Genomic DNA, 72,089 nt, shown 5'->3' with positions numbered 1-72,089 from the left:
ATAATTTCATTGAGCAATAATATATATTCTCTAACATGTACATCTATTTCTCAAAAATATCCCCAACCAAAGCAGTCGGGCAGGCCAAACATGTACGTGCCGCCCCCACGCTCTCCGTACTCATGGCTGGTTGACTTTCTCTTTGCCCTTACCTGCAACACAGAGCACCCGTGAGCCGAAGCCCAGCAAGAAAACTCATACAGCACATAACATATGCATATCATACAATCACTATAGCAGATAACTCATATTTAGTCAGACAGTCCATAAGATTTAAACACATACACGGCCCTGCCATCCCAGACGCATTACCAAAGCCTGGGATCTCAGTCTACACCGTAAGGATATCCCATGTATCCATTGGGGTCTCACCCTAACCACGAGCACTCCATGTGCTAGGTGGTATTCCCGGCCCCACTGCCGTTCTCGACCTTCGCCGTTCCCGGCCCCTCGCCGTTCTTGGCCCCTTTGCAGTTCACCCTGCTACTACCACGTTTAGCATTCTCAAATAACAATCAAATATATAATCATTCATTTAATGCTACATCCTAGCAATAATACAATCTAGGGCCCCGCCCTGCAACAAAACTATGGGCCCAAGCCCTGCTCTACGGGTGCTACAGTTTTGTTACCTGTATCCCGAGCTTTCTGATGCACCAAGGCCGCCAGCACGGTCCTCTAACCCGAGCCTCTCCAAAGACCTAGTCACAACACATATAAAACACCCTTTAATGTTAACCAATCCAAAAACCACTTCCCGGGGCCAATCCTACACTCTCGGAATCCCTAAATTCCTAAATCAATACATCGGAAACATCCCCCGAACCCTCGGAGCAAAAGCTCAAAATTGCAAAATTCCATGTTCTGAAAATGGCCTAGCGCCGCGACGCTGCCCTAGAGGGCCGCGGTGCCCATCAAGTCAGAGAGCCTTCCCCTGTCCTGAAGCAGCCTCGCGCCGCGGCGCCCATGAACAGAGCCGCGGCGCTCCTTCGCGAACCCAGAAATCTGGGTTTTTCCTCTGCATTTTCCCCGAGCCAAAACACTCCCAATTCACTCCCAACATATACCCAAACCCCAAAATCAGTTTAAAACCCCAAACAAACCATTTAACAAACTATAAACCTCAACAACAAGCTCACTTACACTCAAAATCCACACTTGAGTTTAAGATTTCATAAATTTAACATTAGCTCTCCAGACTCAAATCAGAATTTGAGTAGGATGTAAATCAGACCTCCAAATTCCTAAACCTTATTAGATATGAAAATTCAAACATATTTAAAATCCTTACCTCAATCAAGAGTTCAACTTTGAGCTGCTCTTCCCAATCAAGTCCCAAGCTTAAACCACAACCTCCTGCTGAACCTAACCTCAATTTATCCCAAAAGTTCCAAGCAAAGCACATAACTCAGTTCCAATTCCATGATACTCTTAACTGAATCCCACAACACATACACAGAATTTTACTTACCTCAAGTCACTGAGTAATCCTCCAAGTTCCCTTAGCTTAAGTTCTCTTCTTGATCCCAAGAGGTTTGCCCTTAGTTTTCCCTTTCCTCCTCTAGGTTTCCTTTCAATTTCAGCAAGAACAAGATAATGCCTAAGTGTAAAATGTGGATGAATCTTTTCCCTTAGCTGAAGGTTCTTTACCTTGCCAAATTACGATCCTATCCTCCCATAGTTATCCTCTCCTAACTAAACCTCAAGGGCACTCTTGTCCTTTCCCCTATATTACAATTCTACCATTTCTTCCACCTAAACTTGTTACTCCCAGCATTTACTAATGGTTACCCAGGTTACTCAATCACCAATAACCATTAACCACAAATCCTCAACTCAACTCACAAAAATTCCCCAAAGTACCCCTAGGCTCCTCCCGAGCCGGGTATACAATCCCGTTGTGACTTTTGAGTTATCTATCTCTCTAGGACCATCTCGGCACGTGAATCGCATTAATATCACCACACCCACGTGGTACAAACCACATAATACAATTATCACATTTATGCCCTCAACGGGCTAAAATTACCAATTTACCCCTATCATGCAAACGGGGCCCACATGCATATTTATACCACCTAAACATGTATTCTAATCAGATATTCATTTAAATTCATATATTATCATATTAATTCACTTATTGCCCTCTAGGCACGCTAGTCAAGGTCCTAAACCTTATTAGCAACTTGGGGTGTTACAAGTGCGGTGCCACTCACCCCTCTGGAATAGTTTAAGGAAGAATGGGGTAAAGAGTACCCAAGAATTCATGGATCGAGCAGACCGGTACATGAAGCTCGAAGAGGCGATTGCTAACGAAGGGAAGTCGCCTACAAAAGACAAGGGACCAAAGGAAGATCCTGCTAAAGCCGCCAACAGGTCGAATAAACCCAATGGCAACGGCAAAAGCAACGGGAAAATGGTGGAAAAAGGACGAACAACGAGCCGTCAATGTTTGAAATAAGCGCCCTAAGGGAAATAGGTACGAGCCAAGGTTCACCAACTACACGGCCCTTGTCGAAAGCAGAGCGGAGGTGTACCAGGCGACCAGCTCCAATGTCCCTTACAAGCAACCGGCGCCAATAAGGAAGGATATCTCCAAGAGAGACACAACGAAGTTCTGTCGTTTTTACAACGATTATGGTCATGACACCAATGAGTGTAACCAGCTAAAAGATGAAATTGAGTTTCTTATCAGACAAGGACACCCGAGGAAGTATGTATGAGCCACTGGAGGTTCTCAGTGAGAGGCTCAAAGAGGCAACGAGCAGGCACTTGTACGCCAATGCTCGCCACCTTTACAGCCAACTCCTGTGGTGAGTACATTGCTAACCATCTGTGGCGGCCCACACCTTGCAGGAGATAGTGGGAAGACAAGGGAATGATACACTTAGACCTTACGCCACGACCAGGACATCGAAATGCTGAATGTGGAGGAGCGAGCTCCCAAGAAAGCTCGAATAGAGGAAGAGCTAATAACTTTCTCTGAGCTTGACGCTCAACATGTCCGTTGAACGGATGTCCACACCAAGCATCAAAACAGAAGAAACCTCTCTGGTGATCTAGGCAAAAGGCACGTGGATGGAACCCTTCATTGAGTACTTGACGCATGGAGTACTGCCGACGGATAGAAACAAAGCCAAAGCCCTCCAGAGGCAGTCTGCTCAGTTTATCCTGATCGACAGAGTTTTATATAGAAAGGGGTACTCCATGCCACTCCTAAGGTATGTTTCAAAAGAAAAAGGCAAAGAATTAATGTGGGAAGTCCATGAAGGTTTCTGCGGGGATCATGCTGGGGGCAGTGTTTATCGAAAAAGATCCTAAGGCAAGGATACTTCTGACTAATGATGAATGAAGACTCTGTAGATTTTGTCCGAAAATGTGACAAGTGTCAGAGATTCTCCAATATCCCACGAGCAACCTCTAATGAGCTAAAACAGATGTAAATCATGTGCCCATTTGTAGTGTGGGGGATAGATTTGATTGGGTCTTTGCCTATAGGAAAAGGCAATGTTAAGTACACTGTGGTTGCTGTTGACCACTTCACAAAGTGGGCCGAAGCTGAACCACTTGCAACCATAACGACCAAGAAGGTACTGGATTTTGTGGTCAAGAACATTGTGTGTCGCTATGGATTGCCAAGAAAAATTGTCTTAGACAACGGCACACAGTTTGACAGTGATCTGTTCACCAATTTTTACGAGAGACATGGGATTATCAAAAGTTTTTCTTCAGTAGCTCATCCACAGGCAAACAGACAAGTTGAGGCAGTCAACAAGACACTAAAAAATACTCTAAAGAAAAGGCTTGAAGAAGCGAATGGGGCATGGCCAGAGCAATTGCCTGAAGTCTTTTGGTCGTACAGAACATCCCATCGAATAGCAACAGGCCATCCTCCATTTTCCTTGGCCTGTGGGTATGAAGCTATGTTGCCTGTTGAATTATATCCGCCATCACATCGAAGGTTGGCATACAATCAAGACATTAATAGCCAGTTATTGATGGAATCTCTGGATTTGGTCGATGAAAGGCGCGAGCAGGCCCAACTTCGAGTAGCAGCTTACCAGCAAAAGGATGCTCGACACTTCAACTCTAAAGTACATGAAAGAAAATTTAATGTGGGAGATTTGGTGCTTAGAAGAGTTTTTCTTAGTACCCGCGATCAATCTGCTGGAGTGCTTGGACCCAAATAGGAAGGGTCATACCAAATCGAAGAAGTCCTTCAACCAGGCACCTACCAACTTGCTCGCTTAAATGGAGATCTCATTCCTTTCTATTGGAATGGAGAACACCTGCGCAAGTGCTATCAATAAACAATTCTTCTTAAAGAATTGGCTTGTATTAATTTTACTTTTTACAAGTTTATGAACAAGGGTTAGTCGATCATGTGACTGATCGCTTATAAGTGTAAGATCAAATTTTTTATCACTCGTACAGACACGATTGTCCATTTATTATGAGAAATAAAAGGGACTGTGCGTAGCCAATCAATCTTGCCAACTATTGCATTTATTACAAGTATTTGCTCATTACGTCTGTTGTTTTGCTATATTATCATTTTTTATATATCTTTATTACGAGCAGTAATGTTCGAACAGGTTTTGGTCAAGGCAAGTGACCGAGGACCTTAAGCTCCTCAATCACTTGGGGGGCATAAAAGGTATCTAGTAAGCAAAGCATATCGATAAGTATATGTAAACACACGAGCAAAATAAGGGAAAGCATGCTACGGTACTTAGAGTATTTTTCAAAATTTTGCTTAAATTTTGTTAAATCAAACCAAAGTGCTATGCTAAGTTTGGTCATGCGAACAAGATGTTGTAATATATTGCAAGTATTATAATATCTAAATATTAAAAGTAAATTATTTTACACCGCGAGCAGTTACTGCTCGGATGTAATTCTCTGTTTAAAAGAAAAAGTTGCCTATGCAGCAAAAAATATATTGTCTTGACACTACGAACCAGGTTCCATGTGTCCCAAGTTATAAATTTAAATAAAAACAGAAGAAATTATGAAGCAGGAGGATCTTGAGGAATTTGCCGGTCGACAAAGGCCCCAACTTCCTCGCCTACGCCATCGATGCCCGTAGCCAAAGAGATTTCAGGGGATGCTGGAACTTTCGCTCTCTCCTCCTCTTCAAGGCGAGCTAGACACCTGCTGAGCTCAAACTTCCTCATACGGTCTGGTAGATAGCTAAAGTCCACCCCGCGGTTATTCTTCTAGAACATATAGAAGCACTTAAATGTGGCTCCCTTGTACTTCTCCAAGTTACTGGCATTGGTCTCCTCGAGCTCTTTGACGCGTTCCTCCAACCCCTCAGTCTCCTTTCTGCTGATGACCAGATCATCTTGAAGCTTAGAGGCTTCCTTGAAATTAATCAGAGAAGCCTCCTTGTATGTCTCTTTAGCTTCGATGGCTTTGGTCAAGACAGCCTGGTGCTGTTTCAGCTCTTCGGACAGCTTGGCCTTCTGTTCGAGCAGTTCAGCATTTTTCTTCTCGACTGCCTCAAGCTGCTCGGTGTATTTGGCCTCAGTCATCTTAAGCTCCTCAGCGTGTTTATCCTCAGATGCTTTGAGTTGTTCACCAAGCCTCCTCTCGTATTGAGCAGTCAGTGCCCTCGAGCGGCGCCAGCCAGCGCTCATGGTTAGAACTCCCTGCCACCAGAAGAAAGATAAAACTGTTAGTGGAAATAAAGTGATAAGATAAACAAATGAAGCTCAGCAAAAAATAGCAACTTATGTTGAGCACTTTGTTCAACGCACGGTTGAAGATCTGCTCGACTTCCATGGAGTCAGTACTGCCGATGGCCTCTCGGTTGCATCGGTGCCTCGATAGCTTTGTCAGCCTATCTTTGGCCGAGTTGAGAGCCATGTTCATCAAAGCCTCTCTTGTATGATCAGGCGGGGTCTGGTCAGCAGGAGCTGGAGGAGTTTTGTTGGCAGGCGCTGGAGGAAGATTCTGGTCGACGAGAGCTGGTGGTGATGACTAGTCGATAGGACCTGGAGGAGGTGTTGTTTCCCTGGAAGGAACTGGTACTGGAAGACCCTCGATTTGAGTTTTTTTTTTCGGAGGGTTGTTGCTGCTGCTTTCCCCACGATGTGCCTGCTCCCCTTTTCCTTGCTTGCAGGAGCAACGGGGTCAGGTTCGCTATACAAGTTGAATGGATCTTCAGCATACATGACTGCAAAATAGAAGCGAACAATCAGGCAATATAGATGAAGATACATACTAAATCAAGGAAATAAGATTAAAGAAATTACAAGTAAAATACCCGAGCTACAACTATTGGTCGCTACATTATTTATTGTACTACTGCTACACTCACTCTCTGCCTTGAAGAAGTCTGAATTTAAATTAGGTGTGTATTTAAAATTTTCGTCCCCGTCAAATAAATGACAGGGAATGGACAAATTGTCTAAGAGTGAGAAGTTAGTACCGTTCTCATCCGAAGACTCAAGAATAGGCTCGGGATGCTTAGAGACCTTCTGCTTGGCCTTTCCTTTTTGAGCAGGAGCAGCAGCTGCTCACGGGGTGCTGGACGGTTACCTGATGGTCACTCCCGTTGCCCTCCTCGGGGGTTGTGACACATCTTGATGCTGCTCGAGAATTTCTCCCCCAATAGCATTTCCCGCGGTTGATTTCCTTACATCCTAGTGAGGTGCCAGAAGGCCAACCAGCCTTAGATTGGTCTCCGTGACCAGCTCTTTGACATTTTTTTTAATATTTTCATGCTGGCCAAGGATGCTGCTCGTATCTCCATTTCTGGAGTGGGGGCTGGTCGATGCCATGGACCTAAATGACACCAAAATTTTAAGGAATGTGCAAAAAAGCTAAAGGAAATTGAATGACCAGTGAATAAATAATTTACCTCCTTCAGTGAAGGCCAAATTGTTGGCGACCAGGTCTGGTGTTAAAAAGTACTCCTAGAAGTACTTTCCCACGTTGGACTTGTGGGTAATATCACTCAGGGAGGTGTGAGCAGATTCCTGGTGGTAGAAGTGGAAGAACCCCGTGTTGTTGTGATTGGGATTGGACTTGAGATCGAACAAATAATTGATCTCGTGTGGCGTAGGAACAGGCCACTTCTTGTGGTTGTAAAGAATATAGAGAGCAGAAAGCACTCTATATCCATTTGGGGTGATTTGAAAGGGAGCGACCTCGAAATAATTGTCCACACCCTGGAAGAACGGATGAAGAGGCAAAGTTTCCCCTGCCTCAATGTGATACCTCGACCAAGTGCTGAGGGCGCCCCCAATCAGGTTTGCCCGCTGGTCGATTGAAGGCTTGACTAGGGTTATCCCAGGAAGTCTGTACTTCTTGAGATAATTCCCCACCATCCTAGCTGTAATATTGCTGGGAGGTGCTACGTACCATTCGACTTCTGGTCGAAGGACGTTTTGAAGTCAGGCTTTTGTTTGAATTCCTGGCTGGGAAGTGTTTTAAGGTTGAGGGTTAGTCGAAGGAGTTTCAGCCCAAGGAGCAGTTTGATCGGCAGGAGGTTGGGTTGTTTTCTTTTTCTTTTGAGCGTTGGATTTTACGCGCCCCATGTTGGTTGGACTGGTCAAAGGTCTACTTGTGGGGTTACGTTGAGAAAAGGGAATTTTTGAGATTAGTAGCGACGCCTGTTCTTGATCTTCAAGCAGTAGCGCAAACAAGTCATCATCAATCGGCCTCTCACCTCCCCACGGGTCGTGCATGAAAATTTGCGAACAGAGAAGGGGAGATGAGAATCTACAGCCAATAGACCAAGAAAGTGGAAAAGTTGGAATAACGTTGCTCGTGTATAAAAGTTAAGCTTTTATACGACGAGCATTGTAACGCCCTGCTAATTAGGGTCCGTTACCAAGTGTGTTTAAAAACTAGTGCTGGACTTGCTAAACAAGTCATTTGGAATAAACATGTGATTAAGCTACAAAAGGTTTAGGTATTTAAAATTTTGATCAATCCATAACCATTTCATTAAACCCAAAACATATTCTTTACACGGGATCCAAAAAACATTAGTTTAAAAACTGGTTACAACATCCTAATTATATAGTAGGCCGACCTAGGCGGCAAAAGGTGGGTACAACCCTAGCTTCCTTAAGAATCTCGGCCGTGGTGGTCGAGCAAACTGCATATGTACAAGTCACTGCTAACGCCCTCTAACTCATGGCTGCTTGAGCTTCTGTTTACCTTTACCTGCACCACAAAGCATCCGTGAGCCAAAAGACTTAGAAAGAAAACATATTAAACAATTCACAGAGTAATATATCTGCCAAACAGTAATAACTGAATCTGGTGTATTCATTATACAAATCAGCAACCATAGGGTCACACAAGTGCGTGTCGCACTTCCTTTCAATTTGTTGGTATCCGAGCCAGTCAAGTGCGTGTTGCACTCCCAAGGTGGCCCAGGCATGGTGGCCTGCACTCCACGTGCATAATGCCAATCTCAGCTCATAAGTTGAGTCCTACTGATCCTCGACTCATAAGTCGAGCCTCACAAGTCCCTGACTTATAAGTCCAAGTTTTAAGACCCTCGGCTTATAAGACGAGTCTCTCAGAATTCAATGAACCTTTGACTAATAAGTCGATCTCCAACTAGCATCCTAATAATCCCCTGGTTTATAAACCGAGCTTTCTAGTCACAACAGACAATCACATATTTCATTTAACATACATACCTACAGCTACAATGCATTATAATACACTCAAACAACAATCATAGGCATAATCATAATTGTGCGCATTCCAATGTACTTAACCAGATATTCACAAACATAATTATAATCATGCTCAATAATAGGCCAAAGCCTTAATCATATTTATATTTAACCATTGGGCTAAGCCCTAACCACACATTCACATATTGGGTGCAGTTTTCTTACCTTCAGTCCAAATGCAAGTTACTAGCGACACCCCTTGAGTACGATCCCTGATTCGAGCCCTTAGTGTTGACCTCTGATATGATGATCCCCTTGAGCTAATCTCTTAGTTCCCTAAGCTCAATACCTCAATTCCTAGGCTTTGTTCTTCAGTTTTCCCCAAAATTCTTCCCAAGCTTCACGAGATAGAGAGAAAACGAGGGAGAGAGAAAGAGTGAGCTGCTGAGACTTTCCTTCCTTTAATTTCCTAAACCATCTGGGAGGTTCCCATCCCACCAAGTCCTATACTTGGACAGAAATGACCAAATTGACCCTTTGCCCTTAGCCTATTCATCACACGCTTCCAAGGGAAATTTTGTCTTTTGTCTCATACCCCGTGCTAACTCTACAAAATAGAGTTATTTTGCCATTTTTTATGTGCTAATTGTTGCTTAATCCTTGAGTTTTTAATTGATTTATTAAGTTTTTAAGTAATTTTAAATTTATTAGTCTTATCGTGATTTTATATATTTTTGTATGTTTTTATGGTTATTTTGTTGTAGTTAATTATTTGAATTATTGTTGTTTAATTTGAGGTAAAAAAATGTTGTATTATTGAGCTTAAATGTTAAATATAAATTAAGTTATAATTAATATTTTCAAAGAATTAATTTGATTTATTTTATAGTTGGAAATATTTTATTATGATTTATTTTATGTTTATTTTGGTAGGGAATTTGGTGCATTTTTGTGCTTGAAAGTTAATAATAGAAAGCTAAAAAAGAAAGGAAAAAATGGCATTTTCAAGGAAAATAAATGAAAAGCTTGGCATTTATGAAAGGCCTTCAGCCTTCCCACCTCCTTCGGGCCCAAGCCTAGCACCCAGGCCTGCTTCCAGCCGAAGCCCAGCCAAGCCTCCCTGCTCCTGGCCGCATGACACCTACGTTCAGCTGCAGCTTCCCTTCCTCAACGCTTGCCAGGCCCATAAGCCACCTGTGCCACCTGCCAGCCAATAGCCTCCTCAACCGAAGCTTCTCTCCACGCCTGATGCACCCATCACGCCAGCTGAAGCCCCCAGATGCCTCCCTGCCTTCACAGCCCACCATGGGCCTGCCCACATCTGCCATGAGCCCAACGCCTGCCACCAGCAGCCAAATAGTTGCATTTTCCCCATTTTGAGCCCAACAAAAGCTCACTTTTGTACCCTTGTCCCCTTTGCCAAAAATACCACTTTTTACCCAAAATTTTCTACACATTTTATCCCAAAACATCATCATTACACTCTATAATTTACCCATATTTGCCATATTATTATTAATTTAATTATTATTTTAATACTCATTTTTTTGCTATAAATAAGGGATTTGAGTGATTATTTTGAGGCGAGGTTACACTACACACTTACCACATTTCAAAACATCTCTATTCTCTTCATCTTCTTCTTCTTTGTTGTAAATTTTCCATGTGTTTTTAGAGAAAAAATTTGGGGGTTCATCCTCCAAATTTTCTTATTTATGTTTGTATTTGCTATTCTAGTTATGAGTTTCTAATCTTTTTAAGATTATCAGGGTGATGATGAAACAATATGTAACTAGATAGTATTTATTTTGTATGTTGATTTTCCATTTTGTGCAACAAAGTTTATGGAATTTTCTTCTTCAAATATCTTCTTTCATCTTAAATATCATGTATTTTGGATTGTTAGCACATATTTATACTTTGTTCTTCATTAGTGCAAAAACATAATATTCTTTGTGTAAGATGTGTCATTAAATTGTACACATCCATGCTTAGAACAAAAATATTATGTTTTGCCTTATAAATAATGTTCATTGATTTATTTGTTGTTTCATTAGATTGATTTACACTAAATGCTTTGAAATTATAACTTTGAAAAGTGAAGAAAAAACCTATCTTTTTAGAAGTAATTTGTGCTTAAAATTATAAATCTATTTGAAAAATGATAGTTTGATTTATTTTAATTATCACTAAAACTTGGGAATCAGTGTACTTATAAATATTATTAAACTTATATTTTGTGGATTCTAATACCTTAATAGTCTTCTTTTACCATCTTGATTTCTACTATTAATTTATGTTTATACATTGTCTTTAATTTCTTTATTATTGTCTTTTATTTTATTTTCATTTTACAAAAATCCCATCAATCTTTGGAACTAGGTTATAATTTATTAATTTTGATTTAAAATAGTTTTCTTTTTCATTTTAGACAACTCATTTGGGTTCGATCTAGTGCTTACGCGAACACTATATTCCATAAACGATTCGTGCGCTTGCGAGTATAAATTTTTAAAACATACCCGTTTTGGGTACATCACCCCGCTACTCCCAATTTACATCCTATAATTCCCGTTACTTTCAATACTCTCACAAGATTACTAAATAATTTCCCATTGCCCGCTAAATCTCGATAATGTACTAAACTACTAAAAATACCCCCAAGCTCACCCCGAGCCGGGTATTAAACCCCGTTGTGACTTTTTCCGCTAACTTGCTCATCAGGGTCACCTCACGTCGAGTAACCCAAATATATCCACATAATAAAGTGGTCTCAATCACACAAACATATATTTGTATTTATACCCTGAACGGGTCAGATTACTAAAATGCCATTCTTATAAGAAGCTGGCCCACGTCACATTTAATAATTCTAAATAGGCAAGCATAATCATATTATAATATAATTCACATAATAGTATGCTCATACCATATTAACACATAATTAACACACTTATTGCCTCCCGGCCCCCTAATCCAGGCACTAAGTCATATTAGAGAATTTAGGATGTTACAAGCATCATTCTAACATAAACACTAAATAGTATGCGAACAACTTGGAAAACAGATTAAAAAGTAGAAATGAAAAAAATTTCTAAAATTTTTTTTCGACTCTGAGAAAGGGCGGGAAAACCCCAGTTTTTTCTAGATGCCTAAAAACCCAATTTTCGATTTTACGCCCTAGATCAATAATTAGTGGTGAAAAATACACATTTATTGATTTTAATAGTCAAAATAAATTAAGTTTTAATTAGTATTTTCATATAATTAATATGATTTATTTTATAAATGAAAATATTTGATTATGATTTAATTTATTGTTATTTTGTAGGAATTAATGTTGTATTTTGGCATAAATAAAAGGAAAGAAGAAATAAAGAGATGAATCTGAAAATCAATTGAAAAATGACATTTTTGAAGCCCAAAAATAGGCCCAGAATTCAGCCCAAAAACTCAAGCCCAGCCTTCTTTTCCCTCTCTCCCAGCGCCACTTGGCGCGCTCAAGGCTTGCCACGCATCATCCTGCCAGCCAACCCGACGCCACCACATCGCTCAGCAGCCAGCCTGGTCTTCTTCCTCAAACCCAAGCCCAACGTTCCAGCTTTCAACTCCCAACGACCCAAACACAATGCAGGCCCGTCATCCTCCAGCAACCCAATCCAAAGACCCAGCAGCCATCCGAAGCAACCAAGGCCCACCGTGACCACCTGAAGCCCAACGTAACCCTCTCACAGCCAGTGCCACGTGGCGCGATCCCATTGGCTGGGAGTGGGTCAAAACCCTCATCTGTCACAGCCACCTTTCAGCCCATATTTTGTGGGTATTGGGCCTTGCAAAATTTCCATTTTGAGCTTTAAAGCTCATCTTTTTTTGTGCTTTAGAAAAAGGGCATTTGACCATACACCAAAATAACTAGGTTAATATTTATAATAAGATTTGATTTTTCAAAATCATATTTTATTATTAATATTTCAGATTTATTTTGTAAACCCCAAATTGTTGTTTAATAACTTTTTAGTCCTTTTCTCCATCTATAAATAGGGACACTTTCTTCACATTTTCTATGTAATTTTTAGGTAGCAAAACTCTACCAAATTTTAGTCTCATTTCTCATATTTTCTCTCTAGAATTTCATGAGAATGTCTAGCATAATAGGCTAACCTTCTTAGGAAGGTTAGGGTTATCTTATATGCACTATGACTTTGTTTGGTATTTTTGATTCACCATGTGCTTAAAGTTTATATATTTTAGTGATTTCTTTTCTTTCATCTCTACTTCTTCATCTTATTATCTATATTTATGTTTACTAATAGTATATAGATTTTGTCATGCACTTTCTATGTATTATCAAATTAGTGAAAATAATATAGATAATATCTTTATCATTTTCTCCATCTCACTCATATATATGTACTTTTGCTAAAATCTATATAGAATTAGTCATGCTCTTTCTATGTATTTTATAAATAGTAAAAGTAATATTTGTGTTAGGTTTTATGTCCAATCTTTTATTGCATTATTGCCAATGGTATAATGTCATTTTTAGATTTCTCATAAGATTTATCTCATCTTTCCATGGTAAAGAATAATAATCACTTGAATACATTTTTGTAAAACATATTTGTGCTTCAATGTTAAATCTTCCAAATGAATAGTTGGGATGTGAACTTCTCATTTGTGTAACTTTTGTGAATCAAATATCCAAATAAATAAGTATGCATATTGGTGACTCTTGATCCTTCCTACTTGTTACCTATTGTTACATCACACTTTATTCTATCTTTATTTCTAATCTTTAAATTTCAAAAACAACAAAAATATCCTTGTTCTATTTTCCTCACATTATTTATCTCTAACATTTATTTATTGATTAACTTTATTTCTTTACCTCCTTGTGGAATCGACCGCCCGATCTATACTACGACAATCGCTAAGTGGAAGTCACGTTTGGGCGTTAAACAATAATCCTAACTCCCAAGCTAATTTCTAAGCCTCATTTAGTGTTTTTTCCTTATCCTATCATGTTGATATCTACATGCCCGACTGCCCCAAATCGGTTTTTTAAAAACATTCAGGAACTTCGAATCCAAAGCAAACTAGAGAACTAAAAAGATAGTTATTGCATGGCATCTCAGAGAAGAAGAAGTTCAAGAAACTTACTTGGACAAAGATTGATGCAAATTTCTAAGACGTTGAGTTGAGTGACTGAACAGAACTCCATGGATCGCCGAAATCGTCTAAAGTTTTATGGGTTCTTTATGCTCCGTTCTTGAGAAAAGATGAAAAGTAAAAAGTGAATTTGAGGAGTTATTTATATTGGTCGAGGCACGATTACTGAGGTAATGATGGGGGTGATTTTTTGAGGCATGGAAAAGTGTGATAGCCGTCAAACCACTTTTTGGGAAACTGCAATGACATGATTGGTTGCCTTTTTTTTTAAAAGGCATTGATGGCTCTGATAGATTTGACAGGTCACACGGAAGATCGGTTGCTTAAGTTTACTTTATGCTGGTCGCAGTAAAATAAACTTGGGGGGCAAATGTTTACCCGAAAACAGACTACTTGATGACGTGACAAGATTGGTCTACACGTGGGAGGCACGTGGCTGTTTTTAGTAAGTGTATCCTGCTCGGTCATCGACCAGAAGATTGTTGGTTTATCAAGCATCACACTTATGTGCGACCAGCTTGGTCGTATATAATCATTTATTTCCTTCAGATGTGCAATCTTGAAATTATGAATTAATTGTAATTTCTCTTATTATCTAAATACGCAAGTCTTAATTGTAATTAAGGCCCATTGGCCCATGTAACCTTCTTGAGCCTATAAATACGAATCAAAGGGCTCAAGGGAGGGGACTTTTGGCTTTTTTGACTGGGAGAATTCTGAGAGAAAATATAGTGTTATTATTCACTGAAATTGTAATCATCCTAAAGCTTGTGAAACTCGTGAACCCTAGTTCATTGATCACAGTGTTGGGATTCTACATCAATAAGAACACTAAGTGGACATAGGTCATTACCATCTGATTGGGGTCGAACTACTATAAATTGTTTGTGCGTTTACCTTTTGGTCTTGATTTTTTCTTGTTTTCATCTCATTTTATATCGTTTATCTGACTCCGTGTCGTTGATCAATTCGAGGATCAACAATAAATATTAATTATGTTTAGATTAATATATAGAGAGATTAATAATTATCTTATTTATAATACGATATTTATTTATTTATTTAAAACTGATATTTTAAGATAAAATTAATTTTGAATTGACTGATATTTATTTTACGATAAATATATTATTTAAAATATTAATTAAGCAAGAGAAAATCAGAAAAATTCCCATATGTGGCTCACGACACACTCACTGTATTGTGAGTATGTATGGCGCCACCCAGGGATAGAAAATATCCTTGAGATTTGAATTTTGAATTTATTTATTTATTTAATTATTCTTTTTAAATATAATTTAAATTAAATAATTAAATAAGTTGTGACTAATTTGTTTTATTTTAAATAAAATAAAGATTAATTAAATTAGTTAAATATCTTTATAAACCTGAAAGGAGTGATACTTTCATAAGAAGTTTTCATAAGTTGTTTTTGACTATTAGACTCTCTCAAGAAAGAAACGATAGAATTTCCTAAACCTGAAATTCTAGAAATTTCTATAGCCTCGCTCTTCTCAATCCTCTCTAGATCTCATGTGTTGAGTACATCTAGAGAGTCTAAATCAACCTTTGAATCCTACATGCCCACACACGTTCTTGTGTGTTTGATGATTGACTTGGAATGCTAAGGTGTGAGCTTTCAGAAAGGATGAGAAGATCGTTAATTTATATGAAAAGATTCAAGGATACTTGATCGGCTACGAGAGGTAATATTTATTTCTTTTATGTGTTATTTAATATATTTATATATGCATGATATTGACTGGTATTAATAAGATCTTAAAAGATCTTATTACGCTGTGTATTCTGATTTTCATATTTAATACCAACAATAGGAACATCCAAAATTGGAAAGAAAAAAAATAGATATGAAAGTGTTAATGGGTAACCAATTACCCTGATGAGAACATTTAAATCTGAAAAACAAAAAAAATATGATGAAAGCATGAATGGGTAACTGGTTACCTTAGTAAGAACATCCAAATATGAAAATATATATATATATATATATATGCAAACTTGAATGGGTGATTAGTAACCCTAATAGTAACATCTAAATTTGGAAAGAAAAAAAAATAGAAATGAAAACGTGAATAAGTAACCAGTTACCCTGATGAGAACATTCAATTCTTAAAAAAAATCTGATATGAAAATATGAATGGATAACCAGTTACCCTTACGGGAACATCCAAGTTTGAAAAAAAACATATATAAAAATGTGAAAGTAATCAATTACTTAACCCATATAAAAAAAAAAAAAAATAGTCATGATCTTTAAAAAAAACGTAGAAGAAAAAGCTGAAACAAAAAAATTGATTGTTTTTAAATATAGTAAAAAAATACAATGATAATAAATAATAAAATAATTTGAGTTGAAGACAAGGCGACTGAATAGGAGACTCTCTCCAAAAAAGTTCGATGAAAGAGGGAGGAGAAAGAATACGTCATAGAGAAGAGAAGTTGAAGTGAAAACTGAAAATGGTAAAGTGAAAATATATTTATAATTTTGAATTGTAACATTAAATTACGAAAAATAAAGATTAAACAATATAAAAATAATAAAATAGATTAAGTTCCCTTCTTAAAATACTAAAGTAATATTGTATAATAAAATTAATATAAAAATAATTAAATAAAAAATACTGAAATGACTAAAATAACTTTCTAATTTAAATAAACTTAATTAAAAGTAAAACTATGATATAAACTAAATTTTATATAAAAAAAAAAGGGAAATTAAATTCATAAATTTGAAAATTCTTTAAAAAAAACCGTTTACAAAAATCCATAAAATATGCAATTTCCTCTTAGTAATATTATAGTTCGCTGTATCATCTTAATTTTAGGTGATTGGCCCAAATAATTGAGCCCAAATAAAATAGGCCTTGAGTTATGATTTTTTTTTAAAAAAACATGGCTTTTATACTATCAATGTGCAAAAATATGATAATTATAAAAAGTGTTTGACTCAACTAAAAAACTGTTTTTTTATTTTTAAAAGCTAAAAATTATTTTTTGAAAATAAGTTAGGGTGTTTGACGTTATTTTCATAAAACAATTTTTAACAACAAAGTTACAAAAAATAGAAAATTTTGATAACAAATTTTTTTTTTCTGTTGTTCTCAAAAAATTTTTGTCTATCTTTTTTTTCTCACATCATTTTCTTAATTATTATTATCTAACATCATTTATTGTCACATCATTTGATCTCTCATAAGTTTCACTCTCTTCACTTTCTCTCACATCACTTTCTTTCTCATCACTTTCTATCTTCTTATTTTGTCTCTCATCACTTTCTCTCTCGCTATTTTGTCTCTTCTCACTTTCTATCTTTTCATTTTCTCTTTCATCATTTTCTATCTCTTTATTTTCTATTGCATCACTTATTATGTAATTATTTTATCTTTCATCACTTACTATATCATCACTTTCTCTTTCATCATTTAATATATCCTCATTTTTTCTCTCTCATCATTTCCTCTCTCATCACTTTCTCTCTACCCACTTCTCTCTCTTCACCTTCTTTCTCATCACCTTCTCTCTCATTTTTTCTTGGATCAATTTTTATTTTCTCAATTTCTTTCTCTTCAAATTTTCTCTCCTTACTTTATCACTCCTTATTTTTCATCATTTTTTCTTTTAAATTATTTTATATCATTATTTATTACAAACTTTTAAAAGATTTTTCTCTTTGTAAATATATTTGTTAATTTTTATTTAAGATATAAAAAAATAGAACTAAAAAATTGTTTTTAGAAAACATTAACCAAACACCTCTTGTTTTTTGAAACTACAAAAACTGTTTTATGTTCTCATTTTTGATAACACAACTTTGAAAACAACAAACAGAAAATAATGTCAAACATGCTCATACTTTTCTTAATTTGTATGGGAAAATTTATTAAAGAAAAAATTAAAGTATGAAAAATACAATTAGTAGTTAATTAAAATATGGAAATGCCACATTTTTTATCATAGTTATGTTTTCTTTGATTTTGAAGGTAATTTTATTTTATTTTTCAATTTTTTATTTTTTCCTTCATTTTTTAATTGTTTTTTCAATTATTTTTTCTTTCTTTTTTTTTCTTACTTATTTTTTCTTCCATTTTTTCCTTTTTCTTTCTTTTCTACCAATTTTTTCCTTCATCATTTTTTTCTTTCTATTTTTCCATTATTATTATTCTTCTTCTTTTCATTTTTATTCATTTATCTATTTTTTTTCTTTCATTTGTATTGTTTTGTTTTTTTGTTCATATTTTTTTAGTAAATTTTTTTTATAGTTTTTTCCACTATATGTAAAAAAATTCAAATCAATTTTTTCAGCATTTTCCTTTTGCTGTAACACTTATAAGAATACCAAAATTTGGAAAGAAAACTAATAAAAATATGAAAACGTGAATGGGTAACCAGTTACCTTGATGAAAACATTCAAATCTAGAAAAAAATTATATGAATAAGATGAGAGAGAAGGGAAAGGGGGTGGATCTGATTTTTTTTTTTATATCTTTAGATTTGTGGTAATTGGTTACCTTCTCATTCTTTGTGAGTATATTTTTGGGGGTAACGGGTTACCTTCTCATTCTTTGTATGTATATTTATGAGGGTAACTGGTTACCTTCACATTCTGATGTGTATGTATATTTCTGGGTCCTTTATGGTAACTGGTTACCTATGTTACTAAAATCATAATTACTTCTTATTCTTTTTTTAATGAAGTGTTCTTCCTCTTTTCCCTTCAAATTTAATGTTTCTTTTCATATTTAATATGAGTAATCCGTCACTCCTCTTATGGTAGCTGGTTACCCCTCTTATGGAAGAAAGTTACTCCTCTCTGGATAACTGGTTACCCCTCCTAGTACATATTATTTAACCTAGCTCTAGGATTTTTTTTACATAACTGTCAAGATCGATCAAGTAACTGGTTACCTTATCCAGAATTTGAAAAAAGAAACGTACAATATAAAAAAATAAAAAAAAGGAAAAAATATTTATAATAAATAAAAAATAATTTTAAACACAATTCATATTACAAAAAAAAAAAAAAAAAACAACCAAAGAAAAATTTAATATAAAAATAATAATAAAATTACAAACATGCTCTTTCAAAATAAAACTTGATTAAGAGTAAAACTATGACATAAATTAATTTTTATACAAAAATATAAAAAAAAACCCATAAAAGTGAATTTTGTTTAAAAAAGCCATAGATTAACTTTTTTTTTGGAAAAAAAAACTATATTTATATTTTACACGGTAATTTTAAAAAAAAATCATTTTATACGGCAAATTATATAAATTATAAAATTACGGTCCTTCTTCGTGTACGAAACCTTTTGTTCTCCTTAGTTGATATTCTTTTGTACACTATATCTGTAACTTTGAGTCAACATTTTGCTTTAGTCAAATTAACATTTTATACATATATATAAATATATTTATTGTCAAATCGCGTGGTATTCTACATTTATTTATTTAATATTTTTTGTTAAATCATTCTTTTTATTGAGAAAAGAGAAATCAATCTAAGAGTTTTAAAATTATTTTCTACTTTATTTAATTTATATATTTTCGTTATACATTTATGTTGACCGCGTTTTTGGCCAACGACGTGAGAACGTCAAAAACGATAAAACCTTAAAGAGAAAATAAACGACACAGACGATTTTATAGTGGTTCAACCCCAATGTGATGGTAATAGCCTAATCCACTTAGAGTTATGATTATATATCTACACTCAAGATCAGATGAACCTGAGTCAACTGAGTTTCTTCAGTGTAGATTACAAGAATACAGGAATTCTCTCAAATATAAGTACTTTCTCTCTCTAGAAAATTCAGATCAAAAGTTCAAAATTCCAAAAGTCCCCTTTATGATGCCATAAGCCTTGTATTTATAGGCATAGGATCGTACAGATGATATCCCCATAATCGGGATATTTTATTATTCTCATTATATTTAAATTACAACAATATTCAAAATGTAACAGTACACTAAATTTGTGGGATAAATGAGAGATTCCCGCGTATGCCAAGACCGATTCTTGTTGAAGCCGTTTCTGGGAATCGTGATGTAGTCCTCCTCTATCTAGTTGATCCATATCACCTTCAGTCTGGTCGGCCACACCTTTACTGGGCAGTCATGCACTTGACTGGGCAGACATGCACTTAGCTGGGCAGACATACACTTAGCTGGTCGGACCGTCATGACTGATCGGCCAAGTTCATGCCTGGTCGGACAAAGTCATACCTGGGCAGGCAAGGTCATGCCTGGGCAGACAAGGTCATTCCTGGGCAGACAAGGTCATTCCTGGGTAGACAAACACGTGACTGGTCGGACAAGGTCATGCCTGGTCGGTCATGACACTTCTCAAGCCAGTCAAAATTCTTCAATGGCCTACTGGGCTACTTCTAAGCCAGGCCACCCATCCATTCCTTGCCACTTGTCATTTCTATTGCCACATCATCATTTTCAAATTTTGGGGATAACATTTGCCCCTCAAGTTTATTATATGATATCTCACATAATAAACTTTTTTCTCCACAACTGACGACACTATATAAAAAAAAATATAACTGTTCATCTTCCCGCCATGCAGCAGACCACAACTCCACAGACCACGATCACTGCAAATAACTGCTCATAATCATGGGGGAGAAAAATATCCCAGGAATTCTAAGGGTCCAAATATAAGTGGTAACTCCCATTTTTTCCTTTAAATAAGCCCCCATACTTACACATTCCCACTTACACAAGAAAATTAGATTTCAAAAACCCTTCCTCTTCTTTTTTCTCTCTTGGTCGAAACCTCTTGGCTTCTCCTTCTCTTGGCCGAAACTTCAAGGGACTCCAAGGTGAAGCTCTTCATTTCTTCAAGCACTCTCCAAGAAAATCAAGGGCTCTTCAAAGTTGTGTTAGTCTTCTCCTCCATGCTCTCATATTGTTGTTATTTCTTTTCAAAAAATCCATGAAAAATACATGTAGTGGCCGAAACTTCTTGGGCATTTTTTCTTGAATTTTGTCTATGAATCTTGGAGATATAATGTGTGTGGTGGCTGTTTTGATGTTGTTTAGACTATGGGTAATCCAACATTATCTTCAATTTCATAAAAATTTCAAGAAAAATAGGTCAATTTAACCTAAATCATGATTATGGGTTTTTGGGTTTTTGATGGCATAGGTGGTTTCAAGAACATTGATAAACTTTTCAATTTCTCTATTTTGATCTTGTGATTGTGTGTTTTGGATGAAAAAATATGTTTGTGTTAGGGATTTTAGGCTTGTGTTTTCGGCTCAAGGAATATAGTGAGATTTGGGGTATGGTCGTTATTGCATTTTTTCCCTTTATAACAATGTGGTCCGATCGGACCATGGGTGAGCTCCTCGGTCCCAAGTGTGTCCGATCAGACCCTTGGCTTTGGGCTCAGACAGGTCCATTTGAACCCTTGGACGCATTGCCTCTCCTCGGACAAGTGTGTCCGACCGGATGCTAGTATTGGGGCTCCTCAGAGATGCTCGGCTCGGATGCACACGGGGTCTTCTGAGACGCTCGGCTTGGATGCACACGGGGCTAGGCATCCGGTCGGACACCTTGTAGGCACGGTGTGCAGCTCCTCGGGCATACATGTGGCAGCACATCGGACGCAACTGCTTCTCCTCGGACGCTGGGCACCTGGTCGGACACCCCTACGCGCGCAGCTCCTCCAAGTTTTTAGGCACGCCCACACGCACACACGGACACGGGCACTGGTCGGATCCCCTAGCATTCGCTCGGCCACATGCCCAACTCCTCGGGCACCAACTTAGGCACACACATAGGTCACTTTTTAGGCACAAAATTTATTTTTTTCCCATGCATGATGTATTTTCACTACTTAGATAAATTTTTCTAAGTAGAAAAATAAATTTTGTTCTTGCTGAATTTTATCTGTATGGTTACTCACCTCCCCATTTTTTATTTTTTGTAGATGAATCGCTTTGACTATAGGGGAGGTGAAAACCACACGGACTCCGATACATCTATCCTGCAGTCAATCGAGACCCCTCAAAGCAGCGATTCCTCATCAAAGTCTTCCACCAGTCGCACTCCTGAGGATCGCCTCCGCCGCTTCAAGCAGATCCTTCCCCGTTCAGCCTTATACTTCCTCCACGAAGAGCAGTTTCTTCAACAAGCTGAACAGTCAACCATGAGGGTGAGGAAATCCAATAGACTCCCCTAGGACCAAGATCCACAAGTTGCCCGCAGAGCGGTGCAAAAGGTGGTGGAACGCAGTGAGGCCCACACTGCAGCTTCTTCGAGACCACCTCTTTAGGTGTCAAAATCAAGTAATACTCGGAGACGAATCACCCAGGAGTTTGCCACCGAGGTCCAGCACTTGGCCGTCCAAAAACCACGGAAGGCAGGAGAAGAAACACCTTCCTGGTTCACTGCCCAGCCTACAAAACTCAATCCCGGGATGTTCGACAAACACATCCAAGCTTTGGGTTTGAGTGGGGTGAACGTGATATGTCCGCGCCCTCACCAGAGAGCCAACAGGCCCGGCGGACCATACTGTGCCTGGTCCAGGCACCATATCCACGCAGGAGCGACACTCCCGCTACACCCCTATTTCCGGTCTGTAGCGGATTATTTCAACGTCTCCCCTTTCCAGATCGCACCGAATGGGATTCAGGCGTTGTCTACGCTGTATATTCTCTACTCTCTGCAAGGCTGGGATGAGCCTACTCCTCATGAGGTACATTACTTGTTCGACTTCAGGACTAACCCAAGCCATAAGAACACAGGTTTTTTCCACCTCTTTCACAGGAAAAAGGGGGTTAAATACCTTTGTGGTACCGCACACAAGTCGAACCCCGGGAAATACTACACAAAGTATTTCCTTACATCAGACATCAAAGCCAACAATTTGGCTTTTACACATGCGGGTCTGTTCAAGCAACCCTTGCCTACTCAAGAGATGTTCAAGCGAGCAAAGGTGTTGGCTAACATGTGTATTGAGGATAAGGACGTGAAAATTTTGGTTACCGTGGACAACCTTCAGATGGTGGGCCTACTACCGTGTGACCAAAACATTACAGTGGAGAGTACCACTGAGGAGAATAATGCGACCGATCAGTCCAAAGCCGGGACTGAGGTGGTGACTGACCAGTTTTCTCCTGGGCCATCTCCGCACTCCCGTAGACCAGGCGATTTGGTCATTAGGGAGCCTTAGCTTGAGTATCAGCGCAGTCCTGCTATTCCCGCCCAGCCTGGGAAGGGAAAGGCCATCCAGCCTGAGAGGGACCTCAACTCATCATCTGATGACGAGGATGACTTCCTCGATCAGATCCTCAATACAGGTCTAGTAGTCATAGCAATATGTTTAATAACTTGGTGATTTGAGACTAATAAAACTGTAGTCGTAATATATCTACATTTTATTATATATATATATTTTTTACGAATCTTGTGTTTTCCTCTTTTGCAGATCCAGAGATGTTTAGGCACTGCATCGTTCCTCCTACCCCGAAGAGGAAATCTGGCGAAGGAAGTGGCTCCACTCCCCCGAGCAAGGTCCCGAGGACAGTGCCACCGAGCCAAGGGAGACAACCTAAGGGGTTAGTTACAATCCCGCAGTTGACCCCTTCCTCGCTTCCTCCATCAGCGAGCCTAACTCCCCCTCGTCCGACCGGCCTGAGCGAGGCACTACGTACTGCTAGTACCATTGGGAGGGGGGCAGTTGATCAGACCCTCCACGACGCTTCAACGATTCAAGGCTTTGAATCCTTCCCTCGACTCAGTGTTGACGTTGTCTTAGAGAAAGGGATTGCTCAGTTGGCGAATGTAAGTGCTCTACCACAAGATAGTTTGTTACTCATGTTCATACTTTGTAGTAACCTTTTGTTTTTCATGCAGACGCTCATGACCATCTGCCATGCCCAGCACCAATCAGTCGACTACAAGGAGTTGATCAAGGTCTTAAATGATCAACTAGTGGAGGCTCGAGCTAAGGTGGATGCTTCTCAATCCAAGTTGGAGCGGTCAGAGAAGACTGTGGCTGAGCAAAAGGAGTCTCTTAAGGGGTTGGCTGATGGGAATGATCAACTAACCCAAGCCAACAAGTCACTGAATGATTGGCTAGACAGACTAACTCGTGAGAACGAGGGGTTAGCTCGCGAGGACGAGGGACTAATTCGCGAGAATGAGGAGCTGAAGCAGGAGAAGGAAGCTGATCTGACTTGCTACGAGGAGACCTGCTTCAATTGTTTTTATGAGGTGTGGAAGCTAAACAAGCCTCTCAACCTCGACTTTCTCACCGAGGAGATTAAGGCATAGGAGCTCGCCAAATGTGAGGCCAAGGCTGCTGAGGAAGCTGCTAATCCTACCGGCACTACATTTGCTTCCCCTACGCTATCATTCCGACCGGAAGGAGCAGTTGATGCCGAGGAGGGGGTTGATCAACCTACTAGAGTCGACCAGTGATCCCTCATCCTAATAGAGAAGCTTCTGCCCGACCAGACAAGTTGTTGTCCTACCAGCCTTCTATCATACCTTATTTTGTTGTGTTTTGCTATATACTTTTGCTCGTATGATCGAGCTGTTTGGCACTTGCACTTTACTTTTCTTTTTTAACTAGCTTGAAACATTTAAGTCTTTTTACACTTAAAACATTACAAGTTTATTGTGAATAGTAAAGTCTCTATATGCCCTTTATTTTCACATGAGTACTTAGTTTTCTAACTTAGAAATTCTAAACATTTCATAAGTCCATACTAAATATACTTTCTCATGCTCTTATTGCTCTAACATTTTATGAGCATAACGTTTATTATTACACGAATATCTGCTTCTAACTTAAAATTTTAAAAATTCCAAGTTACTTAAGCTTTGTCAAACAAGTTAGCTTAATGGCCTTTTTAGACTTCAAAAATTTACAAGTCAGCCTAAAAACAAATATCTTTGCTCGTGCTCTTATTTCCTGTGTTGAAGTGCACGCCAATATACCCTATGTGCCCCCCAAGTGATTGAGGGTTGAAAAATCCTTGATCACTTGCTACTTGACCGAATTTGTCCGAGTAGTTACTACTCGTGAAACACATAGAATATACAAACATATTTCAGCAGTTAACCACTACAAAAACATGCAACTATTTAAACGTTGGTCATTCATCTCATGGATACCGACCAGTTGAACACTGCCCGGTATATATGTATATTTATTTTTTGAAGACCTGTTTTGTTTAAATTGTAATGACAGTTGAACACTGCCAAGCAAGAATAATCAACACATATGCAAAATTTGTAGCAAGAGTCGACCACGTTGCGCGTGATCTCTTTTATTAGTCGTAATAAATAAATGACAAAACGTGTCTAATAACGAGTCTCAAACAATACAAACTTAAATAACAAGTTAAGCACTTGATACAAAGCTACTACTCTGTAAGCAGTATTTATTGATAATATTTCCTTAAGTGCTCGCCATTCCAGTAGTTCCTGATCAACTCTCCATTTAACCGAGCAAGCTTATAGGTGCCGGGTGGCAAGACTTGCTCAATTTGATACGGTCCTTCCCAGTTTGGTCCTAGTACGCCAGTTGCCGAGTCTCTGACGAACACTTTCCTGAGGACCAAATCTCCGACCTGGAACTTTCAATCTCGAACTTTGGAATTGAAGTAGCGCGCCACTTTTTGCTGATGAGCAGCAACTTTCAGGTTTGCCTTCTCTCGTCTCTCCTCGAGGAAATCCAAAGATTCTGCTAGCAATTGATGATTCTCCTCCTGCTTGTACATGGTCCTTAGATGAGATGGTGGGTCTACTTCAACAGGTAACATGGCTTCATACCCATATGCCAAAGAAAATGGGGTATGGCCAGTTGCTGTCTGGGCAGTAGTCCTGTATGACCAAAGAACTTCTAGCAATTCTTCCGCCCAAGCACCCTTAGCTCGCTCCAGACGCTTTTTTCAGAGTGTCCTTCAGAGTTTTGTTTACGGCTTCAACCTGCCCATTGGCTTGTGGATGGGCTACCGAGGAGAAACTTTTTGTGATACCATGCCGAGTGCAAAAATCGGTAAATATGTCACTGTCAAATTGGGTGCCGTTATCAGAAACTATCTTCTTGGGCAGACCATAGCAACATATTATATTCTTAACCACAAAGTCCAACACTTTCTTTGAGGTGATCGTGGCTAGTGGTTCGGCCTCAGTCCACTTAGTGAAATAATCCACTGCAACCACTGCAAACTGCACTCCTCCTTTTCCTTTGGGCAATTTCCCGATCAGATCAATGCCCCACACTGCAAAAGGCCATGGGCTCTGCATTTGCTTTAAGACATTCGGAGGCGCCCTGGGCACTTTAGAAAATCTCTGGCACTTATCACACTTCTTCACATACTCCATAGAATCCTCGTTCATTGTAGGCCAGAAAAATCCTTGCCGCAAAATCTTTTTAGATAGACTCTGCCCCCCAGCATGATCTCCACAGAACCCTTCGTACACTTCAGCTAATAAAATTTTTGACTGGTCAGGTGTTATGCACCTGAGTAGAGGTAGGGAGTACCCTCTTCTATACAACACTCCATCCATCATGGTGTACCTAGCAGCTTGCCTCATAATCTTCCTTGCTTCATTACGATCATCTAGGAGGGTTCCTTGCTCAAGGTAAGCAATGATGGGAGTCATCCAGGTGTCAGCTATCGTGATCGGCATGGCTTCTTGTTCATCAATGCTCGGCTCCGCCGAGTATTCCACCGGTACTATATTCAGAGTTTCGACATCTTTTGCACTAGCTAGCTTTGCTAGAGCATCTGCGTTAGAGTTCTGCTCTCGTGGTACTAACTTGATGGTGTACTCCTCGAATTGTGCTAGCAGATCCTTGGTCTTATTTAAGTATGCCACCATGCGTAGGCCCCTTGCCTGATATTCCCCCAAGACTTGGTAGACCACCAATTGGGAATCGCTGTTCACTTCCACCGATCGGGCATGCACATCTCTAGCCAGGCGCAAGCCTGCTAGGAGGGCTTCATACTCCGCCTCATTATTAGATGCATTAAATCCGAACCTTAATGCACAATGAATTCGGTGTTTCTCTGGCGTGAACAATATAATCCCAGCTCCTAAGTGATGCTCATTCGACGACCCATCAGCAAAAAGTTGCCAAGTAGGAAGTTCATCTTTCTGCTCAATGACACGCTCTTGCTGGCCGGGAACATCAGTGATCCCGGTACATTCAGCAATGAAATTTGCTAAAGCCTGACCCTTAATAGAAGATTTCGGTTGGTACTTGATTTCGAATTGGCCCAACTCAACTGCCCATTTAAGTAGCCGACCAGACGACTCCGGCTTCTGTAAGACTTGGCGTAGTGGCTGGTCAGTAAGGACTTAAATGGGGTGTGCCTGGAAGTACGGCCGCAATTTTCGTGATGCAAGTACCAAGCAATAAGCCAACTTCTCGATCATGGGATACCGGGATTCTGCTTCTATCAACCGTTTGTTGACATAGTATACCGGGTGCTGCACTCTATCCTCTTCTCGTACTAGGGCAGCACTAACAGCGTGCTCTGTGACTGCTAGGTATATAAAGAGGTCTTCTCCATCAACAGGCTTCGAAAGAACAGGAGGTTGGGCCAAATGTTCCTTTATTGCTTGGAAAGCTTGCTCACATTATACCGTCCACTCAAACTTCTTGCTCCCTCTAAGCAGGTTAAAAAACGGGACACACTTGTCCGTTGATTTAGAGACGAACCTGCTTAGAGCTGCAATCTTCCCAGTCAAGCTTTGTACATCCTTTATTCTGGCCGGAGACTTCATTTCTATGAGAGCCTTTATCTTTTCTGGGTTTGCCTCTATTCCTTAGGAGTTCACAATAAACCCAAGAAATTTTCCAGAACCCACTCCAAATGAGCACTTGAGGGGGTTTAACTTCATGCTGTACTTTCTCAGTATTGCAAAGCACTCCTCCAAGTCTCGCACATGCCCTTCAGCTTCCTTTAATTTCACCAGCATATCATCTACGTACACCTCCATGCTCTTGCCGATTAAGTCACGGAACATACCATTCACCAAATGCTGGTAGGTAGCTCCTGCATTCTTCAGTCCAAAGGGCATGACCCTATAGCAGTATAGCCCTATATCTGTTCGGAAGCTGGTGTGTTCTTCATCAGGAGGATGCATACTGATCTGGTTGTAGCCTGAATATGCATCCATGAAGGACAATGTTTCATGACCAGAGGTCGCATCTACCAACTGGTCTATTCTCGGTAAAGGAAAGCAGTCCTTTGGGCATGCTTTGTTCAAGTCGGTAAAGTCCACACAAGTCCTCCATTTTCCATTGGGTTTGGGCACCAACACTGGGTTTGAAACCCAGGCAGGGTAACATGCTTCCCTTATAAACCCATTCTCCTTTAGCCGCTCTACCTCCTCCTTAAGAGCCTTTGCTCGATCTTTGTCAAGCAATCTCCTCTTCTGCTGCACTGTTGGATAGCTTTCATCCACGTTGAGCACGTGGCTGATCACAGTTGGTGAGATACCCACCATATCCTTGTGAGACTAGGCGAAGACATCTTGATTACTTCGCAAGAATTCTATCAGCTGTGGTCTCACCTCTGCTTTCAACTTTTTTCCAATCTTGACCCCTTTGGTCGGGTCATCCTCATCTATCAAGACTTCCTCTAACTCCTCGGACGGTCCCACATCACTTTCATAATCCCCAAAGCAAGGATCAAAGTCCCTTCCCTCGCTTTGGGCAACACCCTATTTGGTGACTTCATCACCGGATGGGGTTTTCTGCTCTTTTAAACCAAGAGAGCTCTCTTGGCCAAACTCCTCTAACATCTCTTCCTGATCGGTTACCACTGCAAAACTCAGGTCGACATCCATCTCGTCCACCTCCTCTCTCTCAGCACATACAATCATGTTGCTCTCCTTGGCTCCTTTCCTTGCTTTAGCTACTGAGGCATTATAGCACTCCCTAGCCTCCCTCTGGTCTCCTTGGACGCAGCCTATGCCCGCACTGGTCGGGAACTTCATGGAAAGGTGCCAGATTGAAACCACCGCATGTAAGTTTGTTAGCAGTGGTCGACCAATAACCACATTGTAGGCGGACGGGCAGTCAACAATCAAAAACTCGGTCATTACTGTCTCATGTTTGGGAGCCTCCCCCGTCGTAACTGGCAACTTGATAGTTCCAGCTGGTGACAATCCTTCTCCAGTGAACCCATAAATGACTTGAGAGCATGACTTCAAGTCATTGATAGATAGCTTCATCCTCTCGAAGGATGACTTGTAAATAATGTTCACAGAACTCCCTGTGTCGACCAGACATCTCTTCACCTTCATATTGACAATTTGGACTGTCACAACAAGAGGGTCATTGTGAGGATACCTCACATGTCGAGCATCTTCTTCAGTGATAGTGAGGGACTCACTTTCGTATCTTGGGTTCTTCGGTGGTCGCTCCTCCACTATCATAACTTCGGAGGTTGATGTTGCATCCAACTCATGATGAAGGGTGCGAGCATACCTCTCCCTCGCCTTATTGCTATCTCCAGCAAGATGTGGACCTCCACATATGGTATCTAGTGTGAAGTCCACAGGTTCATGTTGCAAAGGTAGGGATCGTTGCCGCTTGAACCCAGGATTGTTGTTACTTCCCTCTCCCTGGGTCTTCTTTGCTCGATACTTCTTCAGCTTCCCCGACCGGAGGAGAAACTCTATCTCATCTTTGAGATGATTGCACTCATTCATGTCGTGACCATAGTCTCCATGGTAGCGACAGAACTTGTTCATATCTCTTTTACTCATCTCCTTCTTGATAGGTGGGGGTTTCCGGTAAGGGACCTCTTGATGACTGGCCAAATAGATCTCCGCTCAGCTCGCCGAAAGAGTGGTGTAGTTGGTGAATCGAGGTTCATACTTTGTTGGCTTGTCGTTTAGTCCCGACTTAGCCTTCTTCTCATTGTGGCGGTCAGACCCGTTATTCCCACGTTTCTTACCACCATTTTGATCATTTCCACCATTCTTGGGAGGATCAGTCGATCCACTCGGGTTGTTCAGGCCCTTTTCTCCCTTCTCAATCACATCATCCAACTTCATGAATTTGTTCGCTCGGTCCAAAAATTGTTGTAATGTTGAAATTGGGTTGCGATGAATGCTGTCCCACAAAGGACTCCGATAGATAATGCCGGAAGAAATCGCCACCATCTTCCCCTCATCTCCAACTGCAGTAGGTCGGTTAGCTTCTCTCATGAACCTTTGTATGTAGTTCTTGAGAGACTCATCCTTTCCTTGCTTAATATCTGCCAAGTGATTGGCGTAAACAGGAGGGGTCCGAGCAGCACTAAACTGTCTGCAAAACTCCATTCTAAAACTCTCCCAAGAAGTGATGGAGTTAGGCTTAAACTTCCAATACCACTCCTGGGCAGTGTCTGACAATGTGGTGGGGAAGACTTTGTAGCGATAGTCATCACTCACCCCGAGCAGCTCCATCTGATCTTCGAACTTCCCAACATGCCTTATTGGGTCTGCCTTTTCTGTATAAACTGGCAGTACCAGTGCTTTGTATTTCGCTGGTGGTTGAGCTGCTCTAATTCGAGCACAGAAAGGGCTGCCACTCCTGTGGTCTTCCGGATCAATCGCAGATGGTCGTTTTGACAGACTCTGAACTACTGCTGTCAAAGCATCAAGCTGGGCTTGGATGCCTGGGGCCACTGCTAGGGACTCATTTTCGGGACCGCCTGGTCGGGCGCTCCTATCCGGCAAACCATCATCGAGTATTTCTACTTGACTGGTAGGTCGGATTGGCTCTTGCCCTACGACCGGGACGATCCTTCGTCTATCAGCAATGACGTCCCTTAGATCCTTTTGAGTAGTGTGCTTTCCCAATCGATCGAATACTGTACTCCGAGTCTTCTCGGAAGGTTTGCTAGGTGGAACATGCTCCTTGCCACTGTACTGGTTGGGATGCAGTGGTGGCCTTCCTGTCTGAGCTGGGCGGTCTTTTCCTCCTCGATGGTTGTCATTATTCTTCTCCTTCGACTGGTGAGTGTGATGACTGTCAGCTTCATCACACCCATGCCCATCTTTTAAGTGGGAAGTTTCTTTACCTCGAGGAGCTTTATTGTGCTCCTGCTCAGGAGGTGTTTTCTTGCTACCTGACTTATGACTTCCTGACCTGAAAGTCTCTGATCGGTGGCTCCTTGAGGGGGTTCTAGAGTTCCCCCTTTGATTTGAGGCAGTGTCCGACCGGACTCCATCTTCCTCACGACCAGGTGGGTTACTACCACCCCTGCTTGGTCCGCGAGAGTGGGGTCTATCAGTGTTCTTTCGACCAGCTTCTGTGGTCCTTGCTCCTGGGGTGGCTGCCACTCCAGGTGCAGCTTGGGCATTGGCCCGGGTCAGCTGCGTAGCTGCCTCCAGAGTGAGTGCAGCCTCGCGATGTCACCTATCGGCCTCCTCCTGCTGTCCCCGGATCTCTTCACTCCTGGCGTCCATTTCCCGCCTTTGCTGCACGAATGCGGCATTCTGCCTAGCCATTTCTTCAGCGAACGCCTCCTGTCTAGCATTGAATTGTGCCATCTCCTCCTGGAAGGCGCTCATGGCTTCCTGGAGCTCTTCAACCTCCGGGGTTACATCCTCGAGCACGACTCTAGGCTCAGTCTCACAATCTTGAAGCTAGGACCTTCTAATCTGGCAGGAGCCTGTCTTCTTGGAGGCTGCATTGGTGTTCTTAGGCGCCATAATATCTCAGGGACCGTTTGTCTTTCTCTTCAGGCTCTCAATGAAAGCACCAAAATGTTGACCGCGTTTTTGGCCAACGACGTGAGAACGTCAAAAACGATAAAACCTTCAAGAGAAAATAAACGAAACAGACGATTTTATAATGGTTCAGCCCCAATGTGATGGTAATAGCCTAATCCACTTAGAGTTATGATTATATATCTACACTCAAGATCAGATGAACCTGAGTCAACTGAGTTTCTTCAGTGTAGATTACAAGAATACAGGAATTCTCTCAAATACAAGTACTTTCTCTCTCTAGAAAATTCAGATCAAAAGTTCAAAATTCCAACCCTTTTTGATGCCATAAGCCTTGTATTTATAGGCTTAGGATCGTACAGATGATATCCCCATAATCGGGATATTTTATTATTCTCATTATATTTAAATTACAACAATATTCAAAATGTAACAGTACACTAAATTTGTGGGATAAATGAGAGATTCCCGCATATGCCAAGACCGATTCTTGTTGAAGCCGTTTATGGGAATCTTGACGTAGTCCTCCTCTATCTAGTTGATCCATATCACCTTCAGTTTGGTCGGCCACATCTATACTGGGCAGTCATGCACTTGACTGGGCAGACATGCACTTAGTTGGTCGGACATGGTCATGACCGATCGGCCAAGTTCATGCCTGGTCGGACAAAGTCATGCCTGAGCAGGCAAGGTCATGCCTAGGCAGACAAGGTCATTCCTGGGTAGACAAACACGTGATTGGTCGGACAAGGTCATGCCTGGTCGGTTATGGCACTTCTCAAGCCAGTCAAAATTCTTCAATGGCTTACTGGGCTACTTCTAAGCCAGGTCACCCATCCATTCCTTGCCATTTGTCATTTCTATTGCCACATCATCATTTTCAAATTTTGGGGATAACAATTTACAATATTAATTAGACATATCATCTTATATTAATAAAGACACAATTTTAAGATATGCCTTCAATTGTAAAAAATGAAATGGTTTTGTGCTTATTTGATGATGCCATGAACTTTTGTAACATATATTAATAGTAGCAAAAGAAATAATTATAAAAAATATTATATATTTTTTAAAATCATAACTAGTCAAATTTCAACACACAATGTTAAACAAAAATCATAATCTAGTCCAAGTTTTAAGCTTTGTTAAAAAAATATATTTTAAAGTTAAAAAATTAGTTTTGTAAATCTTTGTAACAATCATGTTAAATAAATTTATATATATCTTTGTAAATGTTAGTTACATAAATAAACTTTTTGGTTGTGAAATTAATTTTGTAAACTGGTGTTACAAAAATGTAAAACTTGTTTTAAAAAATATTGTATTTCACCACTCTATAACCACATTTTTCATATAAATATATATTTAATAAAGTGTTTTTATAAATAATGAATATCTTAAATTTATATTTTTAAGTTGTATAGCATAAATATGATGTGTTTCTATAATTTTTTAGTACAATATTGTAACAATATGAAAAAGTATAATATTTTTATGCATATTTTAGTTATGATTTCTTAACTATAAAATATTTTCGTAAATGTTAGTTACAAAAATATATTTCTTAGTTGTAAAACTAGATTTGCAAACTATTATTACAAAAATTGTAAGTTTTTTCTACAAAAAAAAATCTACAATTCTATAACTGATTTTTGTAAATATTATTTACAAACATGTAACAGATATTTATAATTTTGTAATAGATATTTACAAGTTTGTAAATGTTGATCACAAAAAATTGTATTTTACCACTTTTATTAACAATTTTGCCATTCCGTATTTACACTTTTGCCTCTCCGTGTTTTTATCCAAAAATTGCGTATTTTTGTAATGCACCGTATTTTTCATATTTTTAAATTTTTTTTTTGTGTATTTTTGTAGATTCCCCTTTTTATAATCACATTTTCTATAACACTCTTACTCAAAAACATTGTGTTGTGAGTGTTTAAGCAAAAAAAAATGGTATAACAAGAACAATAACCAAAATATTGGGTATTAAAAAAAAGTAATTTAAAATATGGCTAAAAATGAGATAGGGTCACTTAAAATAAGTACCCTTCATATATATATATATATATATATATATATATAGACTACATGTAGAGTGACACAATCTTAGTAATTCTAAGTTAAAATATTGATAATTTCAGAACTTAAGAAGTTACACAATTTTACATATATAGACTACATGTATAGAAGGACACAAGGTTTCTTTGTTCATATTTCTTTACTTTTTTTTATTTGATATTTGTCCTAAAATGAATAATATATATATAGGTGAATCAAGGGCCAGGCCTAGAGCTGTAAATGTGGGTCGGCCCGGCCCATATTTTCGTGCCTCCGAATAATTCGAGGCAGGCTGGGCTGGGCCCTTATTTCAAATCGTGCTAGGCCGAGCCGACCCATATTTGAAAGTGTAAGCCCAGCATGGCCCATAGGCCCGACCCATGTCGTGTCGTGCTCGTGCTGTGTCGGGCCCGAGTCGGGTCGACCCCCTTTCCTTAATAACCATTTACAATGGGGATCATAATTATATGTGTTTAAAAAATAATGTTTGTTATATGTTAATTTAAACAATTCTCCGTGTATTTTGCTTAATTGAAGTAAGCTAAACATTTCAAAGCCCTATAAGTATACATGTTCATTTTATTGGGTGCTTTAATGTTAATTCATTGACTCGAAACAAAGAAAACTTTCACTTCCGTACAAGAAAGATGACTTATATATGTTATTTTTGGATTTATAACAATTTGTTTGAAGTTTGTAAAGTTTGTTTATTGTTTGATGTGGATCTGTAACAATATGTTACAGTTTTGTAAAGTATGCTTGCAATATGATTTTGTTCTATATGTTACAGTTTTGAAAAGTTTGTTTCCAATTTTTTGTTGTTTTTTATTATTTCATAATTGCACTAAACTTTCATACAAGAAAGATGACTATTATATGTTATTTTCTAGATCGGTAACAATTTATTTGAAGTTTGTAAAGTCTATTTATTGTATGATGTGGATCTGTAACAGACTGTTATAGTTTTGTAAATGATACTTGCAGAATGATTTGGTTCTATATGTTACAGTTTTGAAAAGTTGTTTCCAGATTTTTTTGTTGTTTTTTATTATTTCTTAATTATAATAAACTTCTATCTATTGGTGGACTAAATTATTTTATTACATTTTTATTCACACCTTTGTAAAAAAAATTGAAATATCATTTTTCTTTTTCCTTTAAATAAAGTTTCTTTTTATTAGTTTATTTTATACTCTCGTATTCAAATCAAGGAGGTCCTACTTTTGGTACAAAGGGTCATGTTGATAGCTTGATAGCTCTAGGTCATATTCACTCTATTAGTTTCTGTAAATATTTGTTACAACTTTTGAATGTTTTTTATTAGTATGTTTTACTAAAAATGTTGGTTACAATTTTTATAATTTGTTAAATTTTGGCCATGTAACTATCTATTATAATTTATTGAATTTGTAGTTACAGTGCATTGAATTTTCACAAATATATTGTGTTTCTGTTTTTTTGTTTTAGGTAAAGGTTGTAATAACAAAACTATTGTTGTTTTTTAAAAAATAGACTAAAAGTTTTGAAATTTAATTTTAGGGATAGTTTTTGTAAAAAGTTGCTACAAATTCATGAAGTTAGCGATAACTTAATTATACTTAATATCAAACTACTATTGGAATAATATTAAGTTTAATTCTACATTGATCCATTTTATATTAAGAGATTTCTTTGAATATTTATTAGAAATATATGTTAAAATTATTTTTATATGTAACAATAGTTTTGTAAACAATGTTACAATAATGTTTAATTGTTTACATTATAAAATTAGTAATAGTTTGTTTAAAGAAAATATTTAAGTTTTTTTTTTGTTTTACTTTTTTAACAATAAATTCCATAATAATTTAACTAGACCATATATAAAGTTTTGATGTAATCTTCACCATATATAAACATGAATATATTATAAACATAAATTTTTGTTCATTATCAAAAATAAAATATGACTAGGTTGGGGATTTGAGTTTGGGTGACCCCTCCGTGTATATAATGAGCTCAGGTATATTTCGATTTTTTTTTATAATTTACGGTATATGTATTAATTTTTCAAAAAAATTCCATATAAAATCTAATTTCTTTTTGAGATATTGAATTGAATAGCCCAATCCAAACCCAAAGAGGGAAAGCCCAGCCTACCAACCGGGCTTATTTGGATGGTAACGTCATAGAAGCGTCTGAACAGAATCAGCACATACTTGGCTTCTAACTCCACGTTAAACGACACGTGTCATGCACCCACAACCACTCTGGTCCCACACTGAAGCAAACCCGAGTGCACCCATTGAGACTGATCCATCCAATTTAGATGGGTCGGGTCCCACCTCAAAAAGACAGAAAAATAAAGAATCATTAAATAAACATAAATAAAAACATTATGCTACCCACTCTCCCACACCACTCACTACTCTCACTATCACTGCACTCAAAAAAAAAACTCACAAAACCAAAATGGCTGTAATTTTGTATATATTACTCAAAATACAATCCTCACATGGACACCCTGTAACCTTACCCCCTTTGATGGTCCATTAATTATTATTATTATCTCAAGCAAAGTGCATTGAATTATATTATGCATCAACCCCAAAAAATAAATAAATTAAGTCAGCATTATAGTTGATTTTTTTCTCTTACTAACTATATCAAAAAATAAAATCACATAACGGTTATTAAATAACATTATTAGTATAAATGACACAATATTAAGTATGAAAAGACAAATAGTAATAAAAGCTCATTAACCTTTTCGGTTTAGTGGGGGCGAGTCAATAAGCAAAGTTATTTTATATACCAAAACACTATTAAAAAAGCTCATAACTTTTCTTTCCTTCTTCTTCTGCTTCTTCTTCTTCATTTTCCCTCATAATTTTTTCCCCAGAAAATCCCAATGCAACTCAACTCAACCTATCAAAACTCCAAAGTAAAAACTTGTTCATTTTCTCATATATGCAGCCCCATTATTTTTATTGTCATTATCACTATTTTTCTTCCTTCATTTTCTTACTTGCTATTCTCTTCAACTATGGCTGTTCTGACTCATCCATTGGTATTGGTTACCGGTTCACTCTGCCTGTGGTGGTGGGCATCACCAGTGGAAGAGCTTTCTTAGTTGAGACCAATGAAATGGAGCCAAATTTCAAGGTGGCATTGAGTGTGGAAGCCATTGGAGAAAAGTTCTCTTGCTCTTTGGAAGTGTTTTTGGGAGATGTTAAAGTGTGGAATTCTGGTCACTACACAAGATTTTACTTGGTTGATAAGTGTGTTCTTGAGCTCACTCAAGATGGAGACTTGAGATTGAAGGGTCCTAAAGATAGAGTTGGGTGGAGAGCCGGCACTGCTGGACAAGGTGTGGAGGTAATTATCATTAATTTCATTATAATATTTTTTAAATACATACAAAATACATAAATAGAAAATAATTAAAAAAAAAAGTTATTGCCATGCTAGAGTTGGTTTCTCTCTAGTTTTTGTTTTTTATTTTTGACTGAGCAATAAATGAAAATATTCACATTGGGAAAGAAACCGAAGAAGAAACAAAAAAGTTATTGCAATAATTGAAATTGGTAATTTTAGGGTAGGTTTCTATTTTCCCATAAAAGAATATTGAAAGGTCAATACATTTTTCCCTAATTTGTTGATGTTATTCATGAATAGTTTCCAATTTCCATGAACATGACTACTTAAAAGATTTTTTTTAATTAATTAGTATTTTATGAATCCACATTAAGTAGTTTGTTTGATAATATTTGTTAAGTATTGAGTTTGGTAACTCGTCTATATTAATAAAATTTACTTATGAAAATTTTCAATATTTTTGATATTTTTCATCAATATTTTGAATATTTGTTCATAACTCTTAACACAGAGGTTACAGATACTAAGAACAGGAAATCTAGTTCTAGTTGATGCCTTGAACCGTATAAAGTGGCAAAGTTTCAATTTTCCAACTGATGTTATGCTTTGGGGACAGAGACTTAATGTTGCAACTAGGTTAACTTCTTTCCCAAGCAACTCAACTTCAATTTACTCTTTGGAAATTAAGAACAACAAGATTGCACTCTATCTAAACTCTGGTGACTCCAGCTACTCATATTGGGAATTCAAGCCTTCTATGAACAGAAACTTAAGTTTTATGGCATTGAGTTCAAAGGGATTGGAGTTGTTCAATGATCAAAGTAAGAAAATCGCGCAAATTCGATCCCAAGTACTCAATCCCCCCCTGCGATTTTTGGCATTGGGAAACAAAACTGGTAACTTAGGCCTTTACTTTTACTCCTCAAGCAAAGCTCAATTTGAGGCCTCTTTTCAAGCTCTCAACACCACTTGTGATCTTCCTTTGGCTTGCAAGCCTTATGGAATTTGTACCTTTTCGAATGCTTGCTCTTGCATTCGGCTTCTTAAGAGGGAAGAAGAAGGGGTTAATTTGGATTGCGGTGAAGGATTTCCACGGGGATTTTGTGGCAGGAAAAAGGAGGTGGAGATGGTTGAGTTAGAAGATGTTAGGAGTGTGTTAAGAGATAATGATCATAGTAGAAGAGACAATGTTAGTAAAACACAATGCCTTGAGATGTGTTTGGATGATTGTAAATGTGCTGGTGCTGCTTTTAACTCACAATCTTGTTTTTTGTACAAATTGGTAGGTGGACTTAAACAAGTGGATAGAGGAAGTGGAATGAGTTTCATTGTTAAGGTTCCTACGGGAAGCACTAGTGGTACTCATGGAAGATCCAACGTGAAAAAGTGGGTTGTGATTTTGGTGGGAGTAGTTGATGGAATGATTATTTTGCTTGTTTTTGGAGGGCTTGCTTATTATTTGATTCGAAAGAGAAGGAATAGCCATGGTGATACTCCTAACAATTGACAATATGAGATTCATTCTTGGAAATATAAATCATTTTTTTTTATTTATAAAAATATACATTTTTTGTTGTTGGAAAAATGCTTAGAATTCAGAGTGAAATTACATCGTGAGCTGAGTTGGTGTATTTAGGTTGGCTCGTGTTGCTACTCATCCCGGGAAGTAGCATCACTTTTTGGAAGAGGGGGAGGTTTGCAGGGATTATATATGCTCTCCATTTTCTGGTTTTCTCTTTCTCTGGTTGAGCAGACATTTTTAATACTTTTGGATGTTCAAATATAAGGAATCTATATTTGTTGTAGAGTTACCCAAATCAAGTACTATATGCTCAATTCACTTGCAAGTGTTCTGGCATTCCATGTTTTCTGGTATGATTTTTTTCAAGTGAATTTTGGTCCCTTTTTTTCGTATATAAATAAAGCACCCAAAATTGAAATTGGCTTACCAAAGTTAATGATATAAATATATATATATATATATATATTTATTTGTACTAATAATAACAATACTAAAACAGTCTCATTATGTCATCATATGAAAATGGCAATATCAAAAGCAGGGGACGCATGCAGAGCATTTATGATAGAAGTGAAACACCAATTATGTCATAAGGTGCATGCCATATTAATCATTAAACAGAATAGTCAATATATATAATATATATATATCTTCCATATAATAACGGTGTAGATAACAAAATTTGTTGGTTTTAATTATTTTTTAATTTTTTAATGTTAATTTTAATGGAATATTTTTATATTTAACAAAATATTCTTATACTTAATTTTAGTTTGTAAATACTTAAACTTAAATAAAATAGATTTTTTTGAGATATTTTATAATAATAATTATTTAAAAATAATAAATAAATAAACAAATTAACATTTGAAAATTTTCAGATATTTTACCATGATAATTATTTTAAAATAATAAATAATTAAATAAATTAAAATAAGATATTTTAAAGATATTTTACAATGATAATTATTTAAAAATAATAAAATCATAAAATAAAATTTAATTAAACTTAAACTCACTTAATAGAATAATATCATATTAAATATATAATATAATCTGCTGTCAATTAGTAAAAAATTACTTTTTAAAAAAAAATTAGTAAAAAACTTAAATTTAAAATTCACGTATAATATTTAATATTACATTAAACATATAATATATAATCTTTTGTTGTCACTCTTAAATTCAAAAATCAGAACAAACATAAACTTAAATAAAAATAAATAAATTATTTAATTAAAATAAAATATTTATTTAAAATGTATATGACATTAATATAAATTTAATAAAAATAATTAATAAATTCTATAAATAAAATTAAATAAACTTGCCTTCCAAGCTAACTCTATCCGGTATATATATATATATATATATATATATATATAAGTTTTGCTTAAAAATAGGTGGATATTATCAAAGTTATAATATTAAAAATAAATAAATGAAATGAAAGGCTACAATCACTTTCTTACTCACTCCTGCCCACCCCTTCTTTATCATTACATATGGGAGGTGAGCCTCCCTCCCTTCCACATTCACGGCCTCCATTCGACTGCCCTCCCTCACCTTTGAGAGCAATGGCATCAGTTCGACTTCCCTCACTTTGACAGAAGTGGCATCAGTCCGACTTTGACTCTCTTCCTTCCTCATCCCATTTTCTTTGTATTGTAAATGTTATTTATACATACAACAATATATCTAATAAACTATTATATGTTATTGTTTTATTGATGAGAAAAAGAAGAAGAACAATATGTCATGTGTGTTTTTCAAAAAGTGACATAAATCTTGTTTTTGGTAAAATTGCTATTTTTGAAAATAAAAGCCCAACTTGAATACCACCCAAACTCAACCTAAAAACTTTCCACCATTTGACTCGCTTTCTGTATCTAAACTCGATAAAAATTTGAATCTTTTGGAGAGGTTTTAATTCTTATTTCCTCCAACTTGAACATTAAAACTTGAAACCCAAAAAAATCTAACTCGTGTGCACAACATAAACAAAATATGCCTTGGTCCATAAATTTAAAAATATATTAATTTATAATTATACCCCATATCTTTTTTATAGGAAAATTTACATATCATACTTTAATTTAAACCTCATTTACAAAAATACCAGTCCCAACTTTAATTATAAAAATAATGGTGCTTTCTATGCTGAAAACAATGCCTAACCAAATCCTTTACTATGTGGGTTGCAACCTTTTCTTTCTCTATTCTCTTCTCTTCTTTCTTTCTCTATCTTTCTTTTGTTCTCTTTAAGACCTCCACCAGTTACTTGCCCCAGCCACCGTGAAAGAGGATTTGTCAACGATCTCGGGCACTCAAAGTGCATCTCCAGACGATACCAGAGAAAAGCTCACTAGCCGGTCAAAGTTGCCATAGGAATGACTTCAACTGCATTTTTTTTTGGCTAGTTTTGGCCACTCCAAGGTCTAGGGATAGGACTATTGGAATGAGCACTTTGAAAGGAACAAAACCCAACCACCCATTCCTCCTATATCCCATCATTTTTTGACAAGTTCGTAGGTATATCGACCACTTTGTAAGCGTTTTTCCCACGACACCATTGTCTTTTTGGGCTCAAGGTTGGTACCAATACGTTCTACTCCTCGAAGATGTCATTTTGGTATATGACAAGCATATGTTTCTTGTCATTGTCGAATAAGATGATTTGAAGGGGTCAATTTTATGCTTGATTCACATAAAGTAACTTTTTAGTTACTATTTTATTTGGTTAACATAAAATTAATTACCATCCAAATGTAAATTAAATAAGTTAACAAAAAGAGTATTTTAATTTTACATTTAAAACTCACGATGTAGAATCCGAAACAAATTTAAAAGCTATTTTAGAAACCTATAAGAGCAACTTTTTTAAAGAGGCTTGTTTATTATACAATTTGCTAACTTTTATAAAGAAAATGACAAGTAGTTTTTTGGTAACTCATTTTGTTGGTTACTATAAAACTGTGTTAACTTAAGTCATATTTTAAAAAGTAACTCGAATTTCATATGATTCTTTTGCCACTCGAAGTCATATTTAAAAGGTAACCAATAAGTAACTTAAATAGCTATAATAGCAACTAAAAGGTAACCTGCTATTTTTGTAATTATTTTCAAGAATTTTGATATTTGTATTAGTTTATTTTTTCCATTATTTTTTAGCAATTAATTTTAGGGTGGGTATTTTTGTAATTATTTCTTATTTTAGGTGTACTTTTGAAAACCCCTCTCTCTAGTATTAGGTCATGAATTTACAACTTTTTTTTAATAAAAAAATTAAAATTATATAAAATTATGTACATTGTTTATTATAAATTAGGAAATAATTTTTTATTAAAATGATGAAGATGAATTTTTAATAAAATAAAATTTAAATAAAAAATAAGAAGGTTGAATATAATTTTTCAAAATATATTATATAGGTTTATACCAATTTATTTTTATTGATCTAGCATAAATGCCAGGCTTAGCTCTTTGGTCTTAAAATAATACATAAATATCTATGTGAGCTTTTCATTTTGTGATTGCAAAATGTTGAAAGAGAGGTTCTTTGCTTTGTGCTGAGTTAAGTGTTAAAGGTTTATTGTTGTGTAAACCAAGTGCTTAATGTGTGTATTTTCTTGGGGGTAGTAGTTAAATTAACAGATGAGTTCTACAAAATATAAGAACAAAGGAAACAATAACACAAATAACAAAGGTTTGAACAAGATGAGAAGCTTTGGCCAAAACCTTTATTTCAAACTATTAGAGAGTTGCTTGACGTTTTCACAAAGATGGAATAAGGAGTGGGATACAAAAAACTTATGAAATTCACAAGTCAAACAATCTAGAGAGAAAAAGGAGAGTCTTGGAAGGAATGATCAAGTCCTAAAAACTCCAAAAGAAAAAACCAGTTAAATAGGTTAGACCTTTTTAAAACATATCTTGGAGCCAAAAAAATGGAGTATTTTGTACATAGGTGGTGTATTTTGTACATAAATGGTGACACATCGCCACCTATGCGGCGGCGTATCGCCACACATGCAACATGTCAAATTTTTAAATTATTACAACAAAAAGTCGAATTTCATATCAATATTATGTGAAATCGTTAAGTGTTTTTTTGCACCATTTTGTATAGAACACTAATAACTCTAGGAATTAGAGTTATTTTTATGCTTTTAAACTTATATTTTTTTTATCAAGGAAGAGTGATTTGTGATGTTTTGTAGTAGTTTTATTATGTTTTTATTAAATATTAATTAAAGTATGATAATATTAAATAGTATAGTAAAGCTGAGAAAATCTCTAAAAAAAATTGTTGGTTTATTATCTTGATAGGTGATCTTTGAGTTGGAGCAATTTGAGAAAGAATTGAAGTGTGAAGTGGAATCCGAATTTGAGGAATGCTGTGGCATTGTTGTAGCATCGCATCCTGATAAGAACTCTATTTTGAGGGTCCATGTGTGAAGTTTCTATTTTTGGTCTCTAACTTACTTTTTTTTTATTAACTTAATTGGGCTGAAATTAATTGATAAAAAAAATATTTGGGCTTTAGTTGTATCTTGGTCCATTTGTGGTAAAGAGGACAAAAATCAATTAAAAGAAAAGAGGCCCATGTGACTTAGGGGTAGGGGCTGACCTAGATGAAATAGTTGTCTTCTTTCTAAAAGGAGAGACACACGATTGGCAGAGGAATACCCAGCCACTTGGTGCATTTGAAGATACCCATTTTTGGCAGCCATTAAGGTGAAGAAAAAAGGAGAGAGGAAGGAGAAAAAGAAGGAAAAGCAAGAAAATAAAGTCACTTGAGACATCAATTTGGCTTGAATTTCTTACCTTTATTTCTATTTTCTTTCAATTTATTCTCTAAAATTCAGATTATGGATTGTTATCATTTGGGTGTTTTTGAGATTATGAGTATGAGCTAAACTCTAAATAGCTAGGATAATTAGAACTCTAATATGTGATTGTCTTGACACTTTTATATTGATGCTTATGCAATTTGATGTTTACTCATTCAAATATTTATCATGGTTAATGCTTGCTATTGATTGATCACCTTTAGTAGGTAATTGGGTTAATTTTTAATTCTGAAAAGGTTGAAATTAATTGACACACAATTTGAATGGTGCATGCTTGAACTCTTTCAATTCAAGATTGTAGTGATATAGACATATATTATTACCATGCATAGTCTTATGGAATTGATGCTTGAATTAAATCTTTGAAATTGAATTAGCATAGACATATGCGATTTAATTAAAAGATTAGAATCATAGTTCTTTGACGAAAGCCTATGAAAATTAACTAAAATTCTGGGCTAATTGACCACCAGTTGCTGCAGCATCAGTCCAGCATCAGCGTTAGAGTTGCATATTAGGAGGATAATTATTCTAGTTGCCATCATACCATTTGTCACTCCTTGAATCAATTTTCATGAGTTATTTCTTTCATTTGTCTGCATTTAATTAGTATTTAATTACTTAGTCCTTAGACCACAATTTTTTTAATTAATTTTAGTGCTTTTAAATCATTTTGTTAGAACTTAGTTTCACAATTAAAACTTAAGAAAACAATCCTTGTGGATACGATATCTGATACTTGTTACTATATTACTTGTTGTTGACAGTGTACACTTGCACTTAGCTTAAATTTACGCAACAAGTTTTGTGCTAACTTGGGTGATACTCGTGCAATTTTAGGTTTACACAGTGTATGAACGAGAATCAAGACCTTGAGCTACTTCCCATTGATCTAGAAATCAAGGGTACATTTAGAAGAAGGCGAAAGATACAAAAAATAAAAAAGGGAAGTAGTGATGATGGATGCTGAGCAAGGAGCTCAATAGGGAACCGCTCAAAGGGCAGCAAATCAAGCAAGAGCTGCTCAAGAGAGAGTAGTTCAAGGGGGAGTAGCTGCCAATAATGGGCAAAATGCAGTGATTGTGGCTGATGACAGAGATCGTGCTATTAGGCAATATGCTCTCCCCCTCTTCAATGAGCTCAATCCGGGCATCGTTAGACCATAAATCCAGGCTACACAGTTTGAGTTGAGGCCCGTTATGTTCCAAATGCTTCAAACTGTGGGCCAGTTTAGTGGGATGCCAACAGAGGATCCTCACCTTCATCTTCGATTGTTTATTGAAGTGAGTGATTCATTCAAGCTGCTCGGAGTTACAGAGGATGCCCTGAGACTAAATTTGTTCCCATACTCCTTGAGAGACAGAGCTAGAGCTTGCAAGTTGTTACCAATTGGTTTAACTTTTTGCCATCTGATTTTGTGACTACTTGGAAAGAGTTGGTTGAGCAGTTTTTGATGAAGTATTTCCCTCCCACTAAGAATGCCAAGCTCTGCAATGAGATTACTCCATTTCAGCAACTCGATGAAGAATCTTTATATGAGTCATATGAGCAGTTTAAGGAATTGTTGCGCAAATTCCCTCATCATAGCATTCCTCATTGCATCCAGATGGAGACATTTTATAATGGTTTAAATGCCCATAATAGAATGGTAGTTGATGCTTCGGCAAATGAGGCTCTTCTTGCTAAGTCCTATAATGAGGCATATGAAATCCTTGAGAGGATATCCAACAACAACTATTAGTGGTCCACTACTAGATCAGCTACAGGTAGAAAGGTGGCTGGTATTCATGAGGTAGATGCCATCACTTCTTTGGCAGCCCAAGTTTCCTCTATTTCGAATATGCTCAAGACAATGAACATGGGAATGAATCATTCAATAGGGCAGCCTATGGGGAAACAAATGGGGCCCGTGGAGAACATTTCTTGTGTGTATTGTGGTGAGGGTCATACCTTTGACAACTGTCCTTCCAATCCAGCAACTGTGTGTTACATGGGGAATCAAAATAGGAATGACCCTTATTCTAATTCCTACAACCCATCATGGAGGCAACATCCCAACTTCTCGTGGAGTAATCAAGGGGCTAGCCCTAGCAATTATTCTATGCCTCAAAGACTAAATTTCCCACCAGGTTATCCACAAGCACCACAACAAAGGCCACAACAACAAGCAATGCAATCTAGCTCTCTTGAGAACATGTTGAAGGAATATATAGTGAAGAGTGAAGCCATGATCCAAAGCCAAGATGCATCATTGAGAAACTTGGAAAACCAAGTTGGGAAACTAGCTAATGAGCTTAGAAATAGACCCCATGGTACGTTACCAAGTGACACCGAGAATCCAAGAAATGGGAGCAAAGAACATTGTAAAGCCGTCACTTTGAAAAGTGGGAAGGAGTTGGAGAATTCCAAGACAAATTCTGGGCATGAGGGTGAGCCCTCTTCAATCCAAATAAATGAGGAAATTAAAAAAGATGTTGAAATTCCTAGTGTACAAAAATTTGCCTCTGCCCAGAATGCTGCAGGAATGCCGCAGCATCAGCACCCAGACAACTCAATTTCAAAGCAGCCACCTCCATTTCCCCAACGTTTTCAGAAGCAAAAGTTGGATTCGTAATTCAAGAAATTTCTAGATATGTTGAAGCAGTTTCATATCAACATCCCACTTGTAGAGGCACTTGAGCAAATGCCTAACTATGTAAAATTCATGAAAGATGTTCTTACAAGGAAGAGAAGGTTAGGAGAGTTTGAAACCGTGACTCTAACCAAAGAGTGTAGTTCATTTTTGCAAGACAAGTTGCCACCAAAGTTGAAGGATCCTGGGAGTTTCACTATTCCTTGTACTATTGGAGATACTTATTGTGGGATGGCTTTATGCGATCTGGGTGCAAGCATTAACTTGATGCCAATGTCTATTTTCAAGCAATTGGGGATTGGAGAAGTTAGGCCTACTACAGTTACTCTTCAACTAGCAGATAGATCTCTTGCTCATCCGGATGGGAAGATTGAAGATGTATTGGTGAGGGTAGACAAATTCATATTCCCTGCTGATTTTATTATGCTAGACTATGAGGCAGATAGAGAGGTGCCCATTATCTTGGGGAGGCCATTTCTTGCGATAGGAAGAACTTTAATAGATGTGTAGAAGGGGGAGCTGACAATGAGGGTCCAAGATGAAAATGTGACTTTTAATGTTTTTAAAGCTATGAGATTTCCTGATGAGGTTGAGGAATGCTCAGTGGTTTCGGTGGTAGATTCTTTGGCATCAAGGGAGTTTGAGACTAGTAACTTTGATGATCCATTAGAGAGGTTATTGTTGTTTGATTCACACAATGATGAAGATGAGGAGGAGTACTTAGTTTGTTTGGAGGCTAATTCTCAAGGGTTAAGAACAAAAGGCCGATTTGATTCATTGGAGTTGTCATCTAGGGAGTTCAAGCTCCTAAACCATCCATTGAAGAGCCACCTGAGTTGGAGTTGAAAGTCTTGCCATCACATTTGCGATATTCCCACTTGGGTCCACCATCCACTTCACCTGTCATTATTTTAGCGGAGTTGAGTCATGATTAAGAAGAAAAGTTGCTCGAGGTGTTGAGAAAGTTCAAAAAGGCCATTGGGTGGACTATTGCAGATATTCGAGGTATTAGTCCTTCTTTGTGTATGCATAAGATCTTGCTTGAAGATAGTGAAAAAGGTTCTATTGAGGGGCAAAGAAGACTAAATCCTATCATGAAGAAAGTAGTAAAGAAAGAAATCATCAATTGGTTGGATGCTGGCATTATTTATCCTATCTCTGATAGTTCATGGGTGAGTCCTGTACAGTGTGTACCTAAGAAGGGTGGGATCACAGTGGTGAAGAATGAAGACAATGGGTTGATTCCTACTAGAATTGTGACTGGATGGAGAATTTGCATGGACTACAAGAAGCTAAACAAGGCCACTAGGAAGGATCATTTCCCTCTTCCTTTCATTGATCAGATGCTAGACAGACTTGCTGCTATTGCTTCCTTGATGGGTATCTTGGTTACAATCAGATAGCAGTAGCCCCAGAAGATCAGCACAAGACTACATTCACTTGCCCCTATGGTACCTTCGCATTTAGAAGAATGCCCTTTGGTTTGTGCAATGCTCCTGCTACGTTTGAGCAATGTATGATGGCTATCTTTACTGATATGGTTGAGCAGTTTCTAGAGGTGTTCATGGATGATTTTTCAGTCTTCGGGGATTCTTATGATGATTGTCTAAATAACTTGTCTAAGGTGTTGAAGAGATGTGAAGAGACAAACCTAGTCCTTAACTGGGAAAAATGTCACTTTATGGTTAAGGAAGGTATTGTTTTGGGGCATAAGGTATCTAAGCAAGAGATTGAAGTTGATAAGGCGAAAATTGAAGTTATTGAGAAGCTACCACCTCCTAATTCAGTGAAGAACATTAGAATTTTTCTTAGGCATGCCGGTTTCTAAAGAAGGTTCATCAAAGACTTCTCTAAGATCTCCAAACCACTTTGCAATCTTTTACAGAAGGATACACCTTTCCATTTTGATGGAGCATGTTTGAAGGCTTTTCAAGAGTTGAAAGAGAGATTAATTTTAGCCCCTATCATTGTTGCACCAGATTGGAGTTTGCCCTTTGAATTGATGTGTGATGCTAGCGATTATGCCTTTGGGGCTATGATGGGGCAGTAAAGGAACAAGGTGTTTCACTCTATTTATTATGCCAGTCGCACCTTGATAGGAGCTTAATTGAATTACACTATAACTGAGAAGCAGATACTGGCCATTTCCTTTGCTTTTGACAAGTTTCGATCCTATCTTGTGGGAACTAAAGTGATTGTCTACACCGATCACTCAACCATAAAGTATTTGATTGACAAGAAGGATGCAAAGCCAAGATTGATTCGGTGGGTGCTTTTGCTTCAAGAGTTTGATGTTGAGATTCAAGATAGAAAAGGGGTAGAAAATCAAGTGGTTGACCATTTATCAAGAATGGAGCGTGAAGAAGATTCCAACTCTCTTGTCCCCATCAAAGAAACATTCCCCGATGAACAAGTGTTTGGGGTCAACCATTCTCATGAGCTTCCTTGGTTTGCTGATTTTGTTAATTATTTGGCTAGTAGGTTGATGCCACCAGAGATGACTAGCCAACAAAGGAAGAGATTCTTGCATGATGTGAAGTCTTATTTTTGGGAGGAGCCCTTTCTATTTAAGCAATGTGTAGATCAAATGATTAGAAGATGTGTGGAAGAATATGAAATTGAGGGTATTCTTTTCCATTGTCATTCATCTCCTTGTGGTGGTCATTTTGGGGGAGCACGCACTATTGCCAAGGTTCTCCAATCAGGTTTCTTTTGGCCTTCTTTGTTTAAAGACTCCTATGCTTATGTGGTAAGATGCGATTGTTGTCAAAGGGTAGGAAACATCTCAAGGAGAAATGAGATGTCTCTTACTAGTATTCTTGAGGTTGAGTTGTTTGACGTGTGGGGCATTGATTTCATGGGCCCCTTCCCACCCTCATATGGCAACTTGTATATCTTGGTGGTTGTTGATTATGTCTCTAAGTGGGTTGAAGCCGCTGCCTATCCGACTAATGATTACAAGGTGGTCATGAGGTTCTTACACAAGCATATTTTCACTAGATTTGGCACTCCAAGGGCTATCATAAGTGATGAGGGAACCCATTTTGTGAACAAAGTGTTGGCTAGTTTATTGGCTAAGTATAGTTTGAAACATAAGGTGGCTACGACATACTATCCTCAAACCAATGGCCAAGCGGAATTGTCTAATAGAGAAATAAAGGGTGTGCTTGAAAAGGTGGTGAATTCGAATCGCAAGGATTGGTCTGAGAGGTTGGATGATGCTTTATGGGCCTATCGAACAACATTTAAAACTCCATTGGGGATGTCTCCTTATTGCCTAGTATTTGGAAAAGCATGTCACTTGCCAGTAGAACTTGAACATAGAGCTTATTAGGCACTCCAACAACTCAATCTAGACTTGCAACTTGCGGAGGAAAACAGAATGTTACAACTTGATGAGTTGGAAGAAATGCAGTTGTTTTCATATGAGAATGCAATGCTTTATAAGGAAAAGACAAAGAGGTGGCATGACAAGCATATCCCACCCCGTTCATTTGAGGAAGGGCAGCAAGTTTTATTGTTCAATTCTAAATTCAAGTTGTTTCCTGGGAAGCTCAAGTCTAGGTGGTCTGGGCCGTTCACTATTACTAAGGTGTATCCTCATGGGGCTGTGGAATTGAGAGGAAATGAGGGAGGTGAATTCAAAGTCAATGGGTAGAGGCTGAAACACTATTGGGGTGGTGAGGTTGAGCGCAACAAGACCTCACTCACCTTAGTTGACCCTTGAGAAATCATGTTCTTGAGCTACTGTGCTTAAAGCTATATTTGGAGAGCAGCAAATTAATTATATATATAGTATTATGTTTTTGTTCTTGTTTTTCACCTCTTCCCTTCATTTTCTATGTTGTGGATTTGAATAAATTCATGTTCTAGGGTGGCTGTGAGGATCCAGGTAGTTTTATGGGTCAATTCCAGCGAATTTGGACATATTTCAGGTCGGGACTTGGTGATATTTATGGCTGGTTTGCTGATCATTTGAATGCTGGAAAGTTTGGAAGTGATGCTGCAGCATTGGAGATAGGCGAAGCTTTGAGAATTTTTAAGAAGGTCTGGGGAAATTTCATAAATTACCCCCCAATAATTTTTTTTTGACCTATTCCTAATTTCACCCCTCCCAACACTTCCAGCTCTGTCCCAAACCTGAAACCCATCCCCTCCACCACGAACCCAGCCCACCCAAACCTTTGGCCTGAGACCCCTAGCTCCACCTCCTCCACCGGTTGTGCCACCACGACCCCCGAACCAGTGCCACCCCTGCCTCTGACCCGAGACCCCTAGCCACCATGACCCACTCCGTTACATCCACCAGCTCGACCCACGAAGCCATCACCCAGCTGACCCATATCTCCGTCTCCCAAGCAAACCTGCCTCCAACCCGAGAACCCTGCGCCACCCATGACCACGACCCACCTGAACCCCGCGCCCCTAGCCCCATCTCGAACCCACATAACCCGTCCTTGCTGTGAACTTCCCAAACCCACATACAATTGACCCCCGATCCCGATCTACAGAACCGTGACCTGTTTCATCACCAGCCCAGCCAAACACAGCCAGCAACAGGTACCCGAGCCTACATCCAAGACCTATTCAAAGCTCTAGCACTCTCTCGACTCTCACTTGCCATTCAAGATACATATTTGGCAGCTCATTGGTTTATTCTTCATTGGGATTTCAAGCAAATTTATACAAGAACAAGAGTGCATCAACAAGTGTATCCCGATCCTTCAAGGTAACATATTCCTCTTGTTTCATCACTTTAAGCATTGAACTTCATTGTGGCTGAGATTTGAATGACTACTGTTCTTGATTGGTCACTATGCTCACGGCTATGAAGAGATTTATTGTTGTTTTCTGTCCCATTTTTCTTTTTTTGGGCATCTGTTGCAGCTGAAATTTCAGAGGAATTTTACTATACTTTGGGGATATATTTAACTTGATAAGCAGGGGCTGTTGATAAGCAAAACTTTTGGGCTGAATACTATTGTTTGATTTTGTGTTGAGAATGCCTCTGGAAAAGAAGCAAGTCGCTAGGAAGCTTAGTTCTTATGTGAAGTTTAGTAGTATTGAGGCCGTTGATTGCAATGAGAAAACATTTCGCAACCAAATATTTTTAGCAGACAAGGGATTTAATTTGAATAGTGTTGATAAAACAGAAATGCCCCTTTATGTTCGCACTCCTATTGAAGCACTCCGTTGGCAACTCTTTTGTAGCCCTTGCCTTATGCCTGATGATACTATTGTGAGGGAATTCTATGCCAACATTTGGCCCACCCAGTCACCAAGTGTCCTAGTACGCGAAACTGAAGTCCCACTGACATCCGCTGCCATCAATGCTCTGTATAGATTACCGGATATTGAGGATGATGACTATGCAGCCATGTTTCAAAATTGGGATCTGGAGTTTTGCCAACAAGTATTAGATGATCTTACGGTTCCTGGCACTCAGTGGATATCTTCCTCCACCCAAGGTTGCCTCACTTGTATGCGAGAATTCTTATCACCTAAAGCTAAAGTATGGTTCTACTTTTTCCGAAACAGTTTTATGCCCACCATGCATACTTCCACTGTCAATATGGAGCGAATGTTTCTGCTGTTTGCCATCATCGGAGGGCATACCATAAATTTGGGTAGAATCATTGCCCAAGCAATACGCGAGTGTGCCGGTAAGAAGGCAGGACATACCTTCTTTCCCTCTCTAATCACACAACTATGTCGTCAGGCGGGTCTCCCAATGGCTGAGCAATGCCATGAGAAGTATATACCCGGACGTATCACCCATCATGACATCTCCCGCATGTTGCGGACTTCTGATTCATAGAAGCATGGGGCAAGTTCTTCTTTTGCCTCGGATGTAGACCATGAACCACTGGTTGCGACACCAGTTGAGAATGAGGCCCCTTCTATGCCTATTAATGCCTCCTCCTCTGCTGCTCATGTCGTTGACCCTCACCACCGCCATATGATGGAAATGATGCATTTTATGCATCAGCAGCAGCATGCTTACTGGCGCTATGCCTAAGTGCGTGACTGGTCCATTGAAAGCATGCTTGAGCAGAATTTCACCAAGCCTTTCACATTCTTGCCTCAATTCCCGAATAGCATCCTAGCACCAGGGAGAGGAGTTAGCACCGAAGACACTGAGGAAACTAGCGATGAAGATGTCGATGGTGGCGATCAGTGAGAGAAGGGAGTTTTCTTTGTCTTTTACTTTTATTTAGTTTTTTTTGTGGACTGTCTCTTGTTATTGTAATATATTGTTGATGTTGTTCTTTGTTGTGTTGTCTTGGGTAGGAATGAGGACATTGCTCTCTCTTAAGTTTGGGGGGGGCGGGGGGGGGGGGGGGGGGGAAGGGGTGTTGTTTTTATTTGCTATTGTGTCGTCTTACTTTCTTGCAATTTCTTGTCTTAAGTTTTAGATATTTCTTAGGGTTGTTTTATGTTGAGTCTAGAGTCTAGGTTGTATTGGGATCAATTTTTGTAATGGTTTTGTTTAAGTGTGGGGTGGCTCGATGATAAAATTTCAATTGCAAAATTGGTTAACTCTTCTGTATTAGTGAGCCGTTAGTACTTAAAGTTCAACCATAGTGAGATTGTGTCCCAATTGAGTGTGCATAGTTTGACCATGAATCCCTCACCCTAGATTAAACTAAGTATTCATGAAGGTTTAAGTTTTTAGAATTGGCTTGATAATTCCTTTGAGGCGAAATCCTAGGAGGCTTAGTGATTTAGAGAGGATTTAGGCAATTTTCTTGAATCGTTTGAGCTTTTCATGCCTACCGTGTAATTACTATCCCTGGTGACCCAACTTTGAGCTTTTTGATCTATTTTGTTCATATAACCTCAACTTGATAGCTAATTCCATTTTGAATATCCCATTTTTGTTTCTCACCAAACCTTAAGCTTAGTTTGTCTTGGATATTGTGTGAGATAAGTTTGGGGGGGGGGGGGGGGGAGGGGGGGATCTTGAGGTGTTCATAATTGGTTAATTAATACACTTATATGCTCAAATTTGTTAATTGTGTTTATGTCTTATTATCTTCAATGTTTTCATTTTAAGTATATTACTTTTTAGTTGTCTTGTTTTCATATTATTAAAAAAAAAAGAAGAAAAAAAATATAAAAAAATCAGAAAAATATGAAAAAATAGAAAATTAAAAAAAAGAAAGAAATAAATATGTGTTTATATTTAGTAGTGTCAATAGATAAGTTGTTTGTAACCATATTTGAGCATATAGGTGTAGTATTCATAGAAAGAGGGAATTGAGTACTACTGATAAGTTTGGGGGATTGAGTTCACTTGTAATGGGTAGAGGATATGAATTCATTAGATCCAAGGCAAGCTAGGTTTTAATGTTTTCACCTACAAATTCTATATTAATCCATACCTTTAGCCTAGCCTACATTACAACCATGTAAAGACCTATTGATCTAAATCACTTTGCCAACTACATTAGTGGAGAGGGGTTATTGAGTTTAACTTATGAAATCATAGATTAAACCTTAGGATTGTTGCTTAGTTCAATCTAGGGAAGAGGGGTTGATTGGGAAGAACTAATTGTGCACTAATTGGGAATACATTAAAAATTTGGTTGGGTTAGCATCTTAATACTTGAGAAATTTGGCTTGCATATACACTTGAGTTAACAATTTAATCTTTGATTTGAGAGCTTTATCCCCACTCTAATATGACTATTTTAAAATTAATTCCGAGCGTCTTGTCTTGTCTTGTTTTGTTGTGTCATTTATGTTTATTGTGTGTTGTTAGGTAGTAGAGTCATCACTTGGGACGAGTAATGAGATAAGTTTGGGGGTGTGATAACTCTAGGAATTAGAGTTATTTTTATGATTTTAAACTTATATTTTTTTATCAAGTAAGAGTGATTTGTGATGTTTTGTAGTAGTTTTATTGTGTTTTTATTAAATATTAATTAAAGTAGGATAATATTAAATAGTATAGTAAAGATGAGAAAATCTCTAAAAAAAAATTGTTGGTTTGTTATCTTGATAGGTGGCCTTTGAGTTGGAGCAATTTGAGAAATAATTGAAGTGTGAGGTGGAATCAGAATTTGAGGAATGTTGTGGCATTGCTGCAGCATCGCATCCTGATAGCTACTCTATTTTGAGGGTCCACGTGTGAAGCTTCTATTTTTGGTCTCTAACTTACTTTTTCTAATTAACTTAATTAGGCTGAAATTAATTGATAAAAGAATATTTGGGCTTTAGTTGTATCTTGGTCCATTTGTGGTAAAGAGGACAAAAATCAATTAAAAGAAAAGAGGCCCACGTGACTTAGGGGTAGGAGGCTGACCTAGATGAAAGAGTTGTCTTCTTTCTAAAAGGAGAGACACACGACTGGCAGAGGAATACCCAGCCGCGTGGTGCATTTGAAGATACCCATTTTTGGCAGCCATTAAGGTGAAGGAAAAAGGAGAGGAAGGAGAAAAAGAAGGAAAAGCAAGAAGACAAAGTCACTTGAGACAACAATTTGGCTTGAATTTCTTACCTTTATTTCTATTTTCTTTCAATTTATTCTCTAAAATTTAGATTATGGATTGTTATCATTTGAGTGTTTTTGAGATTATGAGTGTGAACTAAACTCTAAATAGCTAGGATAATTAGAACTCTAATATGTGATTGTCTTGACACTTTTTATTGATGCTTATGCAATTTGATGTTTATTCATTCAAATATTTATCATAGTTAATGCTTGCTATTGATTGATCACCTTTAGTAGGGTTAATTTTTAATTATGAAAATGTTGAAATTAACTGACACACAATTTGAATGGTGCATGCTTGAACTCTTTCAATTCAAGATTGTAGTGATATAGACATACATGCATAGTCTTATGGAATTGATGCTTGAATTAAAGCTTTGAAATTGAATTAGCATAGACATATGCGATTTAATTAAAAGATTAGAATCATAGTTCTTTGACGAAAGCCTATGAAAATTAACTAAAATTCTGGGCTAATTGACCACCAGTTGCTGCAGCATCAGTCCAGCATCAGCGTCAGAGTTGCATATTAGGAGGATAATTATTCTAGTTGCCATCATACCATTTGTCACTCCTTGAATCAATTTTCATGAGTTATTTCTTTCATTTGTCTGCATTTAATTAGTATTTAATTACTTAGTCCTTAGACCACAATTTTTTTAATTAATTTTAGTGCTTTTAAATCATTTTGTTAGAACTTAATTTCACAATTAAAACTTAAGAAAACAGTCATTGTGGATACGATATCTGGTACTTGTTACTATATTACTTGTTGTTGACAATGTACACTTGCACTTAGCTTAAATTTACGCAACAAACACTTAACCTTATATTTAATCAACCATAATATATATGTATAAAGTGTTATGTTCAAGAACTTGTAGAAGAAGAGAGTTGTATGTTGTAATCCTATTTTTGATATAGTGGAGAAATGATGTAGGTCATTGGAGATCGAACCAATATAACCTCTTGGAGTGATCCACTCATTGATTCTTAGATTTGCTCATCACTCTTGACCCATAGTGATATTATTTGATCAAATCATTGAATTATTTATTCTTTACACACACCTTTTTTAGGGGGCCCACAACCATTATGTGGCATAGAGGTTACATCTCGTATATGAAACTTAATAGTATACCATATCTATGAATAGCCCTTAATGTCGTATTTCTCTACCGAGACCTGTGCCTTTTATCATGACTTATGCTTGTTACATACCTTGATCTAATACTGTTTGAATAGAATTTCTTGCTACGGTTTGAGCAACAAATGGTGTCCTTCTTGTACCCTTGAATCCACAAGTATCGGCGGAAGACCAAGAAATGACCCGCCCTCATACATCTGTAACAATTACATTGATACTATTATAACTTGCTTGAACATGAATAACTCTTTTTGGTATTCTGCGGACATTTTTACGTGTACTCATATGTCTATTCTTATGTAAACCACTTCTTGGTGATCATTCTTAAATATGCTCATTAGTTTTGTGATCTTTTCTTTTATCTTCCTATTATGTTTACTAAGTGTTTGTGCAAGAAATTGTTTTGTGTGCACTTGTGTGTTCTTGAGTTTTGTAGGTGCTTCAAGGAGCCTTAGTGTTGTGGGTTAGCTTACCACAACATTTAAAACTCTCTACTACCTTGGTGTTGTGTAACGTTGCTAGTGTTGCATCTAGTGTGATGGTGTAGAGAACTCCTTTGTCAAAACTCTGCATCTCGCATGGTAACACGTTGTCGTCAATTCTTCCATTTCAATGAGAGTATCCTATTTTAAATGGTCTAAATCCATATTCTCTGGGGCTTTACTAGCTTATACACGTACATTTCAGAGGTAATCAAGCCACCTTTTATTGTAGACCTTTGTTAATATTTACTAGCTAAAAGTAAGTGAAAAATAATGAGAAGTCTAATAAAGGAGCTCTCTATGTCGTTGCACTAGCTGGAAACACTATTTGTGTTGCTCGAGTTCCACATGAGGGTAAATAAGTTCGCCTCGTTGCTGTAGGTTGGCCGCAGAGATTGTAAAGGGTATTATTGATGGTGTGGAGAAGGTGGAAAGAAGAAAAATTTGGAAAAAAATCATATCCCAATTGGATAGCAGCAAGGAGTTAAAAATATGAGGATGCGATTGTTGTTACCGAGAAGCAAGGTGTTAAAAATGATATGGATGATGTAGATAGGGAGGCGAGTTCCTCTCCCTTCCTCATCTATATATATTTTGCAACTCTTTGCTACTCAGTAAAAACATGGTTTTTTTTCCTCAACTCCCTTATTTTTTTGCTTTCTCCACCTTATCCATATTATTTAAAAATCTCTGCTATACCTGGTTTCATTAATGAAGCGAACTCGCCTAATTACCCTTGTATAAAATTGGTGCAACATATCAAGTTCCAATTAGTGTGACAACATAGAGAACCCCTTCATCAAAACTCTGCACCTCACACAACAATGCGCTATCATTGATTCTTCTATTTCAATGAATGTTTCCTTCTGAAAGTGGTCCAAGTTTATATGCTTAAGGGTTTTTACTTACTAGCTCATATATGTACATTCTAGAGGAAACTAACGCACCTCTAGCTCATATATGTACATTCTAGAGGAAACTAACGCACCTCCTATTGCCAATCTTTGTTGATCTCTTCCAATTAAAAGTAAATGAAAAATGATGAGAAGTTTTTAAAAGAGTTTTTCTTAGACATATTATAAACCTTAGAGCAAATTGACATGAGCCGCTCAGGAGAGGGTGAAGAATTGATGACAATGCGTTATTGTGCGATGTGAAAAGTTTCAACAAAGGGATTCTCTATGTCATCGCACTAATTGGAAATGATGGCTGTGTTGTGCAAATTTTATAAGAGGGTGAAAGAGTTTGCCTCCCTATTGTAGTTAGGTAGCAGATAGATTGCAGATGATATGAATGGGGTGGAAAGATGCCAAAATGATGGAGTTGGAAATAAAAAACCTTGTCATAGTTGAATCGTGGGAGTTGTAAATGATATTTATCGGCATTGTGTTAAAATATAATATAATTTTTAATACTATATAAATATGAGTAATGCTAGACACACATTCAAAGGGAAATTTCAATTTTTATGCTTGATAAAAGTTATAATTACAAAAAAATGCTAGGCATATTAAAAATTACAAAATAATGCTCTATTTTGGCACTTTACCCAAAATGCCCTTTCCACTTCTTCGACCTGGTTCGATGGTGCTCGATGCCAGCTCGATGAGACCTTCAAAATCATGATTTTTCATGAAAAATGACTTTGCTCGATGGTGGTTCGATGGTAGTTCGATGGTGGTTCGATGGTACTCGATACCAGCTCGATGAGACCTTCAAAATCATGATTTTTCATGAAAAAATGACTTAGCTCGATGGTGGTTCGATGGTAGTTCGATAGTGGTTCGATGGTGCTCGATGCGATTCTTGTAAGAGACATAATTTTTCACTCGGGTGTCCGTTTTGGGTGATTTTTTTTTTGATTTTGGGTATTTTTTCAAGATATACACGTTTAACATGTTAATATGCACATTTGGGAAGTTTAAAACTTAAAAATATACCAAAAGATGTCTTAAACATGAGGTATGTTTGAAATTTTGTATTTTTACAAGTGTTACACTTCACAAATGTTCATATTAACATGTCCAACGTGTAGATATTGAAAAAATACCCAAAATCAAAAAAAAAATCACCCCAAACGGACACCCGAGTGAAAAATTATGTCTCTTACAAGAATTGCATCGAGCACTATCGAGCACCATCGAACCACTATCGAACTACCATCGAACCACCATCGAGCTAAGTCATTTTTTCATGAAAAATCATGATTTTGAAGGTCTCATCGAGCTGGCATCGAGCACCATCGAGCCACTATCGAACTACCATCGAACCACCATCGAGCAAAGTCATTTTTCATGAAAAATCATGATTTTGAAGGTCTCATCGAGCTGGTATCGAGCACCATCGAACCACCATTGAACTACTATCGAACCACCATCGAGCAAAGTCATTTTTCATGAAAAATCATGATTTTGAAGGTCTCATCGAGCTGGCATCGAGCACCATCGAACCACCATCGAGCAAGGTCGAAGAAGTGGAAAGGGCATTTTGGGTAAAGTGCCAAAATATAGCATTATTTTGTAATTTTTAATATGCCTAGCATTTTTTTTGTAATTATAACTTTTATCAAGCATATAAATGGAAATTTCCCCATTCAAATCACATACAAAATTTATACACAGTGATGTTTTTGTTATGGTTTATGTCCTAAAAGCATGTAAACATATATTTTATTGATTTAAATAAAATTACAATTTTATTATATTTGAATGTTATAATTCTTGTTTGAATAATTTGTATAAATATCAGAAAATTCCATATTTATTTATGAGGATATGATCTTGTATTAGTACGAGAGAATTAAGACAATATATAATGAATAAAATAGTCAGTAACATATTAAAGTATGAAATCTTTAATGAATAGTTACTAACACAGTTTACTAAGCATACATGAAGCAAGTACTCTAGATTCAGATTATTGATGTGGATAGACATCTTGGTAAATGTGTTGTATATAATAATGATTATATATGATATGACTGATATGAATTAATTATCTTTCTAAACAACCGCTTGTCATAAAGATTTCACTACAAAAAACGGCACTTTTGCGCCGGCAAAACCTAGGTAGTTATTGCCGACGCAATTTTGTGCCGGCAAAGGACCGTGACGTACCCCCGTCGCTAATTTCACTTTTGCCGACGCAAATGTAATGCGCCGGTAATGGTATCTTTTGGCGACGAAAAAATGCGCCGGGAAAAATAAGGATGCGCTGGCAAAATTTTTTGTCACGTTGTTGTGGAAAACACTTTTAGCGGTGCAAAAATGCGCCGGCAAAAGTTGACTCTTTTAATGGCGCATTTTTGCGCCGGAAAAGGTGTATATATGCAGTGAGGATTGAAACTTTTGCCAATGTAATTTTGCGCCGGTAAAAATATTTTTTAAATAATATTTTTGATTAAATTACTAATTTTATTTTCAATATATTAATATTAATTAATAATTTTTGATTTTAATATATTAATAATTATTTAATTTTTTAGTAATATTATTTAATTAGAAATAAAATTAAAATTAAAATTTTATAAATAAATAAATAAATAAAAATTACAACTATTAATATTTATTGTCTCCACCAAACATGAAAATATAAAAGTAGTTTAGTAAAATAAATGTCTCATAAATTAAACTTTAAATAAATAAATAAAAACTTCTACAAATGAGTACTGCCCGCCTCATCATCCCCGCCCCCATCAGCATCATCGTCCTCGTCCAGATCCTGGTCTGGTAAGTCAACAGTAAAACCAGGAGCCAATTCACCAACCTGCTTCAACAAAGCATTGAGCAGGAGATCTTGACGCCGTTGACGACTTTCAAGTTTAGTATTATGCTTTTTTAGGTTCTAATTTTCTAGCATAATGTCCTTAGTTCGTTGCAAAAGGCTGTCCATTTCAGGTGGAAATTGCCCGGACATTTGAGAAGTTGACGAAGATGCTGCCCTCTTTGCGCCAATTGCCTTCAATCTAGGCAACCCCCCAAACCCTTTCTTATAACGTGAGCGGGGTCCAAGGACATCCGTGACAATATCCATATTAGGCGGGAACTAACCGTCGACATTATCGCCGATACAAGAAGCAACAGATGATACAGGGGTCATACTCTGCGATGCTCGACGCTCGGTCATCTCAGTCTGCACAATAAAAAGCACGTATCTCGAATTCCAATATAACATTATTTGAAAACCTAACTTATAAATTTTTAATATAACAACATATAAAATATAACTTTATTATCTATCTGCCAACATCCTATCATTAATGACTGCAGGCCAGTGATTGAAAAAGAATGTAATTAATTTTGTTCCCGTATCAGGGAGCAAGTGGGCTAAAGTAAATTTGGTCATGAAAATCCATATCTGAATAAAATTCATGAAGATGTTGTTGATATATACGGTAAGTGTAGTTAATTCCATTAATGGGGAATTTACGTCTCCAAACATATACATCAACTACATTTGCATGTCTTTCATTCAGATATGGATTTTCATGACCAAATTTACTTTAGCCCGCAAGCTCCCTGATACGGGGACAACATTAGTTACATTCTTTTTTTTTATCTTAGTCCACAATCATTAATCATAAAAATATTGGCACATAGATTATAAAGATTTAATTGTTAAAAATTTAATTAATAATTAATAATTGACAACAACCAATTAATAATTAATATTTATTAATTATTTACTAAACTTTTTTAAAGTTAAATGATCATAAATTAGTTAAGGTTATGCAACTTACATGTTTTGTCACCGCTGCATCACTAATCCACTTATCCTTCTTCTTGTGGAGGTGCTCGAATGTGTCGACCATGCTCGGGAGCTCGCCAGTAGATGGGTCCATCTAAAAAAGAAAATTATTTAAACATTGTGACATTTATAATATTTTCGTAAATGTAAGGATATAGGTTATTATAATTTACGTGATCATAAACATGGGCAACGATGGATTTGGAACCGTGTCCTCCTGGTATGGTCATTTTTGCTCGAGCTTCTTTATTTTTCTTCGATATACGCTTCAAACAGAAAACAGTACTCATTAATCTAGATTGTAATTTTATAATTAAAAATTAATGTAAAATCTATGGCATACCTGGTGAGAATCAGAAGCCCAAAAATCACATAGAATTTCCCAATCAGAAGAATTAATCGACACAAAAGGTTTTGACTTCGCTCTCTCATTGTCCACCTCTCCTCCAACATCTACCCAGTGTTTCTTCATCGTGTGGCACCAATCAGTCAGATGTTTTTGCATTTGTCTTACCATGACATCGTTGATTACTAGATTGTCTTGTGGATAAATGAATTTTTCCTAAAATCACAATTAAATTTGGAATTTGTGAAAATATTATGAAGTTAGACAAAATATTTAATAGAGAGTTATTAAAGGTTTAAAAAATGCTTACAGATAGCCTCTTTCGAATAACTTGGATATCAGCTGGTTTTACTTGTTCCCAAGCTAGTGTAGTTGAGGGTACGGTGCTACGCAAATAACGTGCCATGGAATTGTTGAACCACTTGCCGTACGTTTGAATAGCTTTTCCAGTTTGTTCATCAAACTCTACTTTCAAATGACTAACTTTTTTGGTGGCCAGCTCCTTCTCGATATTGGCACTGTAATAAGCTCCCCTGCCTCTCTTGGAGCCACCACCTGTGTCATTACTTGGTTCGGCCATTCTACATTAAAATATTCATTAATTAACTAATTCAAATTATGTATGTCTGTTGTTTTTTGTTATAAAATTAACATTTATTCATTATGGTATTTCCAAACCTACCCTATTTCGACCTAGTGGATCCCTTGGAGATAGTAAGGAGTCATGTACTTCTCCTCATTTTTTAAAAATGTTTCTCAAACATTTTAAAAAAATGAGGAGCAGTACATGAATACATTGGCTATCCCCAAGGCATCCACTAGGTGCATCACTATTATTTTTTGTTATAAAATTAATATTTTATTACTTATTGTCTTTCCCAACTTACCCTATTCCGACCTAGTGGATCCCTTGGAGATAGTAAGCAGTCATGTAGTAATTCTCATTTCTTCAAGATATTTCATCAAATATCTGGAAAAAATGAGAACCACTACATGAATACATTAATTATCCCCAAGGCATCCACTAGGTGCATCACTATTGTTTTTTGTTATAAAATTAACATTTTATTACTTATTGTCTTTCCCAACCTACCTTATTCCGACTTAGTGGATCCCTTGGAGATAGTAAGCAGACATGTGCGAATACCCATTTTTTCAAGATGTTTCTCAAACATCTTGAAAAAATGAGTACCAGTACATGAATACATTGACTATCCCCAAGGCATCCACTAAGTGCATCACTATTGTTTTTTGTTATTGAATTAACATTTTATTACTTATTGTCTTTCCTAACCTACCCTATTCCGACCTAGTAGATCCCTTGGAGATAGTAAGCAGACATGTGCGACTACCCATTTTTTCAAGATGATTCTCAAACATCTTGAAAAAATGAGTATCAGTACATGAATACATTGACTATCCCCAAGACATCCACTAGGTGCATCACTATTGTTTTTTGTTATTGAATTAACATTTTATTACTTATTGTCTTTCCCAACCTACCCTATTCCGACCTAGTAGATCCCTTGGAGATAGTAAGCAGACATGTGTGACTACCTATTTTTTCAAAATATTTCATCAAATATCTTGAAAAAATGAGTACTAGTACATGAATATATTGACTATCCCCAAGGCATCCAATAGTTGCGTGTGTACCTATATCTGATACTATCATTAATTAATGATAATAAATAAAGTTTTCATTGAATTAAATAAAAAGTTACATACACTTGTTTTAATTACATATCACTGTCCTCATCATCACTAACTACAACATCATTACGAACATCACTATCACTATCACTATCGACTAGAACATTATCGTCATCCTCATCGTCTTCATACTCAGCCAACATGTCGTCTTCAAATTCAACTTCATCATCGACAACAAATTCATCTGAACCTTCGCCAACCAAATCATCGACGTTGTACACTTCAGTGGCATTGACATCAACCCGATCATACTGAAGATTATCAAAAATTGGAAGATTTACCCACAACTGAAATGAAGAAGAATTAACTTCTTGCAATATTGGTATATCATTTGTGGTCTCAGTATCATCAATATCGGAATTTGAGAAATCCCATACATTCCTCGGAATGTATTCATTAACGAGCCTCCAATCATCCCCATTTTTCACATCTCGAAGATAATACATCAACTTCGCTTGAGATGCGAGAACGAAAGGATCATCTTTATAACATTCTTCCTTCACATATACGCTCGTAAAATTGGATTCCACTTTAATTCTACTTGTATTGAACCATCTACACTTGAATAGGACAACACTGTAACCCATCAAGTAGGACAATTCAATTACTTATTCCAAAACTCCATAGTAGTTCACTCCTTCCTCACTTGGCACCATTACACCACAATTTTGTGTTTTAAGCTTCATATCACGACCACGAGTCACAAATTTCACACCATTCACTATCATCTCTGGATATGAGTACACGGTGCCGCTTGATTTGTTTGCGAGAGCATACAATTCATTATTCACTTCAGTAGGTGTTGACTCATGCAAACCATTCACCTATCAACATTAACATTGAAAGTTAGTTTTGGATTGATTAAGTGGGGTTTCGGAAAAGAATTGACTAATATACATACTCTTTCTTTGAACCACTGAGGAAAATCAGTTTCTTGTTGAACTTCAAGATTCGAGCCCCCCCGTCTTCTTAATTCATCCATATGCTCACTACAAATGGACAACAATATTATGATTTTGGCCTTTACTCGGTATATAAACCAAACATCATTATTGAAAAAAGACTAGAAAACACACCTAAGGTACTCCTTAATTTCGGCACAATTGTTCAAGATATACCACTCAGCCTTTTGCTTTAACTGTGGATTGAGGAGCATACTTGATTTCTTACCAAATGGACGACAACCAGCCTTATAAATAGAATATTCCCGATTTGGTTAGGATTCAATGCGATCGTCATTCCTCTCAGGTTGATTGAATCGAGTCTCAACCCCTCGAAGGTACATTGAGCAAAAGGTTAAGGCCTCGTTCACCACGTAAGCTTCTGCGATTGAACCTTCCGGACGTGCACGATTTCTTACATACTGTCTATAAACTGCCATCGAACGTTCAATGGGATACATCCACCTAAAGTGCACGGGACCACCAAGAATTGCCTCTTTCGGAAGATGCAAAACCAAATGCACCATAATGTCGAAAAATGCTGGAGGAAATATCATTTCCAACTTGCATAAAATGGTGATAATGTCTGTCTCCATCTTCTCAAGGTCTTTCACATTCAAAGTCCGTGCACAATTTTTTTTGAAAAAACCGCACAACTCAATAATTGGCTTCTGAACTTTAGGAACCAAAAACGACCTAATTGCGGCGGGCAACAACTGCTGAAACAACACGTGGCAATCGTGTGATTTCAGCCCAGTTATCTTGCCATCATTGACATTGACATTCTTCGAAAGGTTTGCAGCAAAACCGTCCGGGAATTCAACTGACTTCACAAATTCACAGAAAACTCGACGCTCCGGGACACTGAGGGTGTAACTGGCGTGCGGTTTCTTCCACTTGTTTCCCTCTTTGCAGAGGTGGAGTTTTTCCCTAATTTTCATGTCTGCTAGATCAAGTCTTGCCTTGTCAGTGTCTTTAGATTTTCCCTCTAAGTTCAACAAAGTTCCCAAGACACTGTCGCAAACATTCTTCTCAATGTGCATTACGTCCAAGTTATGCCTCAACAATAACTCCTTCCAATAATCAAGCTCGAAAAATATGCTCTTCTTCGACCAATTAAGTTCAATCGGAGCCCTTTTGCGTTTCACACCACCAAATTCTTTGTGTTTTCCAGGATGTCTAATATGCAAATTCTCTAATTGCTTCAACACATCATCACCGGAGTAATCTTTCGGTGGTGGCCTGAGTTCCTTGTTACCGTCGAATAGTGCTCGTTTTCTCCTCCATTCACGATCCATATCAAGAAACCTCCTATGGCCAATGTATGCAATTTTACTTCTAATCCCTATAGAGGGAGTTTCTTCATTGCATGTGGGACACGCCTTGTACCCTTTTGTGCTCCACCCAGACATCATAGCATAAGCTGGGTAGTCGTTAATGGTCCACAAGATTGCTGCACGCATATTGAACAAGGTACTATTGTATGCATCTCGTGTCTCGACACCATTCACTCATAACTCCTTCAACTCGTCAAGCAAAGGTCTCATATAGACATCGATATCTTTTCCAGGTGAAGAAGGACCTGGAATTAGAATAGACAACATTAATGACTGTGGTTTCATGCACTTCCACGGCGGCAAGTTGTATGGGACAAGTATCACAGGCCACATGCTGTAAGAGTTGCTCATGTTCCCAAAAGGATTGAAACCATCTGTAGCCAACCCAAGCCTAACATTTCGAGGTTCGGCTGCGAAAGATGAGTACAACTCATCAAGGTGCTTCCACGCCTTACTGTCAGCGAGGTGCCTCATCACACCATCTTCCCTTGGCCTTTTAGAATAGTGCCATCTCATATCCTCTGCAGTATATCTGGAACTGTACAACCTTTTCAATCTCGGCGTCAACGGAAAGTACCGCATGACCTTATGGGCCACTTTCTTCCCGTTCCCACGATTATCTTGCCAGCGACACTCACCACAAACCGGACAGAATTCCAAATTCACATTCTCCTTCCAAAACAGTGCACAGTCATGCTTGCAAGCATCGATGGACTCATATCCCAATCCAATACTCCGCAACTTTGCCTTTGCCTCATAGTTAGACTTAGGTAAAATTGTTCCGTCAGGCATAGCGTCGACTAATAATTCCAACAAACCATCAAAGTAATGATTGCTGCACTTGTTATTAACTTTCAGATGCATCAGCTTCACCAAGAAGTTCAACGCGGAATACTTTCGGCAACCCAGGTACAGTTCACTTGACATCTCCTTAAATAAATTTTCATACTTGTCGCGATGTTGAGGATCATCTTGGGGAGGATCATTATAGTTTCCAGTGGGAACGTCATCTTCAGCGTAAACATCCTCCAGGATATCCGCTATCTCATCTCTAGCATGATCTCGTACCACAGCTGGTGGCGACGACAGCACCTCTCCATGGTAATGCCACACTTTGTAGGATTGTACGATGCCATTGTTGAATAAATGCATCGAAATTGCTTTTATAGGCTGGAACTTAACATTCCCACATTTCTTGCACGGACAGCGAACCAAACCCCGATCGTTCAACTGATTTTTGGCGATATCGAAGAACTCCTTAACACCATTTCTATACTCCAGAGACCAACGATTCCTCGCACTCATCCAGCTCCTGTCGCTTGCCATCTTTAAGAGAAATAATTAAGAAAATATTAATAATTGTCTTAAAATGAGGGAAATGACAGTCAAAGTATTTCATGACTGTTTGTCTCCATAATTATCACTAATTGATAATAATATCCTATCTCTGGCAAAAATAATTATTTATAGGGATATTTGCAGCTAAATTACTCAAGCTTACAACTTACTAACACTTAAATGACACGTGGCACCACATGATTGGTATACATTATTATTATTATTTTAAATATTTTTTCATAAAAAAAATCATTTTATATTTTTCATTTTTTTAAAAAAAATCTAATTTATTGTTTTTCAATTTAAAAGTAACAAAAAATAAAATTTTCTCATTTTAAAAAAAAAAATCAAGTTTGTTGCTTTTAATCAATTATTTGAGATTAAGTAAAAAAAATATTTAATCTTAAATTATTTCTTGGATTTTAAACAAAATTACTTAATCTTTAATTGAAAAAAAGTAGACAAAATGATAAATAGGAAGATTTTAATAATAATAATAAATTAAAAAATTTGAGGATATTAACAATAAAAAATTAAATTTAAAAAAAATGTATTTTTCATACTTAATCTTAAATTGAAAAAAGTTTGATTTTTTTATTAAAAAAATGTAAATTTTATTTTTTGTTAAATTGAAAAATAAATTGAAAATTATTTTAAGAATAATAACAATGTGGACAAATCATGTAGTTCCACGTGTCCTTTGACTAGTCAACTTTAACATTTACTTATTTATTACTTTTATTTTAAAATTAATTTAATTATACATTAATTTCATTTTGTAATTTTTTATTAAATTCTTCAATTTGTATTGGATTATTTACTTAATCAATAACAATTTTATTATATTTATATTTTACTTAATTATATTTTATTAAATCATTTATATTTTTAACTTTTTTCAATTACAAAACATCTAATATTAATGTTAAAATTAATTATTATGATTGGTAATTTTATTTTATTTAAATTATAGTTAAAAATTATTTTTTTGATGAATTTTTAATTATACTTAAATTTTTATTTAATTAATTATTAAACTTTTATTAATTTTACTAACTCTAACAAAATTTGGGCAGCATAACGACACTATTTCAAACTATCCCAAAAATTGAAAAACCTACAAATTAAACACATATATACCCAGAATATTCCCAGATCATACAAAACATATATATACATTAACAAATACATCAATTTACATATATACAAATATTTAACCACAAAAAAACATATACCAAAACTGATTTTTTTATTAATACAAAAAAAATTATTAAATACATATTTACAAAAATATCACATTTAATATAAAATAATTTAAAAATATAAACATACATTATTAATCTGGTTTTTTTAAGTTCATACTTTAACTAAAATATATATATATCACAAAATACAATATAATAAATATTAACAAGCAAAATTAAACAAATACATATAACACATTAAAATAAAAAAAAATACATATTCAAATCTATTTTTTAAATTTTACAAAAAAAATTAATAAATACAAAAAACATATATTATAAAAGTAACTTAAATATAGTTGTTATTAAGAGAAACAAATACATATAAAGCATTAAAATAAAAATTAATGTTAACGGCTATATTTTTTGTAATTAATGTTAATTTTCCTAAGACTAACAAAATTTGGGCAGCATAACAGCTATATTTTAAACTATTCCAAAATTTTATAAAACTTGCAATCTACACACAAAAATATACATAATATTACTAGATCAATATACAGAATATTCCCAGAGCATGCACAACATAAACGCATATTTACTTAAAATTTCTAGAATATTTTAAAATTTGATTTTTAATTGCTAAAAATTTAATCTTATTATAATACCGAATCCAATCTCATAATCTTAAGATTAATTGAATACTAATTAAATTAATTTCTAATTATGAGATTATATTAGATCATCTAATGTAATGATTTTTACTATACTATCATGCACAACTTAAAATTTGATTTTTTCTTGTACCTCTTTTTCTAAAATTTAAAACAGAAAATAAAAATAAAAAAAACAAAAACACAAAAATTAAATCATATATAAACAGAAATAAATAAATAAAATAAAAATAAATAAATAAAAAATAAGAAAATACAAAACAGAAAAAAAAAACATAAATATAAATATAAACATATACATTTTAAAACATAAAAATCATATATAAATATAAATATATATTAGTTTAAATATATAATATATATATCAGATTATATAATATATAATATATATATCAAATTATATATAATATATAATATATAATATATATCAGTTTATATATATAATATATAATATAATATATATATCAGTTTATATATAATATATAACATATATAAATATATATATCAGTATATACCTGTGCAGCGTGGTGGTCCGGTGGTGGCGGGGTAGTTCGGTGGTGGCGGAGTGGTCCCGTCGGCGGCGTGCTAAAACTGAGAAAAAAAAATGAAATGAGAAGAAAATTTATGGGCAAAACAAACTAACAAACAAAAAAATAAAATAACTTACCCTTGAGAGAGATGGAGCCGTTGAAGAAGAGAGGGTATGGGGAAGAAATGAGAGAAATGAGAGAAAATGAAAAAAAATGGAGAAGAAGACTCGGGCGGCTGTGATATAATGTTATGACTTTTGCCGGCGCGTTTCGTTGCATCGGCAAAAGTGTATTAGAGAAACCTTAGTTTAAAACGACGCCGTTTTAATAAGCATACTTTTACCGGCGCAACGAAACACGTTGGCAAAAGTCTGGCCACCTACCTCCTTGAAAACGTGCACAGCATTAAATCCACGTTCACTTTTGCCGGCGCGTTAGGTGAATTGCGCCGGCAAAAGTCCCTTCATAATATATTATTAAACTTTTTCTGGCGCAACTTCGAAATCCACCGACAAAAGTGACCTTTGCCGGCGCAATTCTCCAAATGCGCCGGTGAAAGTCATTTTTGCCGGCGCAATTCCGAATTGCGCCAGCAAAAGTGCTGTTTCTTGTAGTGTTTAGTTTATATCATAATAGATGATCATTTGTAGATCAATCTAAATCCTGAGTAATCATGAACTCTTGTTTGTGCTTATTGTATATTTTGATTCATTCATTAAGGTCTCTTAATATAATGAAGCTAGTGACTTTTTTGGGAGATTCAATACCATGAATGGTTGGGAACATGATTTTACAATAATGGAATCCATGCTTTCCTAATAGATCGAATATTGGTTCCCTTAAGGGTTGATTCTAGAACTAAATAGTTATTGAGCTCAAATCTTTATTATGATTATATATTAATTATTTGCTAGTGAATTAATAGTACTTAACGAACCAATAAATGGAGGAGAAAACTACATTTATTGATTATATCAATGGACTACAAGAGAAAACTCTGTAAATATAATTCTATAAATACTTAGAGTGCAATTCCATATTTATAGTGGAGTAATCATGGAATTAATAAATAAGAATATTTAATTAAAGAATTTAATTAATAATCTAGTTTATTGGAGCTTCGTATTATAGGTCCATGGCCCTAGGTCGCCTCTGTCCTACATTGTTATGTTGGGAAAACTTATACATGATCTTTATTTATTTTCATGTAGATCTAATATTAAACAAATTAATATGAGATAACCTAGAACATGTTTCTGAAATTGAATTCAAAGAGAAACAAAAATAAGAATACTTACAATATACGCAGCGGAATGAAAAACTGAACCGTTCTTCTAATTTATTCACAGTCTTCCAATGTATCCTTAGAATTACCTAGACTAGTGTGGGCAATTCTCAACACATGAGATAGATACAAAGAGAAGAAGAGAAAATAATCAAAGCGGCTTAGAAAATGACTTGTGTTTAGAGAGAATCTAAAACCTATAAGAAAATCTGACTTATGACCTGTCAAACTTATGTTTTGACTTCTTTCTAAGCACTCCTTTTATAGACTCAATTAGGCCATTTAATTTAATGAAAAAATTAATAAAATAATAGCCAATTTGAAGCCCTAGGTTGAAATTATCATGGGCTTTAGGCCCATGAAATTTCCCATTTGATTATAAGCCCATTGAACTTAAAATCAAGGCATGTATTATTTTCTATTGATTTAATTAATTAAATAATTATTTAAATCCTTTATCAAATTTAATTATTTATAATTTGAACCTTGATTTAAAATTATTTATTAATTTAGATACCAATTTATCTTAATTAATAAATCTGTCATAATTTATCTTTTCTTCTAAAAAATGCATAACTCTGTGAAACTATCCAAAATTGCCCTAGTCAACTTTGATAGTTCTAATTGATAATCAAATCAATTAATTGAGACCATCTAGATGAATTTATCCAAGGTACAATGGGCACCATGGGCCTATGAAATCAAGCTCCAATAAGTTATCATAAATCTAACAAATAAATTTACTAACTTATTAATTCCTTGTGATTCCACTATAGACTCGGAATCGCACTCTTGAATTCATAGAACGCTCTATAACAAATATAGATACGCTATTAATTATCCATTGTTACAACCATAATTGTCATTAAATCCTCTATAGACGGTCTACAATGAGATAGGACTAAAATACTGTTTTACCCCTCATTATATTTTATCCTTAAAACACTTAGTTCCTTGTAAATGATATTTCAATAAACTAATTTAATTACTGAAATGAGATCTCTATCATTTAACACCTTGAACCAAACTAAAAGGTTCACTTCTTCATCAGAAGCTATAGATGTTCATATCTATGATTAACACTCCCACTGAATTATACTACCGAGTTCCCAAGATGTAAGTATGGGCTAGTCCGTAGGGTAAGCTCGTAACGAACGAGTCAAAGAACTCAAATAATACAATCAGTTAGAATACTAACCACTCTGAATTGAGATTGAATTGACCTATGGTCAACTATATGATATGACTAGAATAGATAATAATTGTATGTTTACTTATCTTATCAACTGTCAATATCGGTCTAGTCCGATGTTACAAATATATTCGATCTTATCTACTTTGCTAATGTTCTGGAAAGAACATAACATTGTAATGTGTAAGTATATCATATCGTAGATTGGCAAGTCAATGTAAATCCTGTGCACTGACTAATCTTAGGACTAACTTATTTTGAACATATAATCATATTTATATTCCACTGTGATTATGTCACTATAAATACGATCAACTATATGCTCGGGATTTAATAGAAGTTTATATTAAGAAAATAATCATGAAAATAAACATGTGAGCAAAGTGATTGACCAAGTCAAAAAATGATTTCTATTCTTTTATTGATAATAAAATGAGATTACAAAGAATTTGGGTTTTAATTAGGGCATAAAACCCCAACATGTTAAGGGTAAGAAAATCACAAGGAAGATTAATAGAGAAAATGACTAAATTGTAAATGAATTAATTTTAAGGGCAATAAAATAATTATGTGCTAATTATGGGCAAATGATTAATTATGAATGAATGAATTAATTAACTATATAGTTTTTATTTGAAGAATTTTATATTAGTTAAAATAAATATTAATCATGTTTGGATTAATATTTGCAAGAGTTTAAT

The 72,089-nt window shown here is 36.5% G+C and overlaps 2 protein-coding genes and 1 non-coding gene across 3 annotated transcripts; 2 read left to right on the top strand and 1 right to left on the bottom strand.

The window, feature by feature from the left end:
* Nucleotides 1-36,380: 36,380 nt before the first annotated feature.
* LOC133800767 (G-type lectin S-receptor-like serine/threonine-protein kinase SD2-5) lies at nucleotides 36,381-38,807 on the top strand. Its single transcript, XM_062238820.1, has 2 exons — nucleotides 36,381-36,969; nucleotides 37,481-38,807. The coding sequence occupies exons 1-2, from the start codon at nucleotides 36,562-36,564 to the stop codon at nucleotides 38,474-38,476; spliced, it is 1,404 nt and encodes a 467-aa protein (XP_062094804.1). The 5' UTR covers nucleotides 36,381-36,561; the 3' UTR covers nucleotides 38,477-38,807.
* Nucleotides 38,808-44,827: 6,020 nt separating this feature from the next.
* On the bottom strand, nucleotides 44,828-44,934 carry LOC133802740 (small nucleolar RNA R71). The gene has a single exon (XR_009877486.1). It is a non-coding gene; the product is annotated as a small nucleolar RNA R71 (small nucleolar RNA).
* Nucleotides 44,935-45,976: 1,042 nt separating this feature from the next.
* Nucleotides 45,977-46,486, top strand: LOC133800216 (uncharacterized). The gene has a single exon (XM_062238170.1). The coding sequence runs from the start codon at nucleotides 45,977-45,979 to the stop codon at nucleotides 46,484-46,486; it is 510 nt and encodes a 169-aa protein (XP_062094154.1).
* Nucleotides 46,487-72,089: the final 25,603 nt, after the last annotated feature.

Source organism: Humulus lupulus, chromosome 9, assembly GCF_963169125.1.
Source record: "Humulus lupulus chromosome 9, drHumLupu1.1, whole genome shotgun sequence".
Lineage (NCBI taxonomy): Eukaryota > Viridiplantae > Streptophyta > Magnoliopsida > Rosales > Cannabaceae > Humulus > Humulus lupulus.
This window is presented reverse-complemented; position numbering and strand designations above follow the sequence as displayed.

What these genes read in the sequence shown, in the direction of transcription:
- LOC133800216 (XM_062238170.1), top strand. Translation starts at nt 45,977, where the DNA reads ATGTTGAAGCAGTTTCATATCAACATCCCACTTGTAGAGGCACTTGAG.
- LOC133800767 (XM_062238820.1), top strand. Translation starts at nt 36,562, where the DNA reads ATGCAGCCCCATTATTTTTATTGTCATTATCACTATTTTTCTTCCTTC. An exon ending in CTGCTGGACAAGGTGTGGAG is followed by an intron (nt 36,970 to 37,480) that starts GTAATTATCATT and finishes CTCTTAACACAG; the next exon opens with AGGTTACAGATACTAAGAAC.